The sequence below is a fragment of the Ranitomeya variabilis genome, chromosome 3 (assembly GCF_051348905.1).
Source record: "Ranitomeya variabilis isolate aRanVar5 chromosome 3, aRanVar5.hap1, whole genome shotgun sequence".
In the NCBI taxonomy this organism is placed as follows: domain Eukaryota; kingdom Metazoa; phylum Chordata; class Amphibia; order Anura; family Dendrobatidae; genus Ranitomeya; species Ranitomeya variabilis.
In genome coordinates, this window is record NC_135234.1 from 38169234 (window position 1) to 38241096 (window position 71863).

Here is a 71863-nt window from a genome sequence, read left to right on the forward strand (position 1 = left end):
TTCTCAGTACATGATAAGTTCAGTCCAGCTTGCTTATATGCTTTTTTCTTGCTTGCTGGAAGTTCTGGGGTGCAGAGTTGCGCCCTCACATCGTGAGTCGGTGTGAGGGTCTTTTTGTATTCTCTGCGTGGATATTTTTGTAGTATTTTATACTGACCGCACAGTTCCCTTTCTATCTTCTTACTATTTAGGATTAGTGGGCCTCTTTTGCTAAAACCTGTTTTCATTCCTATGTTTGTATTTTCCTCTTAACTCACCGTCATTATTTGTGGAGGGGCTGACTTTACTTTGGGGAAATTTCTCTGAGGCAAGTGAGGCTTTTGTTTCTCTCTAGGGGTAGCTAGCTCTCCGGCTGTGAAGAGGCGTCAAGGGAGAGTTAGGAACGCTCCACGGCTGCTTATAGTGTGCGTGATAGGATCAGGGTTGCGGTCAGTAAAGTTCCCACATCCCCAGAACTTGTCCTATATTTCTGGTTTAACTATCAGGTCATTTCAAGTGTTCCTAACCACCAGGTCCATAACAGGCTCCATCCCGAACCAGTTCAGTGACAAAGCAGTAGCAGATCATAACTATCAAATACAGGTACAACATGTCAAACCAAAGAACAAACAGCTGTCAGGCCAACAGGGTGGGTGCTGTGTCCCCCAATGAGTGGCTCGGAGAAAAAGAATTTACAGTGAGTACACAAAAATCCCTTTTTCTCTTTCGCCTCATTGGGGACACAGGACCATGGAACGTCCTAAAGTAGTCCCTGGGTGGGAAAACCGACAACAGGTTAAACCTCATGTATCAACTGTCTAAAGATGCGCTACCGCTGCCTGCAGAATCCATCTTCCCAGGCCCGCATCTGCTGAGGTCTGACTGGACATTATAGTGCTTCAAAAATGTGTGCAAACTGGACCAGGTCATAGGTTTGCAAACCTGTTCCACTGACACCTGTGCTGAATGGCCCAAGAAGAGCCCACCAACCGAGTGGAGTGTGCCTTGATCCCCAATGGAATAGTCTTGTCTTGACGTGGTAGGATTCCTGAATAGCCGAGCAAATCCACCTGGCTCTTGTTGACTTTGAAGCGGCAAATCCCTTCCTGTGACCTTCGGGAGCACAAACAGTACGTCCGTCTGCCGAAAAGACGCTGTCTGTCAGACATACCTTCTGGGAGCTCTGACTGAATCCAAAGTGTGAAGAGCCTTCTCCACACGGTGTACAGATGCTGGGCAAAACGAGTAGAGGGACGATATCCTCGTTAAGGTGAAAGGAGGAAACAACTTTTGGCAAGAAGGGTGGAGACTGCCTGAGAACCACCTTGTCTTGGTGAAAAATGAAAAAAAGGGAGCCCGGCAGGACAGAGCAGCCAACTCCGAAACCCGCCTGATTGACGTTACTGCGACAACAAAGGCAACTTTCCATGAAAGTTGCGTTGGCGAGACGTCCTTTGGTGGTTCGAAAGGAGACTCCTGTAGAACACCTAGGACCAGGTTAAGATCCCAGGCTTCCAAAGGTGCTTTATAGGGAGGTACCACGTGGGAGTTCCCCTGGATGAAAGTTCTCACCTGCGGCTTGGAAGCGATCCTGTGCTGAAACAAGACGGACAAGGCAGAGATCTGCCCTTTGAGGGATCTTAGCACTAGGCCCGAGTCCAGGCCAGTCTGAAGGAATTCCAAAATGGTGGGAATGGAAAAGACGAGAGGACGACTGCGGTCTCTGAACCACACAAAAGATTTTCTAGGTGCGGTGATAGATAAGCACTGATACAGGATTCCGAGCATTAATCATTGTGGTTATGACCTCTTGGGAGAAACCAGCTTGGGTTAGGACCCAGGATTCAACGGCCAGGCCATTAAACACAGGGCCCGAGTTCTGCTGGCAAATCAGACCCTGAGAGAGCAAGTCCGGTGACCAGTGAAGCCATGGTTTGTGACAGGGACGCAGCTCAATCAGGGGGGCTAGGTACACTGGGGTCAGTAGCGGCGGAGGGCTCCTGAGACCGAAGGAGAGGAGCCTGTGGCAGGTGGTACTTGAGGTGAAAAAAAAAAGTTCTATGCGTCTTGCTAGACTTTTTGGAAGCCTAAGCTTGCGACATGATGTACCCTATGATTTTTAATAGCCTGGGTGAACTGGGGAAAAGACTGCAGGGAAGCACCTAATGCAGTCTCCTTACTCAGGTCCTGCGTCCCGTAGTGCGCTGCTGCAGCGGCGCGCTCTGTAAAGGTTCTGCGGTATGTGAGGGCCAGCATCCGGAGTCCCCCTCCCCACGCGTTTCGAGAAGCGCTGAGTAAAGATGGCTGCCGAGATCTGAGAGGCGATCTTGTGGTCAGTGAGAAGCTCCAGGTCTGTGGGTGCGGCCGCCAGTGACGCGTGTGGTGGGCGGAGCCATCTGGGATGTGGCCTACACTAGGCCGAAGCCGGGGACTAAATTTTTGACTTCGGCTGTCGCGCACCGCCAGAAAATGTACCGTGGAGCCCTGTATTGTCCCTGCCACCATGGAGCCCTCCTGAAACACCAGACATAGACTCCCTGGACCGCTAGGATCCCAGCACTTACCCCATTCCTGAAGGGGTTCGCAGAGTAGGCTGCTCTGCAACAGGTCAGATGGGACTCCTGCCAGGAATTCGCCAGCCCCATACCTTGCTGTGCCGATTGAATTTTGGACTGTGCAGGGTTAGAAGGCCTCAATCCACCACCCCTTTAATGGGGTGGAGGAACCGTCCGCCTCCTTCCACCATCCGCTTTAATCAGTGGTGATACAGTAGGGGCTGCACGGACGCCAAAACGGAGGGTGCCTCTGTGCATTCAAGGGGTTAAATCCTGGTGGACAGGGCTGGTTGTCAGTCATTAGGCCTGGCTGCAGAAGAGGGTACATGGAGGCGACACTCCATGTGCTCGTCTGTTGATAGTGCTGGGATATTGGTGCCCTTTAAGAGACCCGTCGCCCCTAAATATCAGCCCAGCCATGGCATCCCACGTCACAGGAGAGGATACGTGTAGGCAGATTGTGACTGACGGGAAAAAACTGATGTGTTTAAGGGGCCTTAGTGTCAGCCTCCTAGTGGCATCAGCAAAACACCCATGGTCCTGTGTCCCCCAATGAGGCGAAAGAGAAATATTGCAGTCTGCCTTCTACAGCCTTTGTGTTGCAATTACAATGAGTTAACTGAGAAGCTGACAGTCAGTCCATAACAGTCTGATGGGGAGTTTTTAACATTTTTTTCCTGAGCTCCTATTGGCTGATTTATAACCACATAAAAGTTAAAGGTGAAGGAAAACAGAGCCTGTGAAAAAATTATTTTAATGAAACCCAATTGCAAAAATGATTTTTAGCTCCAAATGTATGCATTTAACCCCTTCATGACCTTGGGATATTCCATTTTTCCGTGTTCGTTTTTCGCTCCCCTCCTTCCCAGAGCCATAACTTTTTTATTTTTCCATCAATTTGGCCATGTGAGGGCTTATTTTTTGCGGGACGAGTTGTACTTTTGAACAACATCATTGGTTTTACCATGTCATGTACTAGAAAACGGGAAAAAAATTCCAAGTGCGGTGAAATTGCAAAAAAAGTGCAATCCCACACTTGTTTTTTTGCTTGGCTTTTTTGCTAGGTTCACTAAATGCTAAAACTGACCTGCCATTATGATTCTCCAGGTCATTACGAGTTCATAGACACCTAACATGACTAGGTTATTTTTTACCTAAGTGGTGAAAAAAAATTCCAAACTTTGCTAAAAAATAAAAAAAAAAAAAAAAAATAAAAAAAAAAATTGCGCCATTTTCCGATACCCGTAGCGTCTCCATTTTTCGTGATCTGGGGTCGGGTGAGGGCTTATTTTTTGCGTGCCGAGCTGGCGTTTTTAATGATACCATTTCGGTGCAGATACGTTCTTTTGATCGCCTGTTATTGCATTTTAATGCAATGTCGCGGCGACCAAAAAAACGTAATTCTGGTGTTTCGATTTTTTTTCTCGTTACGCCGTTTAGCGATCAGGTTAATGCTTTTTTTTTATTGATAGATCGGGCGATTCTGAACGCGGCGATACCAAATGTGTAGGTTTGATTTTTTTTTTATTGATTTATTTTGATTGGGGCGAAAGGGGGGTGATTTAAACTTTTATGTTTTATTTATTTTTTTCACATTTTTTTGAACTTTTTTTTTCACTTTTGCCATGCTTCAATAGCCTCCATGGGAGGCTAGAAGCAGGCACAACCCGATCGGCTCTGCTATGTAGCAGCGATCATAAGATCGCTGCTACACAGCAGAATTGCAGGTGTGCTGTGAGCGCCGACCACAGGGTGGCGCTCACAGCTGCCGAGGATCAGTAACCATAGAGGTCTCAAGGACCTCTATGGTTACCATTCAGAAGCATCGCCGACCTCCGATCATGTGACGGGGGTCGGCGATGCCTTCATATCCGGCCGCCCGGCCGGATGCGGTAGTTAAATGCCGCTGTCTGCGTTTGACAGCGGCATTTAACTAGTTAATAGGCGCGGGCAGATCGCGATTCAGCCCACGCCTATTGCGGGCACATGTCAGCTGTTCAAAACAGCTGACATGTCCCGGCTTTGATGCGGGCTCACCGCGGAGCCCTGCATCAAAGCAGGGGAGCTGACCTCGGACGGTATAGTACGTCCGAGGTCAGTAAGGGGTTAAGGTAAAAGTAGGGATTTTTGTGTACTCACCATAAAATCCTTTTCTCCGAGCCAATCATTGGGGGACACAGACCGTATGTGTATGCTGCTGCCCCTAGGAGGCTGACGCTAAGTGATACAAAGAAAGTTAGCTCCTCCCCTTCAGTATACACCCTCCTGCTGGCTCTCAGTTAACCAGTTCAGTGCAAAAGGAGATCAATAGCATATGAGCGCACAGAATGTCACATTATATATATGAGAGTATAGCATGTCAAATTGTAAAACAAGCACAAGCTAATAACAGGGTGGGAGCTGTGTCCCCCAATGATTGGCTTGGAGAAAAGGATTTTACGGTGAGTACACAATAATCCCTATTTCTCCTACGCCTCATTGGGGGACACAGACCGTGGGATGTCCCAAAGCAGTCCCTGGGTGGAAGCAACATCAGATCAGGCCCTGTGTAACCGCTACTTACAAGTGCGACACCGCAGCCTGCAGAGTCCGCCTACCCAGACTCACATCTGTGAAAGTCTGGGAATTATACTGCTTCAAGAATGCATGTGGACTGGACGAACCCGCAAGCTTGCAGTCGTGCTGTGCCAACGCCTGGTGCCTAGAATCCAAGAAACCTCGATAGAACGGGAGATAGGCTGACATCTAACATGGAAGGATTCCTGGATGGTGTAACAAATCCACCAAGCTAACATGGCCGATGAAACGACTAAACCCTTCCTGTAACAGTCAGGAAGCAGTCCTCTTACAGTGAGGTAGCCCAAATAAAGTGTCCAACCTTCGGAAGGACGCCGTCCTTGAGACGTACATACTGAGAGCACTCACCACATTCAGAATATGGGGAACCCATTCCGTTATGTGGACTGGTGCGGAAAGAGATGAGGGAAGAACGATGCCCTCACAACTGAGAATACAATACCACCTTGGTAACAAGGGATGGGGATTGCCTGTAGACAACCTTCAGACAAAAGGTCTGAAAGAATAGAGCGGCTAGCTCCGAAGACTCGTCAGGATGAGGAGATCGCAGAGAAAAAAGGGCGATGGTTCCCTGATAGTAAAGTCTGTCCGGATCAAAAGGAGTCTACTGTAAGACTCCAAGGATCATTAAAGTTCCAAAGATGTAACGGTATGCGATAGGGAAGAAGCACAAGTGAAGACTCCCTGCGAGGAAGCCCATATTTGCAGTTTTGTTGCAATAAGACGGGAAAAATACTAGTTCAGCAAACGAGAAAAAACCTGACATAGTCCGTGCGGATCTCCCAGGATCACTGGGGCCCTTCCTGCTTCCAAAAAGATCTCGGAAGTAGTGGAAGAGGGGTGAAGGAAACTGGTACCATGGAAGAACCAGAGCATGCACTGCGATGGTTTTTGAAACCTGGAGGCCGAACCATGAACTTAGAGTACATTGTCGTTCAGTCTGGATGCTATCCGACCTACATATGGAGTGCTCCAGAGAAGACAGATCTGATGGAAGACTTCCGGGTGAAGTTCCCACTCACATGAAACGGGACCCTGACGGCGTCCGTCGCCCAGAGTTCTACACCTGAGATGTGTAGTGCCAAGATCACCAAATGATCGTGGCCCGACATAGAATGTGAGGTACCTTGGCCATGACGCCTGACCGTGGGTATCTGCTAGATGATTGACGTATGGCACAGACGTGGGGTTGTTCGATTGAATCGGATGGGGTAACTCACCAGAAGGCAGTGGACCTGCTGTAGAACTAGCTGCACCGTTCGGATCCCCAGAACAATGATCAGGAGGAGAGGACTAGCATCGGTAATCACTAATAACCGGAAGAAAGAATCTTCACTGGATGAGGAAGGTGCTCAGAGACTACTCTCTGAAAGCCTGATTGACCTGCAGAAAACGAGAGGAGCGAAAAAACCCACTTTCATCGTCATCACTAATTTTCCTCAGAACACTCATAGCAAATCGAATGGAATGAGGGGATGAGTGAACAAGTGCGCAAGCTCCCTGTTGAAGGGCCATGGCCTTGTCTCAAGGGAGAATCACCAAACCTCTGGAAGATTCCAGGATCATCCTCAATAAGGATATCTGCTGGGTTGGAAATGAGGAAAAAACTTGTCTAAGTTTAGCTGCCAGCCCAGGAGAGAGAGGGTATCGCAAAAGATATAGAAGACTCAGCGCCGGGCTGAAGGAATGGCAAGAAAGTCGACCAGATAGGGCAGGACGACCACGCCTCTAGGGTGCAAGAGGAACATGACAGACCCATAACCCTTGCGAACACTCTAGCCAAAGGACAAGGTCGTGATTTGAAAATGCTGTTCGCGAAAGGGAAAGCGAAGGAATTTTGAAGAATGGAAAAATATAGGAATGTGAAGGTAAGCATCCCGAATGTCAGTGGATGCCAGAAACTCCCCATTTTTCCGTTGAAGTAATGGCTGAGCAGGGGAACTCCATCCGAAGAAGGGGGACCTTGTCAAGCTTGGTAGAAGTTTGAGGTTCTGGGTCGGTCTTACTTTTCGTTCCCTATTTTGGAACCAAGATCCCTTAGATCTAGACTGTCCTGGACAACTGATCCACTGCTATAGAAAATCAAAATAGTTAAGGTCTCTGACCAGGAGACCATTGCTCTAGCAACACATGCGTGGCTAAGGAAGGGTACAGTGCTGAACTGGAGGCCGCAAGACGGAACGAACTAGATTTGCTATCTGACAGTCCGTTGTATTTTTAATTGATGACCCATCAGGTAGGGATACTGGTAGGTATACCACAGGAGATTCTACCCGGTTAATATGCCAAGTGGCAGAATGCGCAGCTGCATGCAGGAGGGAAAACTGTCTCTTACTATCGCCGCTTTTTTTTGACTGCGGAGTTAAAATGATGAACCCTCGATCCACCACCCTCTTAGCAGTGAAGTGGAAAGGGATCGTCCGTCTTCTTGCATCATCTGCTAAATAGTGGAGATGCAGAGGGGGTGTTTGGACGCAAAAAAAAAAAAAAAAAAAGGAGCCTCTGTACATTCACAGAGTTAAGGTCCCCGGGTGGACAGGGCTGGTTGTCCGGCGTTAGGCCTGGCTGTAGAAGAGGATACATGGAGGCAACACTCCTTTAAAAGGACCCGTCGCCCTTAAGAATCAGACCAGGCATGGTCTCTCACGTCTTAGGTGGGAATACGTGGAGGGAACACCCCGCGTGTTTGCTTATTGGCTGAAAAAGGATTCCGAACGCTCCCTGTGAGGGTGAATGGCAGATGCTCTGCGAGGGAGTTTAGTTTCCTCATGAGGGACAATGCGTGATCTAGAGTAGAACCGAAGTCCTCGTCAATCTACAGAGATTGGTTAATGATATAAATAGGCGAATCCATCCTTTTCTGAAGTTCTGGTGAGTCCAGAACCAAGGCAATATCCGATCCATATTGAGAATTGTTCTCAGCAAATCATTGGTGAGGGATCAGGAAATGAAACTTCCATTTTCTAGGAGCGTGTACGTTTCTAGAATACTTGCGGTCCCTGCTAGCCTGAAGGAAAGAGATCATCTATATTGGTCCTGCGAGCACTCCGAGCCACAGAGGGTTCACGGAGGGATTCAATCATCAGAGAATCCATGGGTTGTAGCATTGATGAAACCCACTCAGGGAACTAGGTACTCTGGGATAAGCTGGGATCGGCGGCGGAGGGCTCCTGAGCTCATTTAGGGTGACCGGCTTCAGACTGGTCATATACCCTTAAGACCAGGAAATACTGGTCATGTGCCTTTAAGACCATGGAATACTGGTCATGCACCTTTAAGACCAGGAATACTGGTCATGCACCTTTAAGACCAGGTAATACTGGCCATGCGCCTTTAAGACTAGGGAATACTGGTCATGCGCCTTTAAGACCGGGTAATACTGGTCATGCGCCTTTAAGACCGGGTAATACTGGTCATGCGCCCTTAAGACCAGGTAATACTGGTCATGTGCCTTTAAGACCGGGGAAGACTGGTCATGTGCCTTTAACCCCTTTCTGCCATTTGACGTACTATTCCATCCATGTGGGGTGGGCCCTACTTCTCCAGGACGGTATAGTACGATCAGCCGCGCTCACGGGGGGAGCGCGGCCGGGTGTCAGCTGACTATCGCAGCTGACATCCGGCACTATGTGCCAGGAGCTGTCACGGACCGCCCCCGGCACGCTGCGATCAAACATGATCGCAGTGTTCCGGCGGTATAAGGAAGCATCACTCAGGGAGGGGGCACCCTGCGTGCTTCCCGGAGACCCCCGGAGCAATGCGATGTGATCGCGTTGCTCCGAGGGTCTCCTACCTTCCTCCGCGCAGCAGGCCCGGATCCAAAATGGCCACGGGGCTGCATCTGGGTCCTGCAGGGAGGTGGCTTACAAGCACCTGCTCAGAGCAGGCGCCTATAAGCCTGGAGCTGTGCACGTCAGATCGCTGATCTGACACAGTGCACAGCAAAGTGTCAGATCAGCGATCTGTCACTTTACTGTGATGTCCCCCCTGGGGCAAAGTAAAAAAATAAATAAATATATGTGTTAAAAAAAAAAAGAAATTCCTAAATAAATAATTAAAATATATATATATTGTTCCAATATATACCGTATTTTTCGGACTATAAGACGCACCGGACCATAAGGCGCACCCCAAATTTGGGGTGAAAATTGCAGAAAAAAAGATTTTTTATAAGATGGGGGTCCGTCTTATTGTCCGAATTTACAGTATCTTACCTGAGGGCTGGTGGTGGCAGAGCAGGGTCACAGGAGGCATGGTCGCGGCAGAGGTGGGGTGATGCGGTACGGCGTGCACCTGAGCAGGGTCCCTTCCTGCTTAGGTGGGCGACGCCACGGCCTGGTGTCCATCGGAGGGTGGCAGCAGTGGTTACCGACAGAGGTGCTGGGATGAGGAGGCACAGTGAGAGGTATGGCGTGAGAGGGGTCCCTTTCCCCGGTGAGGTGATGGAAGGATCTCGTGGGCACATGGACTGGAGATGATGGAGGTAGTGGTGTACATTGTGAAGCGAGTATTCCACAGGAGCTCATATGTCTGAGTCCTTGCCGCTTCCCGGCGCTCCTCAGCGCAATAATTATTTCAGAAGCCGGTAATAAGTGAGGAGCTCTGCTACCGAGACACAGCCGCCATGACCGGACACTGCGGGAAAGCGCCTCTGTACTGCTGGGAGCCCTGCTGGAGGCGGAGAGCCGGCCGTGCCATGCGGTGCTGAGGAGCGCCGGGAAGCGGCAAGGACTCAGACATCTGAGCACCTGTGGAATACTCGCTTCACAATGTACACCACTACCTCCATCATCTCCAGTCCATGTGCCCACGAGATCCTTCCTGAACCTTGCTGCACCCATCCTGGGAAGCAAAAGGATGGAGTATACAGAGTCCAAAGTCCCGGTGAGGTGATGCAGCAGCCGGTAATGCAGCAGAGCCGGGTGAATCCTGTTGATATCGGTGGGCACGGCAGATGGAGCTCTGCTGCCCGGGGCTTCAGGAAAATGGCCGCCGCGATCCCCATCTGCGCACGCGCGGCATCCCGCGGCCATTTTCCTGAAGCCCCGGGCAGCAGAGCTCCATCTGCGAACGCGCGGCCTCAGGAAGATGGCCGCGCCCACCGATAACATCAGGATTCACCCGGCTCTGCTGCCTTACCGGGCTGCTGCATCACCCCACCGGGAAAAGGGACCCCGCTCACTGCGCCTCCTCATCTCCACACCTCTGCCGCCGCACCTCTGCCACCGCACCTCTGCCGCCACGGTAAGCTGCATTGCGACTATTAGACGCACCCCCCATTTTCCCCCCTTTTTTTGGGGGGAAAAAGTGCATCTTGTAGTCCGAAAAATACGGTACATTCCTTTATCTAAATAAAAAAAAAATAAAACAATAAAAGTACACATATTTAGTATCGCCGCGTCCGTAACGACCCGACCTATAAAACTGTCCCACTAATTAACCCCTTCAGTGAACACCGTAAAAAAAGAGGCAAAAAACGCTTATCATTCCGCCGAACAAAAAGTGGAACACCACGCGATCAAAAAGACAGATATAAATAAACATGGTACCGCTGAAAACGTCATCTTGTCCTGCAAAAAACGAGCTGCCATATAGCATCATCAGCGAAAAAATAAAAAAGTTATAGTCCTTAGAATAAAGAGATGCAAAAATAATTATTTTTTCTATAAAATAGTTTTTATCGTATAAAAGCACCAAAACATAAAAAAATGATATAAATGAGGTATCGCTGTAATCGTACTGACCCGAAGAATAAAACTGCTTTATCCATTTTACCAAACGCGGAACGGTATAAACGCCCCCTCCAAAAGAAATTCATGAATAGCTGTTTTTTGGTCATTCTGCCTCACAAAAATCGGAATAAAAAGCGATCAGAAAATGTCACGTGCCCGAAAATGTTACCAATAAAAACGTCAACTCGTCCCGCAAAAAACAAGACTTCACATGGCTCTGTGGACCAAAATATGGAAAAATTATAGCTCTCAAAATGTGGTAACGCAAAAATAGAATTATTCTTACCGTTAATTCGGTTTCTAGTAACCCACCACGACAGCACACCTGGAGGATGTTACCCCTTTCCTAATAGGGACAGGAAATGACAAAGAGGTTAAATAACCCCTCCCTCATCCTCCCCCTCAGTGTTATTATAAAGGACCACAGGAGAAGGAATGCTTCAAATTATATTTATTCTTTCCAGAACATATATTAAGCAAAGGGAGGGATTACTCCTGCTGTCGTGGTGGGTTACTAGAAACCGAATTAACGGTAAGAATAATTCTATTTTCTCTAGTAACCCCCCACGACAGCACACCTGGAGCAGTACCCAAGAGTAATTTTAGGGAGGGACTATAGCTCTAAGGACTTTTTCTCCGAAGGCCAAGTCTTCTTTTGACATCAGGTCTAGCCTGTAATGTTTGGAAAATGTGTGGACCGAGGACCATGTGGCAGCTCTGCAAATTTGCTCAATGGAAGCACTGGCTTTCTCGGCCCAGGAGACAGCTGTTGCTCTGGTAGAATGAGCTGTGAATTTTTCTGGCGGTGGAAGCCCCTGGATCTGGTAAGCTTCCAGGATTGCCCTCTTGATCCAGTTGGCAATTGTAGCTTTGGAAGTCTTCTTCCCTTTATTCTGTCCATGAAGATGAATAAACAAATTTTGATCCTTTCTAATTTTGTCTGATACTTCAAGATAATAAAGTACCGCTCTCCGAACATCCAAAGTATGGAACTGTTGTTCCTCCTCATTCTTTGGTTCCTGATAGAAGGAAGGGAGAATTATCTCCTGTGACTTGTGGAATTCAGACACGACCTTTGGGAGAAAGGAAGGATCCAAACGCAAAATAAGTCTATCTTGTAGAATCTTCATGTAGGGCTTATTGATTGACAGGGCCTGTAGCTCACCTACTCTCCTGGCTGTAGTTATTGCTACCAGGAAGGTGGTTTTCCAGGCCAGTCTATCCATTCCTATTGATGACAAGGGTTCAAAAGGAGGAAGTGTAAGTCCTTTTAGGACTATATTGAGGTCCCATGATGGAACTAAATTTATGGATCTTGGAGATATGCGGGATGCTGCTCTCATAAACCTTCTTATCCATCTGTGTTCGGCTAAAGGCTGGTCGAAGTAGGAGCTCAGGGCCGCCACCTGCACCTTGAGGGTGCTGGGTTTGAGACCTTTTTCTAGCCCATCTTGTAAAAAATCCAGGATCCTGGCTAGGTTCGGCCGGTGTGGGTTAGGCTGATCAGGGGCACACCATGTGATAAAAGTTTTCCATACTTTCTGATAGATGGAATTAGTTACCGTCTTTCGGCTCTTCTGTAGTGTTCTAATGACGTTCTTTGATAGCCCTCTGGTCCTCAGAATTGAGAATTCAGAAGCCAGGCATTCAGGTGTAATTTTTCGGGATCTGGGTGGAGTATTGGCCCCTGATAGAGAAGGTTCCTGACCGGGGGTAGTGCTATCGGTCCATCCACTCTTAGGCTGATGAGTGTCTCGAACCAGCTTCTTTTGGGCCAAAGTGGAGCCACTAGGATTACCCTGATCCTTTCTGTCCTTATCTTTTGTAGGACTTTTGGTAGAATTGGTAACGGCGGAAAAGCATATGCCAGTGAGAATGTCCATGGTTGGGCCAATGCGTCCACACCTAGCCCTGGACTGGTTGGATCCAGTGAGAAAAATTGATCCACTTTTGTGTTCTGACTGCTTGCGAATAAGTCCACTTCTGGCCGTCCCCACTTCCTGGTCAAAATTTGAAAAATTTCTGGGTCTAGACCCCATTCTCCTGGATGGATTCTTTCTCTGCTCAGGAAGTCGGCCTGTATATTTATTTCTCCTTTTATGTGTAGGGCCGAAAGCGAGAGAACATGTTCCTCGGCCCAGGAAAATATTCTGGTTGATATGGCCTTTAGATCCTCGTGTCTTGTACTTCCCTGATGGCGAAGGTGGGCAACTGTCATCATGTTGTCCAAGTAGATCTTGATATGGGAGTTTTGGACAAGCGCTACTGCTGATTTGAGAACTTCCTCCACCGCTTTTAGTTCTCTGAAGTTTGAGGATCGATGGCCTATCTCGTCTGACCAGTTTCCTTGAAATATGTGCTGGGCCACCGTAGCTCCCCAACCTCTCTCGCTGGCATCTACTGTTATGGAGATTGCTGGATCCTGCGACCAGGGAACTCCTTTGATTAAGTTCTGCTTTTGTAGCCACCACGTCAAAGAGGATTTTACATGTGGTGGTATTCTGATCTTTTTGTCCAGAGAATCTGGGGATCCGTCCCAATTTGACAGAATATGAGTCTGGAGAACTCTGGTGTGGGCTTGTGCCCATAACACCATCTGGATGCATGATGTCATGGACCCGAGAACTGACATGGCCCATCTTAGAGAGACTGATTTCTTGTCCCGCAACGTTCTTACTTTTGCTGTAAGCAAGGTCCGTTTTTGTTCTGGTAAGAAGGATGTCTGTCTGTGAGAGTCCAGTAGGACTCCTAAAAAGACCTTTGACGTTGACGGGGCCATATCCGATTTTTTGTGGTTCACTATCCAGCCTAGGGACGATAAGATCTGGACTGTCCTCTGAAGGTGTTCCTGTAGAATAGGAACTGAGGGAGCCACTATCAGCAGGTCGTCGAGGTATGGGATTATGCATATCTGTTGACCTCTGATGTAGGCCGCTACTTCGGACATGATCTTTGTGAAGATCCTCGGGGCTGAAGATAGCCCGAACGGGAGGACATTGAATTGAAAATGGTTTATTTCCTTTCCCCTGGCGACTGCAAACCTCAGGAATTTCCGATACGTTGGATGGATTGGGACGTGGTAATATGCGTCCTGAAGATCTATAGTCGCCATGACGAAATCTTGTCCTATGAGGGGAATCGTGGATCTTACTGATTCCATCTTGAACCTTCTGTAGGCAACATATTGATTCAGAGGTTTTAGGTTGATTATCACTCGATGGGACCCATTTGGTTTTTTTATTAGAAAAAGGTTTGAATAATGTCCTCTGTTCCTCTCGTTCTCTGGGACTGAGGAGATTACATTGTTGGCTAGTAGATCTTGTACACCCGCCATCTATGTGGATTGTAGTTTTGGTGAGGGTAAAGATGTTGTTTTTGACATCCTTTGAGGATATGATATCAACTCTATTTTTATTCCGTCTCTGACTGATGTCAAGGTCCATTCGTCTGAGCAGATTGTTTGCCAGTATGGGAGGAAGTTTGAGATACGACCCCCTACCCTGGTGGCGTCATTGTTTTCTTTGAGTCTGGGGTTGGGAAAGAAAGAGATTTCTATCTTTCCCTCCTTTTGGATAACTCCAACGCCCCGTTTTGCCTTTCCCTCTGTATTGAGGAATATGATCTTGTTGGGGGCGAAAGGGCCTCTTCCTAGGGTTTCTAGGTTCTGGCAAGGTCTTCTTTTTGTCTGAAGCCTTCTCCAGTAGATCATCGAGTGCGGGCCCAAACATATATTTTCCTTTAAAAGGAATAGAACACAGCCTCATTTTTGAAGTCATGTCCCCAGACCAAGATCTCAGCCAGAGTGCTCGTCTTACGGAATTTGACAACCCTGATGATCTCGCTGCCACCCTCACTGATTCGGCCGAGGCATCTGCTAGAAATCCAGTCGCTTTCTGGAAGATAGGTAGGGAGGCTAGAATATCCTCTCTGGGAGTGCCTGAAGACAGATGCTCTTCTAGTTGTCCCAGCCAGCGATGCATTGATCTAGCCACACAGGTAGATACCGAATTAATGTTCAGTAAGGACGCTGATGTCTCCCATGATTTTCTTAGTAAAGGCCCCGTCTCACATAGCGAGATCGCTAGCGAGATCGCTGCTGAGTCACAAGTTTTGTGACGCAACAGCGACCTCCATAGCGATCTCGCTATGTGTGACACGTACCAGCGATCAGGCCCCTGCTGCGAGATCGCTGGTCGTGTCGGAATGGCCTGGACCTTTTTTTGGTCGTTGAGGCCCCGCTGACATCGCTGAATCGGTGTGTGTGACACCGATCCAGCGATGTCTTCACTGGTAACCAGGGTAAACATCGGGTTACTAAGCGCAGGGCCGCGCTTAGTAACCCGATGTTTACCCTGGTTACCAGCGTAAATGTAAAAAAAAACAAACAGTACATACTCGCCTTCTGATGTCCGTCAGGTCCCTCGCCGTCTGCTTCCTGCTCTCACTGACTGCCGGCCGTACAGTGAGAAGTGAGAGCACAGCAGTGACGTCACTGCTGCGCTCTGCTCTCACTGTACAGCGGCTCAGTCAGAGCAGGAAGCAGACGGCAAGGGACCTGACGGACACCGAAAGGCGAGTATGTACTGTTTGTTTTTTTTGGTAACCAGGGTAAACATCGGGTTACTAAGCGCGGCCCTGCGCTTAGTAACCCGATGTTTACCCTGGTTACCCGGGTGCTGCAGGGGGACTTCGGCATCGTTGAAGACAGTTTCAACGATGCCGAAGTCGTTCCCCTGATCGTTGGTCGCTGGAGAGAGCTGTCTGTGTGACAGCTCCCCAGCGACCACACAACGACTTACCAACGATCACGGCCAGGTCATATCGCTGGTCGTGATCGTTGGTAAATCGCTTAGTGAGACGGGGCCTTAAGCCATCCATCTCACGTTCCAGAGGATCTTTCAACTGGGAAGCATCTTCAAATGGTAGCGTGGTCTTTTTAGCTACCCTAGCGATCTGGATGTCCACCTTTGGAATCTCCGACCAGCATGAAGCAGTGTCGTCATCTACGGGAAAACGATCTTTAATCTCTGCTGGGGTGGTCAGCCTTTTTTCTGGAGTTTCCCATTCCTCTAGAACTAAATCACGAATATTTTTGTGAATGGGAAATACTTGTTTCTTCTTAGAACGGAGACCCCCGAAAATTTCTTCTTGTACTGAGTGAGCTGTTTTTTCCTCTTCAATCTCCATAGTCTTCCTCACTGCTGTGAGGAGTTCCTCTATGTCACTGGAGAAGTAATATCTCTCCTGCTGAGACGCCTCTGAGTCCAAGGATATTTCACCTTCCTCTGGAGGTTCATCCGACATCTCTCCTTGAGATTCCTCCTGCCCTTCATCCTCTGGATTAAGCTTTCTTTTCTTAGCTTCCAGAGGCGCACTGGGGGAGGGTGTTGGTTGGGAAAGTGTGGCCAGAGAGCTTCTGATCTCGTGCTGGATCAAGCCTTTAATCTCTTCCATGAGAGATGGCTGCTCTTCCCTAACAATCTTGTCTGTGCATTCCTTGCACAGTGTCTTTTTGTATGAAGAGGATAGCTTCTTTACACAAACTGCACATTTGCGCGTAGGTTTGGTTCTGCTTCCTGATGCAGGTTCCCTGTCCCCCTGAAATAAAGGGGAGAAGGAATCATAAGATTTCAACCTGCATCAGGGAGTGGACACCCTGGGCCAGATTACTTACTGGGGCCGGGATGGTGCTGGGATCTGCAGGAGCAGAGCGCGAGGTAGACGACATCTCCATGCTTTTTCACCACACAGTGGTCCTACCTGAGATGTCTTCTTGTCCGGGGCTCTTAAATAGGCGACCGGACACAGCACCAGTCCTCTGGAGAGAGGACCTCCTCCTCCACTGTCCGGATGTGGGGGGAGGCCGCCGACATCAACGCTATTCATCATGCGTTCCAGCGAGGAACGCAAAAGCACTTCCTGAATGCTGAAGCCGGCCGGCGTCTGACGTCACATCCTGCCGCCGGCTTCACACCGGAAGTGCCCGCTGCGCGCATACTGCTGGAGGAGGAGAGAGGCTGGAGAGCGTCCGAGCGGTCTGCAGCCGAAAAATGCCGCCCAGACCTTGCCCTGAGGTGCGGACTGGTGGCAGATGTCCCGAGTCCAGAGGAGACGGGAGCAGCGATCGGGGAAGAGAGGTAATCTGCTCCCCAGCTGCCCGGCATTTAGTATTTTCCCCCCGGTGACCGCTGCTGGCACAGTACACCTGGGATGACCTCTTCATCCCTAGTAGGGACAGGAAAAAACACAGAGGGGGAGGATGAGGGAGGGGTTATTTAACCTCTTTGTCATTTCCTGTCCCAATTAGGAAAGGGGTAACATCCTCCAGGTGTGCTGTCGTGGGGGGTTACTAGAGAAAAATATTTTTTTGCAATAAAAAGCGTCTTTCAGTGTGGGATGGCTGCCAATCATAAAAATCCGCTCGAAAACCCGCTATAAAAGTAAATCAAACCCCCCTTCATCACCCCCTTAGTTAGCGAAAAAATAAAAAATGTATTTATTTCCATTTTCCCGTTAGGGCTAGGCTTAGGGTTGGGGCTAGGGTTATGGTTGGGCTGGGGCTAAAGTTAGGGTTAGGGTTGGGGCTAAAGTTAGGGTTAGGATTACATTTACGGTTGGGAATAGGGGTGTGTCAGGGTTAGGGGTGTGGTTAGGGATACCGTTGAGATTAGGGTTAGGGGTGTGTTTGGATTAGGGTTTCAGTTATAATTGGGGGGATTCCACTGTTTAGGCACATCAGGGGCTCTCCAAACGCGACATGGCGTCCGATCTCAGTTCCAGCCAATTCTGCATTGAGAAAGTGCTCCTTCCCTTCTGAGCTCTCCCGTGTGCCCAAACAGGGGTTTACCCCAACATATGGGGTATCAGCATACTCAGGACACATTGGACAACAACTTTTGGGGTCCAATTTCTCCTGTTACCCTTGGGAAAATACAAAACTGGGGGCTAAAAAATAATTTTTGTGGGAATGAAATTTTTTTTATTTTCACGGCTCTGAGTTATAAACTGTAGTGAAACACTTGGGGGTTCAAAGCTCTCACCAGACATCTAGATGAGTTCCTTAGGGGGTCTACTTTCCAAAATGGTGTCACTTGTGGGGTTTTCAATGTTTAGGCACATCAGTGGCTCTCCAAACGCAACATGGCGTCCCATCTCAATTCCAGTCAACTTTGCATTGAAAAGTCAAACGGCACTCCTTCCCTTCCGAGCTCTGCCAAGCGCCCAAACAGTGGTTTACCCCCACATATGGGGTATCATCGTACTCAGGACAAATTTCGCAACTTTTGGGGTCCAATTTCTTCTCTTACCCTTGGGAAAATAAAAAATTGGGGGCAAAAAGATCATTTTTGTGAAAAAATATGATTTTTTATTTTTACTGTTCTGCATTATAAACTTCTGTGAAGCACTCGGTGGGTCAAAGTGCTCACCACACCTCTAGATAAGTTCCTTAGGGGGTCTACTTTCCAAAATGGTGTCACTTGTGGGGGGTTTCAATGTTTAGGCACATCAGGGGCTCTCCAAACGCAACATGGCGTCCCATCTCAATTCCAGTCAATTTTGCATTGAAAAGTCAAATGGCGCTCCTTCCCTTCCGAGCTCTGCCCTGCGCCCAAACAGTGGTTTACCCCCACATATGGGGTATCGTCGTACTCAGGACAAATTGTATAACATCTTTTGGTGTCCATTTTCTCCTGTTACCCTTGGTAAAATAAAACATATTGGAGCTGAAGTAAATTTTTTGTGAAAAAAAGTTAAATGTTCATTTTTATTTAAACATTCCAAAAATTCCTGTGAAACACCTGAAGGGTTAATAAACTTCTTGAATGTGGTTTTGAGCACCTTGAGGGGTGCAGTTTTTAGATTGGTGTCACATGTGGTTATTTTCTATCATATAGACCCCTCAAAATGACTTCAAATGAGATGTGGTCCCTAAAAAAAAATGGTGTTGTAAAAATGAGAAATTGCTGGTCAACTTTTAACCCTTATAACTCCCTAACCAAAAAAAATGTTGGTTCCAAAATTGTGCTGATGTAAAGTAGACATGTGGGAAATGTTACTTATTAAGTATTTTGTGTGACATATCTCTGATTTAATTGAATAAAAATTCAAATTTAGAAAATTGTGAAATTTTCTAAATTTTCGCCAAATTTCCAAAAAGTTTTTTTCACAAATAAACGCAAGTTATATCGAATACATTTTACCACTATCATGAAGTACAATATGTCACGAGAAAACAATGTCAGAATCACCGGGATCCGTTGAAGCGTTCCAGAGTTATAACCTCATAAAGGGACAGTGGTCAGAATTGTAAAAATTGGCCCGGTCCATAACGTGCAAACCACCCTTGGGGGTAAAGGGGTTAAGACCGGGGAAGACTGGTCATGTGCCTTTAAGACCAGGGAATACTGGTCATGTGGCAGGAAATATTGGTCATGTTAAGTACAGGGGGAAGATGCAGGGGAAGACAGCAGTACTTCCTTACCCGGATGCAGAGTCGTTGTGCCCCTTTAATACAAAACCATAGCCCCTGTGTGTGTGTGCTGGCAGGGTGGACCGAGATGGCCACCGGGAGTTGCAGAGGTGGTAAAGTCTCGCAGAGAGCGAGAGGTGCCAATTTGGGGGATGGAGCCACAAATTTGATGTGGGCGGGGCCTCATGACTTCCATGAATAGGCCCAAGCCGGGGCCTAAATTTCTGCAGCCGGCGTGAGCAATACCAGCGTTTCTGAGGGAAGCGATCGCTCCCATGCCACGGAAGCAGCACCAGAAAAGGTGGGCGGAGCCGCCTTAGCGCGCCATAGTGTGGGCGTGGCTTCCGGGATGCGGCCTACACATCGGCCGAAGCCAGGGGCTAAAATTTTTGCAGCCGGCCGGAGCGTTACCTCAGGGAGGAGGGCCACAGGGAAGCTGAGGCTGCCAGTCATGTGAATATCCCGCTGCAGAGGCCATCGCTGACTGGATCCACTCACCATCGGTGCGCGTCCCGGCATGGAGCCGCAGCGATGACTGCAGGTCAGGTATTGCAGCGTGGACGGTGCAGGGATAAACCTCAATCCATCATCCCTTTGTTAGGGAGGTGGAGAGGAACCGTTCGCCTCCTTGTGCCATCCGCTTTCACAGTGGTGGGATTGTGGGGGCTGCTCGGACCCATAGAGAGGGGCCTCTGTACATCCACGGAGTTCAGCCCCCGGGTGGACAGGGCCAGTTGTCCGGCATTAGGCCTGGCTCCAGGAGAGGATACATGGAGGCGACACTCCATGTGGTCGCCTGCTGCTGGTGTGGGGAGATCGGAACCGTGAAGGAATCGTCGCCCCTGAAGTGAGCTCAGGCATGGCTTCCCACGTCGCAGGAGAGGGTACGGGAGGTATACTCGCCTGTTGATGGTTCGGGGGAGATCGGAACCTTGAAAGGATCAATCACCCCCTTCACTCCGTTAATTAAAAAATAAAAATTTACAGAAAAGTAAAATATAAAAAAAACGTTGGGGTCTGAAACAGATCCTGTGTGCCTCGTATAGACACTAAGCAAGAACTGGTTAGCTGAGAGCCTGCAGGAGGGTGTATACTGCAGGAGAGGAGCTGAGAGCCAGCAGGAGGGTGTATACTGCAGGGGAGAAGTGGGAGCCAGCAGGAGGGTGTATACTGCAGGGGAGAAGTGGGAGCCAGCGGGAGGGTGTATACTGCAGGGGAGGAGCTGAGAGCCAGCAGGAGGGTGTATACTGCAGGGGAGGAGCTGAGAGCCAGCAGGAGGGTGTATACCGCAGGGGAGGAGCTGAGAGCCAGCAGGAGGGTGTATACCGCAGGGGAGAAGTGGGAGCCAGCGGGAGGGTGTATACTGCAGGGGAGGAGCTGAGAGCCAGCAGGAGGGTGTATACTGCAGGGGAGGAGCTGAGAGCCAGCAGGAGGGTGTATACTGCAGGGGAGGAGCTGAGAGCCAGCGGGAGGGTGTATACTGCAGGGGAGGAGCTGAGAGCCAGCAGGAGGGTGTATACTGCAGGGGAGGAGCTGAGAGCCAGCAGGAGGGTGTATACTGCAGGGGAGGAGCTGAGAGCCAGCGGGAGGGTGTATACTGCAGGGGAGGAGCTGAGAGCCAGCAGGAGGGTGTATACTGCAGGGGAGAAGTGGGAGCCAGCGGGAGGGTGTATACTGCAGGGGAGGAGCTGAGAGCCAGCGGGAGGGTGTATACTGCAGGGGAGGAGCTGAGAGCCAGCAGGAGGGTGTATACTGCAGGGGAGGAGCTGAGAGCCAGCGGGAGGGTGTATACTGCAGGGGAGAAGTGGGAGCCAGCGGGAGGGTGTATACTGCAGGGGAGGAGCTGAGAGCCAGCGGGAGGGTGTATACTGCAGGGGAAGAGCTGAGAGCCAGCAGGAGGGTGTATACTGCAGGGGAGAAGTGGGAGGGTGTATACTGCAGGGGAGGAGCTGAGAGCCAGCGGGAGGGTGTATACTGCAGGGGAGGAGCTGAGAGCCAGCAGGAGGGCGTATACTGCAGGGGAGGAGCTGAGAGCCAGCGGGAGGGTGTATACTGCAGGGGAGGAGCTGAGAGCCAGCAGGAGGGTGTATACTGCAGGGGAGGAGCTGAGAGCCAGCAGGAGGGTGTATACTGCAGGGGAGGAGCTGAGAGCCAGCAGGAGGGTGTATACTGCAGGGGAGGAGCTGAGAGCCAGCGGGAGGGTGTATACTGCAGGGGAGGAGCTGAGAGCCAGCAGGAGGGTGTATACTGCAGGGGAGAAGTGGGAGCCAGCAGGAGTGTGTATACTGCAGGGGAGGAGCTGAGAGCCAGCAGGAGGGTGTATACTGCAGGGGAGGAGCTGAGAGCCAGCAGGAGGGTGTATACTGCAGGGGAGAAGTGGGAGCCAGCAGGAGTGTGTATACTGCAGGGGAGGAGCTGAGAGCCAGCGGGAGGGTGTATACTGCAGGGGAGGAGCTGAGAGCCAGCAGGAGGGTGTATACTGCAGGGGAGAAGTGGGAGCCAGCAGGAGTGTGTATACTGCAGGGGAGGAGCTGAGAGCCAGCGGGAGGGTGTATACTGCAGGGGAGGAGCTGAGAGCCAGCAGGAGGGTGTATACTGCAGGGGAGAAGTGGGAGCCAGCAGGAGTGTGTATACTGCAGGGGAGGAGCTGAGAGCCAGCAGGAGGGTGTATACTGCAGGGGAGGAGCTGAGAGCCAGCAGGAGGGTGTATACTGCAGGGGAGGAGCTGAGAGCCAGCAGGAGGGTGTATACTGCAGGGGAGGAGCTGAGAGCCAGCAGGAGTGTGTATACTGCAGGGGAGGAGCTGAGAGCCAGCGGGAGGGTGTATACTGCAGGGGAGGAGCTGAGAGCCAGCAGGAGGGTGTATACTGCAGGGGAGAAGTGGGAGCCAGCGGGAGGGTGTATACTGCAGGGGGAGGAGCTGAGAGCCAGCGGGAGGGTGTATACTGCAGGGGAGGAGCTGAGAGCCAGCAGGAGGGTGTATACTGCAGGGGAGAAGTGGGAGCCAGCGGGAGGGTGTATACTGCAGGGGAGGAGCTGAGAGCCAGCAGGAGGGCGTATACTGCAGGGGAGGAGCTGAGAGCCAGCGGGAGGGTGTATACTGCAGGGGAGGAGCTGAGAGCCAGCAGGAGGGCGTATACTGCAGGGGAGGAGCTGAGAGCCAGCGGGAGGGTGTATACTGCAGGGGAGGAGCTGAGAGCCAGCAGGAGGGCGTATACTGCAGGGGAGGAGCTGAGAGCCAGCAGGAGGGTGTACACTGAAGGGGAGGAGAGAACTTTCTGTGTATCACTTAGTGTCAGCCTCCTAGTGGCAGCAGCATACACCACGGTCTGTGTCCCCCAATGAGGCATAGGAGAAAAGGACAACCCCTTTAAATGCAAATATCCATGGTTTTCTTTGCTGGATTCATTTTAAGAACTGAAAAAAGTAGTTTATGAGAAGTCGATTGCACCAACTATTTTCCAATTAATGTTGATATATTTAATAAATTACAGTCCTTACATAGCAATACAGCACCGAGAGCGGTAAGCTTTTCACCAAGAGTGTGAAATCACAGGGCGTCGAGGGCAGGTTACGCTCTTGTAAACAAAAAGTTGTCATCGGGGACAGCAGACTAAAATTATCAGGTGCCCACAATGTCAAGGGTGTCAGACAAGTTGTCAACAGATTCCCCCCCCTACAGTTAGACATTGATTTTTAGCTTTCTGCCTGTGTCATCAGAGTGTGGCCAATCAGTAGTGGGGGCGTGGTTATACAAAGCTCCTGACTATAGAGGACTCCATGGCAGCAGGTTTATTAGTCCTGTAGTGATAAAATTGCAGTTTTATCAGCAGCAGATTATCAAAATTACAACAGTAAGTGACACATTGTTGGAATTAGGGTCTCTTTCTCTACATTATGCTGCTCAGAGTAGGCAACAAAAACCCTTTAAACATATTGAACCCCATCAGGTCAGAAAAACATGTCCCTAAGGCCAGGGCTACATGGTGATTAGAGGCTCAGCCAAATTACAAGCCGGACTCTTCTAAGTGTCTTAGGCCGGGGTCACACATGCGAGAAACACGTCCGTGTCTCGCATGTGAAACCCAAGCTCTGGCGCCGGCACTTGGGAGCGGAGCGTGCAGATCCATGTGTTCCTATGCGGCCGCACGCTCCGCTCCACAGTGCCGGCGCCACAGCTTGGGTTTCACATGCGAGACACGGACGAGTTTCTCGCATGTGTGACCCCGGCCTTACAATTAAGTCCACTGAGCCAAAAATTTCTGCAATTCACCATCAGTGACCAAAAACCTAAAGACTTGTATTTTTGGCACCAATACCCACACTAATTAGATGTAACGTGTCACCGCAATCTCGAAGTGGCAATGTAATTCTAGCCTGGGATTTCTCCATAGAAGTGATGCGTAGGTACATACACAGGACTGTGCCCATCGAGAACATGTCATTTATTTTATGTGTTGACCATTTCATTAAAAACAAACAATTTATACAGCTTTTTAGTTTTTACAGACTATGTACAGAGCGAATAGGATGGTGGCTGGGGATGGGATAGGACCGCACGTCCGCTGCTTTATTTCCCATCTGTTGGAGGAGCTTTGATGTCCTTTACGTTGTAATCATTTGCAACAGACATAGCGTTTTCTATGGAGCGAATACTTGCTAATAACTTCACGATCTGTCGGATTTGGTCTCTAGAAAGAAGGAAAAAATTTTTAAAAAATTAAATAAAAATCAGGCCACAAATTATATAAAACGCAGCACCATCAGCTCCGTCTGTGAAGGTATCAGCACAGGCACCAAACGCACTCAGATGCGGGGCCTACATCTACTATACATTTATGGTATACTCCATGGATCTGCCATAAATGTGAGAAAAAGGTAAGAAACTCACCTGGCGTTTCTCTTCTCCATGTCTGAGCAGCCTATGTTCTGCCTGTAGATGACGCCGGCCAGATGGGTCAAGTACCGGGCAAAGTTTTCTAGCTGAGGAATGGTTTTACCTCCTTTAAGGCTTGAGAACCATTGCTTCGGAAAACAAGCAATCACCTGGAAAAGCAAATAGTAAAACAAAATGACATCTCCCACGCCGGTTCAGTGGTTTCCTGTCCTGGACGGTGACATGTAGGTGCCCAGGTGCGGTCCTGGGTGAAGAGCCTTGAATACTAAGGACAGATGGGAAAAAAAAAAGTAACCCCTCTTATTGGGGCCGTTCGCCATGTCACCCTCGTGTAGCTGCCAAAAACATCTGATGAAGGATTAAGACACAGAAGAGTGCGTCCTGGAATAAGTGTGCGAGAAACAGGAGAGATGTCGCCTTTAGAATAAACCTACGTGGGAGAGCGCAGCCCGAGGTTACTAGGAACTCCGGACATGAATGATGGATTAGAAGGATACGTGTTATGTCCACACAAACCTTTCATTGTTCCAGCACATCTAAACAAAAACAAATCAAGCAAACTGAAAATGATCTACAAACAGTGTGCAAACTGCTCATAAGACGACCGATGCGTCTCTGCAACCTCTATACTGACCCGTGCGTCCCCTATACACTATCCTGCAGCCACACACTCCACTTCTGACATACACCTCAGGTCGGCATCCCAAAAAGAACCACCCCAGCGGTTTTTGTTTTTTTTTTAAATTGCAATGCTGGAGTGGCACTTTAAATGCAAGTCCCATCATATACTCAACTTCCACCTCCATCGGTTTCCCCGCCGCTCTGGTCCTTCTGCTGTGACAAGTAACCTGCCGGCACTTTCCCATACAAGTCTATGAGAGTCTTGTATTGAGAACTTGTGAGTGGAGCTTCTGACTTCCACTGTCAGAAGTCGTGCTCACACGATGGCTCTGCGGGATGGGAGCAGTGCTGAAAACCAGGGAATCCAAACGGTGAATATATCACAGGGGACTGTGGGCTTACACTTAAAGCACCACTCTGGCGCTGAAAACAAAACAACAAACTGGAGTGGTCCTTTAAAGGGAGTTGATGCAATAAGAAGTTTTCAGTGACTCCCTTAAGGACGCACGCACACAACTGATTTTTCTTGCACGAGTGCTAGACGTAGTTTTCACGGATGACAATTGTACCTGAGTTTTAAGAAGCGGTTCCGTGTGGTCTGCAAAAAAAAAAAATTGCTAAGACTTGTCTGATTTTGATCCGAGTGTTGCATCAAAATCAGCAATGTGAGTCTACGGGTGCGTGGAAAAAAAAAAAGCACTCAGATGACATGGGTTGCGTTATTGCTTTCACTTATGAATAGTGATGAGCGAGTGTACTTGTTGCTCTGGTTTTCCTGAGCATGCTCGGGTGATCTCCGAGTATTTATGACTGCTCAGAGATTTAGTTTTCCTTGCCACAGCTGAATGATTTACAGTACAGCTACTAGACAGCTTGATTACATGTGGGGATTCCCTAGCAACCAGGCAACCCCCACATGTACTCAGCCTGGCTAGTAGCTGAAAACCCGAGCAACGAGTATACTCACTCCTCACTAGTTATGAAGCTTACACTTACAGGGGCGATGTAGCTGGCTCCTATGCCTGGCAACGTGGCTGACAGGTTACAGGAGTAATGCGGTTGGCACGGGTGTGCTGCACTTTGTGCTCCTCCGTGGTATGCGGTACCGTTGGGGAAGTATTTTGTACTGTGATGTGGTATTTGGGCACTTATTTTGCGCCTCTCAGAAGGTGTTTTCTGTTGTTTTGCTGTATCTACTGCTGCTAGATGGCGTTTCACCATGGATTGGCTTAGAAGTAGAAAAAAGGAAGTTTGAGAATCCCGGCTTTAAGGCCCCAAACATTAGACTAGACTAATGCCTGCTGATATGGACACGTTCGGCCAATGGTCTTATATGTATAGAGGTGCTGGCCGACTGATTGTCGAGGGCGATGTCGACTGGGCATGTCTGATTTCGGAATGCCGATTGCATCGTTCTCCCGGAGATGAGCCACCAGCCGACGTTGTCAGCTTTCTCTTATAGAACACAAAGCGCCCGGCCAAGGAGTGTCACCTCAGAGCTGAAGCATTGTGCAGCCGACAGCTATCTAATGCATATGGCCGGCCTTACACAGTTCTCAGTTTGGCAATCCAGTAGTCATCCACCCCAAACACATGGGGTCAGGTAGGATGAGACCACAGGGCTTTTACAAAATGCAGTTTAGGCAGCAGCTTATCTCCCAGAGAATGTCTGGTAGGCCTCCATTCACATCAAATTAGTGGTGTTTTCTGCTGACAATCATTTCCTGCGTACAGACAGATCCAGGGAACCTGCATGGATAAAAACATGGGAGCTTGGACGTTTAATACTAAGGTATAATCCTACTCACACTCTGCGCTTTCTTAATACTCTCTTCTCCGTTCTCGTTATTCTGAAAAGCCATGAGGATGTATCTGTTCAGCAGTCCGTCTATGGCCAGCTCCTGTAAGCTCTTGTTGGAAAGGACACCGTACCACTTCAAGAAGTTTCCTAGTAACTGAGACAGAAAAACAAGGCCTGTAAAGCCACAGATGCCGCCATCACATTTCATTCCTAACCTAACAAAGATGACATTGTGCATATGATGAGCTGCTGGCCAACCAGGCGAGCGAGGGACAATCACTCCTCATATCCTGAGCCTGTACCTTTACTGAAGACCAGAACTGGCGCTGGAAGAACACGCACGGCCCCGAGTTCTTATTGTCGATCACACTGGAAATATATGTAAAAAGGACATTATATTGTAGCATGAGGAACAGACTAAACTCATCAAGGTCATAGGTGATTACAGCAAAGGTGAAAAACCTACAACACACGGTGTGGCCCCAAACCATTAGGACACAGAAGCTTCTCTATGTCTGGATAGTTCGGAAAGACTTCGCTGTCACACGTCTTGCCCAACGTGGCCATAAGTGACCCCCATGACTGGTGCTCTAGGCAATAAGCGATGAACTATAAAATTAAAAATCTATGTTCTTAAGAACAGAGGATTTTTTTTAATAGTGGTCTTCACAATTTTACAGACTTAAGGAGATGAAAAAACGCTTTAATGCAGCAGAATCAGCTATAAAAGTCCGAGAAGTGGTACTTGCATCCTCATACTATAGATGGATACATAGATTAGATTAGAAGAATGGCGGTCCCTTGACCCCGAAATTAGCATTTGGCTACGAATAGTTCAGAAAAAGAAAACACTTACTTTTTAGGATAAAGAGGCATAAAAACATCGTCGTCCAACGTTCTCCTCATCCTCATTAGCAGCGCTTTCAGTAGTGCCTGCGAAGGGCAGAACGACACCTTACCACATGTTTATATATCCGTACTCCAGCCTACAGGTATTGCTGTGCGATCCATACGATAAAGCAGAATCTAAACTAATGACTACGGTCCCTCCGTGCTGTGGGCGAGCAGAGAGCGCGATGTTCTAGGACTCGGGAGTTATTTTTACCTCTGTGTTCTTGTTGTCTGAATTGACGATGGTCGGGTATCCGGTGATTAGTTTCTGGAACACGGCTGCCAACCTGTTCGTCTCTGCTGTAGAAAATGGGTCCCACACGTTCTCTGCAAGAACTGAGGGAAGCAGCAAGAAAGTCTGTTCACACCTTATTAGGTGCACACAATTGTCATATGCACCAGGAAATGCACACATTAGATGTATGCATGGAGTTTGATATCCCTGGTGCATTCATCAACATGGTAGAAGTAACAGTAGTTTTGCTGCACTTTCGGATACAGTAAAATAAGAAAGTGAACACCATTACAGACACTCCACGCCCGTGAGCAGACCATTCTGGTAAATTAATTTTCATTAATTGCCAAGTAAGGAATCGTCTGTACAGACCTGCGAGCCTGGGAAGAATAACCTTTTCCACTAATGATGGCAGAAGCACAATGTCCACGTCTTCACTGTCAAAGTCTTTCTCTTCGTGACCATAAAAGAGCAGAGATTCAAACCAGGCCATACTCTCAAAGTCACAGCACTTGGGCTGAAAGAAAAAAAAATGCAATTAGTTTATTAAAATTGCCGATTCATAATGATTCTGGCAACTTTTTCCATAAGATGTTGTCCGTTTTCCTGACCTGTGAGGTTTAGACAATGATATAACATTTCTGGAGAGTCTTTTCCAAAAACTCTGCGGATCAAGTTATTCCTCCTGATATAAAAATTACAGAATTGACAACTTGGGTCTTACCATCTCCCCTTGTCAATGTTTGGCCCTATACCATCTGGCTGTGCTGGCATTATATAGTTTATATGGACACCCCTCCTACTGACCCCTAAAATCCAACCTCCGCTCCAGTGGTCTTTGGTGGTCAGTAAACTGGACCCTATAACCAGTCAGGTCACAATCGCTTTAACGCCAATGTAGACTGTCTGTGATGGTGCGGAGGGTGAATTCTGGGGGTAAGTATGGCCTTTTTTTTAAAGCATGGTTTCCCAAAATTAGCTTAATTTTTATTTATTTTAAAACTGCTCTGAATGTGAATGAGCTCCATAAGATAGTTATTATCATTCCAGAAAATATTCTTCCCATGTGTTTACCCAATATTCATAACTAGTGATGAGCGAACGTGCTGGGATAAGGTGTTATATGAGCATGCTCTGGGGCTAACGGCGTGCTCAAAAATGTCTTCAGAATCCCCACGTCTGTTCGACAGCAGCAACACATGCAGGGATTATCTGCTAGGCAATCCCTGAAAGTGTTGCAACTGGCGAACAGCGTGAGACATACAGACGTGGGGACTCGAAGACATTTTTGAGCACGCCGTTAGCGCCAGAGCATGCTCATATAACACCTTATCCCAGCACGTTTGCTTATCACTATTCGTAACCTACCTCGAGCGGGTTCCAAGTTACTAGTTGGAGACGTATAAGAGGATTTAACAGTTTTGGTAAACAGAGCCCGATGTAAGCATCTTTATACGTATTATAGTAAGTCTTGCGCCAGGTCTCAAACTGAAACTTGATGCAGTCGATGGAGTGGAAATTATCCAGGGTATCTTCAAAGACTTTGCTGGACTCTTTCAAGATCCGATCTGGGAAAAAAAAAAAATCCTCTGTACGTCCATACTCAGCATATAGGACTTCACGCAGTACAAAAACCAGTGCCACTGTTCAAGGGAACCGAGCCGCGCTATTGACTCGTGCGACAGGCGGGACCCTGGTGGCTTCTCTCTGCTCGCTGACGGCGACTGACAATACCAATAGTGCGGCTCGGTCCCAGGCAGCAATTAAAAGAAAGTTTTTCTCCATTTGAAGACATACATGGGCTATGATCATATCACCAGTGGCTGATACCTGTTGCTCGCGGTTTGGGCAGAGGGTATCATCTGACAGGTTCACGTGGGCGACGTGACTTCCATGCAGTAGATCACGGTGGAATGTACTTGCCTTTCTCCATGTTAAAGTTGGTGATGTCTGTAGAGGTCTCTTCGTCGTCGCTAGAAAGACCTTCGAGGTGTTCCGCCATCTTCCCAGAAACTTCACGAGCTTGTCGCCGCCGTGCCCTGAAACAAGGAGGAATCACTCAAGAGACTTCATGAACTGTTGTGTAATGTGCAAAAGATGAACATATATCTAAAGGATGGTTTACTGTTCACCAACAAAGGGAAAACGTACATGGATAAGATCAGGACACCCCTCGTACGAGGTCCAGATTTATAATCGATTTATCACCTTTACAATATGAAACCGACCAACACTGCTCTCCAGCTTCTGGCTGGGAGTTGTAGTTATACAACAGCCAGTTAGGAGACCATACATCATTTGGACCCTCTCCCCTACCTTCTGGCTTCTCTCTCGGCTATCCTCCGTTGTTTCGCATGCTCCTGATATGCTGCTCGATCGCGCCCAAAAGAATCAAGATTCGGTGCCATTACAGCTTTACCTGAGAAGTTACAGAACAAAGCCGCTGTTCAGACACAATCTATAGAATGTCTTCACATTTCTTAGATATGACTTCTAAAATACAGATTGTAAAAGCAAAACCGCTTCTCTAGATAGATGACACATTTACTCGAAAAAATTAGGAAGTGACAAACACCAGGTTATCTACTACAATACAGCGACATCTAATTCCTTAAAGCAGTACCACTATGACATAGCTGCAGAATTATAAAGCTCCCTTGACTCGCACGGTTGGTTGTTACCATCTGTGACTGATGCGTGCAAAATCTCCATTGTATTCTATGGAATGAAGCTTCAAAGTCTCCAATGCCTCCTGCTTGTAAAAGATTATGTGCAGAAACCTATCATAAGGAGGAGGCAGGGGAGAAAGTTTGAAGCCTAGAATTGCTGTCCCCTGATGTACATGGCAGAGTCTCCATATATTCTATGTCACAGATCTATGAGGGAGGATAGCAAGAGTCGTGAGGAGACCGCAAAGAAATCATGGGAAGAAACAGGAGATCAACACCACAAAGGAAGACCAAGTCAACAAGGCTAGACTAGGTATACCCAGGAGAGTTTACATACTTAAAGGGGTATTTTTATCTTCTGCCTTTAGCAGCACATAGCTCCCCTGTTGCCCAGCTTCCTGCACACCTAGGGGCAGAGTGCTCCAAAAAATTGACAGTTTGGACCGGTGGCAAGTGTGGACTCTTGAGTGTAGAAGCAGCTTTGCCTCTACAGCATCGGAAAAGTGCAAGGACACAAACTGGTAGGATCCAGCGAACTTCAGGGCAGCGCTTGCAGCACTAAGCTACATTTACAAGCACTTTACAATTTTACCTATATATAATAATCAGAAAACCCCTCTTGCAAAAACAAAATTGCACTCCCCTTTAATTATTAGAAGCCAGCACACAATATTCAGCAGAAAACAATATAGCTGAGAAGGAGTAAAGTCACGCCTGTGGTGTCATTGTTCTTAATTCTGTGCAATTATTGCTGCAGCCAATCGCTGGGTGCCTCGACAATGTGCGGTCATACTGATGTCATCTGGCAGCGATGTGAAGGCTCCGACGGTATAAGCAGGGCGTGAGGGGTGCAATGTGTACAGCCCTATACAGCAGCCTACAATAAGAAGTCCCGCTGGCTCCAGAAAGTGATAAACAGTTTAAGGTGGGAACTGAATCTCTGTGTGAGGTCCTGCACAAAAAACTCTGGCGTATTCTAAACTGTGTAGCCGAACAAGACATAACATTTCTATACGGGGAATTAAAGGGTAAAACATACAGAGTCATTGGCAAGTAAGAGGCAAACAGTCAGAACATTAGAGTTTGCAGGTAAAGCTGTAGTTGTGGTCCAGGCAAGGACCATAATGACCAGGACGACCGGGGCCCTCTGGACCCACACTCAGCATTATAGCTTTATATAAGACTGCATAGTTTGGGCTCAGGAGACCCACGGCTGCCCCGTGCATTGCAGCTTGTACCCACGGACATGTGAATGCAGCCTTAGGGAAATGCAATGATAATTAAAAAATGCAGGGCTCTGCTTTATCAGTCTAAGTTCATACTTTGATAATTTGATGACATTTAGCTATGCATGTTTTTTTAGGAGCCTTTTTTTTCTAGTTCTCATTTCTAATTCAGGTATATAAAAAAGTAAGTAAGGAGTAGTGTTGAGCGATACCGTCCGATACTTGAAAGTATCGGTATCGGAAAGTATCGGCCGATACCGGCAAAGTATCGGATCTAATCCGATACCGATACCCGATACCAATACAAGTCAATGGGACTCAAGTATCGGACGGTATCCCTCATGGTTCCCAGGGTCTGAAGGAGAGGAAACTCTCCTTCAGGCCCTGGGAACCATATTAATGTGTAAACGAAAGAATTAAAATAAAAAATATTGCTATACTCACCTCTCCGACGCAGCCTGGACCTCACCGAGGGAACCGGCAGCGTTGTTTGCTTAAAATGCGCGCGTTTCCTTCCTCCCATGACGTCACGGCTTGTGATTGGTCGCGTGCCGCCCATGTGACCGCGACGCGACCAATCACAGCAAGCCGTGACGTAATTTCAGGTCCTGAAGGCAGAATTCTGCATTCAGGACCTGAAATTACGTCACGGCTTGCTGTGATTGGTCGCGTCGCGGTCACATGGGCGGCACGCAACCAATCACAAGCCGGGACGTAATTTTAAAATGCGCGCGTTTCCTGCCTTCCGTGACGTCACGGCTTGTGATTGGTCGCGTCGCCCATGTGACCGCGACGCATCACAAGCCGGAACGTAATTTTAAAATCCTGAATTCCTAGAATTCGGCATTCAGGACCTGAAAATTACGTCACGGCTTGCTGTGATTGGTCGCGTCGCGGCCACATGGGCGGCACGCGACCAATCACAAGCCGTGACGTCACGGGAGGAAGGAAAAGCGCGCATTTTAAGCACAGAACGCTGCCGGTTCCCTTGGTGAGGTCCAGGCTGCGTCGGAGAGGTGAGTATAGCAATATTTTTTATTTTAATTCTTTCTTTTACACATTAATGTTGTTTCGATACCGATACCTGATACCACAAAAGTATCGGATCTCGGTATCGGAATTCCGATACCCGCAAGTATCGGCCGATACCCGATACTTGCGGTATCGGAATGCTCAACACTAGTAAGGAGGGAAAAAAAAAAAAAAGTGTGAGCCAAGTCAACGGGATAAATGTACATGCAGCAGTTCCATTATTTTGTCAGGAAGCACAGTGATTACTTTGAGCCTTATTCAGATATATGGTGGGTGGGGATCATCAATTAATTTTCTGCAGGTAGTTTGCGGCATGTGAATAAACCCCAGATTACATCCTCTGCTTACAAAAAAGGGCCCCTAAAAATACTACTGAACAGAGTAGCAGAGGTGCCAATGCAAAACCTGCAAAATCTGGTGCAGATCCATGCTTGCAGCAAGCAAAAAAAAATTGCTGCTGTTACCTGCCACCAAAGTGGGGTGTGTTAGGCCCTTTTATACCCCCTGCAGTGTAGTGGGGTGTATTAAGCATATGTACACCCCTGCAGTGTGAAAGCTGTAGGATGGGGGCTCGTAGAAGGGATAATATGTCCGATGACGTCTGTAAGCAGGATGTTCCTTATACAGCAGTCAGTCCTATCACTATGGCTTATTCAACCATCAAAAAGGTAAAGATACCGCCAAACTGGAAAAGAAATAGCACCGCACACTCCAATCCTACTCAACTTAAAAGCTAAATTCACATCTAGTTCAGGATGAGCCTAGGAAACGCAATGACTTAACAGTATGAAATACATTTGCACTCATGGTCGGGCATAGAATCATATACATGTCAGGAGGTTGCTTAATGAATAATAAAAACCTTCAAGATGGACTGACTTGAATGGCTCGAAAACTCCGAAGATTCATCTTTTATGTCCTCTTGTCGTCTTTGGACAAGGCGGGCAGCTCGCTGTTTGTACAGCTGGTGCATTGCGGATTCGAGCTCATTTATCAGAGGAACCTGAAAAAACACAACAGCATTCGTAATACCGTATTCTGCGACAGAAGGAAAAACGGGGGTGGCTTATTCCACGAACAATGACCTGGAAGAGTAATGGATTAATAAAAGCTGGTGTCCAACATGATGGGGAATACAACCAATCCCATCCAGCCTTTCCTGCATTAGTGATGGCGGTGTGTGATCGGAGGGGGCCTACCACTGAATTGCGGTACATTTTCTCTGGTACCACAGCTCAGCCCCAGTCCCTAGTGCAGTGGCAGTATCAGGCACGCACATGGACAGAGTGGTATCACGTAGCGAAGGGTTTGGATGCCCACCGATCACATACACATCCTGGAAGACCCCACGACACTGACTGCCGTGCTCTATGTGCATCAGCTGGGACTTACCTGTTCTCAGAATGGGAACCATCACATAAGGGTCTGAGGACCTACTGCTCCCAGACACCACAAATCTCAGGAGGAGCAAGTCTCAGAAAGTCATTACCGAACGCAGATAGCTGGTGCATTACGCTATTTACACTATCTGAGGTGGGTAATACTTTCACTATCAGTCTCCCATTGTAAGGAAAATAATATTACAGAATCAATTAAATATTCCTAATAATAAAATATATATATATGGCTGCCCCCATACACATTACACTAATATCAGCAGAAGCCACCAGTCTAAGGTGTATGGGAGGACCTGCCAAAAGATGACAAAAACCATCGGGGCCATCCGATCTCCTTTAGTTCTCCTCCAGGAGTCTGGCAGCGGCTCTCTCCCCATAGAAAACAGGTACACATGGTGGAGCAAGCGCTCCCGTGTATGGACAAGTCGGGAGAGGGAGCAGCCGGCCATTAAACCTATGCAATGTCATGTTGGGACATAAATGCAGGTGTCCTTTAGGCTACTTTCACACATCAGGTTTTCGCTGTCAGGATAAATTTAAAAAAAAAAAGGATCCAGCGAAAGTTGCCGCCGGATACAGTTTTTTTCCCATAGACTTGCATTAGTGCCGGATTGCGCTGGATGACATTGCGTTTCGTCCAGTTTTCGCCGGATCCGGCAAATCTGCCGTTTCCGGAAAAAACGTCCATCTTAACGCTTTTTGTCTCTAGCGAACAAGCTGGAAGCGCTTCGGATCCGGCGCTTCCGGATGTTTGCTAGAATGGAAGCCTATGGGAGTCGGAGGGTGCCGGATCTGAAAAGTGACGGATTCCGGAGCTGGATTCCATTTTTTTAAATTGAGCATGCTCCAAATTTTGTGCCCCAGTAATCGCAGTGGCTAGTGACTGCCACACCACGTGTTCTCTCATCTGAGAGAATCAGTCTGATTATGCAAATCACACTCTGATCAGAATGATAGCAAACGGTGATCCGATTTTTACAGACTGACAGAAAAGAGAATTTTTTTTCCATCTTCTCCTCGTCTGAGACTCCCCCAGCGACCACACTCCCCCCAGCGACCACACTCTGATCAGAGTTTGATCCTATTTTCTCAGATGATTAGAAGACAGAAAAAAAACCCCTCCATTCTGTCAAAATCTGTCTGCACTCATATGTCATCCAAGTGCAGTCCAGATATCGGATGAAAGTCGTGCATGCTGCGATTTTTTTCCTCAAACACATTTGGTCAAGGAAAAAAAAATAAAAAATTGGACACAGAATAACTTTGGTCCAAGTGCGATCTGATGTTTTGTCGTATTGCACTCGGACCGAAGAGCTAATTTTGCCTTTTTTTTGCCTAGAATCAGCCTCCTAGCGACAGCAGCATACACCCCCATGGTTACCTGTGTCCCCCAATGAAGCGATAAAGATGGCGTCTCAACCAGACAACCTTTCAGAGGGAAGAAGTTATTATGCAAGAAGGAAACAGTAAAATCAGCATACACTCATGATTTCCCTAATAAAGTGCCCGAGAAATATATATATTTCTATGAGCTACATTATCTATTTCACATATTGAAAAGATGGATTACGGGCGGAAAAATATTTTATAAATGCAATTTTTTAGGCATACAGAACAAATGATTGCATTCTTACCTTTTCACGGAAACACTCAAGCAAGTCTTGGACATACCCACGCATTTCTTGCAGAAACTGATACCGTTCGCCATTACCCCCTGAGCACCCGTCCAATCGAGTAATTGCACTATTGGAGTCTACCCGGCTTTTCTCGTGCTTCTCGTGCAGGTTAAGATTTGCTTTGTGCGCTTCCTCCATTGCGCTGAGCCTGCATGTGGCACAAAGCATAGTAACAAGTGGGTACGCTGCGTATTGGGTTAGGGGGGCACACAGTCACACAAGGCAGGCTACAATCGGCGCCAGCACATGGGGCAATATCGCCTGCAACTCGGAGATATGGACACAACACCAGTATTCAAGACCCGTAAAGAGCAGGGTTTATGGACCCCCAGTAGTAACTTGTGCTTGCACTGTTTACCAGCAGCATCTAGTGGGACCATACAAAGCGAAAGACATTGCCCAAACCAGACAACACCTTATAAAAACTTGATACAGAGAACATTTACAGAATATGTCTAAGTATTTAGGTAAATTAAGGCCAAACACGTATATGGGATAACCTGAGGAAAGGCCCTAGATATCTGGGACCCCCATCTATTGAGAAAAGGAGGCCCCCTGATCTGTCTGGTGAAAGGTGTTGCCAGATCCAGGGATAGATCAGAAAGGAGAAAGTCATGGAGAGGTTTCCAATATCAGTTCCAAATTCATAGTCATTTTTTTTCAGTTTGTGTCAGATCAAAGGAAAAAATAAACTTTTGAGAAGTTCAGGTCATATCCTTATACCCAAAGACCATTTTGACCACCTGAAGATTATGGACCTGTATACCTTCTGTGAGCTCGGCCAGTTCTCTCCTTCTTACATACAGGGTTTTCAATGTGCACCTGTCCCCGGGGGTCGCACTGACACAGCCCGGAATTTTTGGAGCATAAGGCAATATGGCTTTAATGGTTTATCCAGGACATTTGCTCAATTCTTGCTTCCATCCGCGATCTTCGAGCAGTTCATTGCCGTTATACAAGAGCTCGGCATCCCTGACCCCATGCAACACGAGTCTGGGGGAGGACACTGAGGTAGTTCGCAAAAAGGAAGGATAGTCTGCCCTACCTGTCTTTAAGCTGTTTCTTTACCAAATCAATAGTAACAGGAGTCGTCTCATTACTGGGAATTTTGCAAGAGACTGAATTATCTGCTTTCTGAGATTTTGTCTCAGCGGCTCCATAGGCGGCGTAAGTATAAGGGATGTTGTAGGTTGAACCGTAGGGTATTCCCTGGTAAGTGTTGGGGTAGAACAAGTTATTTGCTTCTACGGGCTGCGGTGCTTGAACCTAAAAGACAAAGAAGCAATACGGATCCATTATACTTCAAGCACAGATGTACTGAGATGCTAAAAGTATGCACAGTATTCATTGCATGTTTATAGCAGGTCACAAGGCCCCAGCAAAGGCAACAGCTCGGGCTTCCCTGAGCTCGCTTTGAAAGTTAGAGGGATTTTCTCAAGAACAAAAGTTAATTTGAATCAATAGCTCTAAGCGGCTTCTCATCCGCTCTGCTTACAGGGCGTTACTGCCAACATCTTCCAGACTGACAGCCGGCTTTGTGCTGTCTAATTGCGGGGGAGCCGGCTGGCAATTAGCAGGATGGCAGCAGTCACACCACATCGACAGAGCAGAGCGGAGAAAGAAGTAGAGGAGCAGCTCTGTTGACGTGAAGCTGCTGAAACACCAGCAGGAACGGCCGGTGAGCTGGATACAACTGGCAGTCCTAGACAACCCCTTTAAGTGATATGTCCTCCTGTCTTTTGGCAGATAAGTGGCCATGATGAGCTCAAAGTTTTGCAGGTCTTCGAAGAGGCCCGTGAATCTGTAGCATTATATCAATATTACCCACCATGTAAAAAATCTCCCACTATACCAACTTCCAGCATTACAGGGATTTACACCCCAAAAATCGAACGATGTCCAGATCACACAATATATGACACTAGTGGATCACTACTATACAATCATTCATAGACTCAGCCGAAGTGCAGTGTTCTGAACATGAATATATATACACACACACACAAAGAAATAATATTCCATGCCTGCGGTATGCTGATTCCCTTCCTTATCTGCTCCTGTTCCCAGCGCATGATCTCTTCATCCTGTTCCCCTGTTGCTAGAGCTTCGTCATCACTGCCCTCAATACCTGGAAGAGACAAGAAACCGCAGAAGCTGATGAAACTGATAAGAAAGTAGCAGGTATAAGTCCGCACACCAACAAGGCAGGCGCCATATAAAGACAGCACAAAATGTGGCTTTTCCTCCGCAGGCTACACCCCTACAGGCTAAAGGCCCCGATACTATTAGACCATCGGTGGCCGAGCCCGCTGATATTACGGGTTCAGTGTAATGTGTATAGGGGCTCCGGACAGATGCACAATCCTAGTGTCAGTCTCCATCCGAAGGGCCCAATGCTTCCCTGAGGATGTCCAGTACATTAATAAATTCTGGAATTTTATTTGTCATTTGCACTCAATACTGTTCAATTAATGGGAATAATTATTTTGGGAACGGTTACCAATTTCCTCAGCAATCTTTTGCCTTTGTGATTTTTCTCGGACGGAAAAGATTATACGACGCTTCTCGTCGTCGTCGTCATCATCGCTGGCATCATTCTCATCCTCGCGGACTAGTCTGCTTTTCCCCCCTCCATCTACATCAATGGATGGGACGTCTCCAAGCTCACGAGCCAGTTGCCTCTTCTTCCGAGCGGCATGAATAAAGGCAGCATCGGGAATCTCACCTTAGAAAAAGGTTCAGTGAATACACGTCACTAGAAATATGGTCTAATGTAAAATCTACCAGCCCTGATCCCAGGAGAATGTGAGCGGCGGCTCTTGTGCACTCAGTACCTGGACGCAGCACATTTAAGGAGGACAAGGAGTTGGTGAAGGAGCCGGCTTTGGGCTTCTCGTCTTCTTTTTCACTTTCTACCTCCATCTCCTCCTCGCCCAGGTCACTGCCGGCTGTCGCCTCTTCTGGGTTATCTTTGGAGGCAGCATTCCTGCCCGACTGCTGATCACCTGCTGAAAAGGCAGAAACTGCGGTGAAGACAGGACAGAAACATTCACAGTAACAGACATGATTGTCAGAGCAGCATTTTCCTCTTTTCAGCTCATAATAATCCATCAAAAGTGCAAAACAGACAATAGGGGAAAAGTATCAACCTAGAACTGCAAAAACTTAAGAAGGGTATGAAGCTTCATTCACGTAAAACAAGCAACTCACCGACATGCTTTATCTTACAGATCCGTCCCCTTTACAAGATACAACTTCTGTTCCCCCTTACAGTCACGTGTATGAGCTCCCCCTCCCTCCAGTCACGTGTATGGGCCCCCCTCCTTCCAGTCACGTGTATGGGCCCCCCCTCCCTCCAGTCACGGGTATGGGCCCCCCCTCCCTCCAGTCACGGGTATGGGCCCCCCCTCCCTCCAGTCACGTGTATGGGCCCCCCCTCCCTCCAGTCACGTGTATGGGCCCCCCCTCCCTCCAGTCACGTGTATGGGCCCCCCCTCCCTCCAGTCACGTGTATGAGCTCCCCCTCCCTCCAGTCACGTGTATGGGCCCCCCCTCCCTCCAGTCACGTGTATGGGCCCCCCCTCCCTCCAGTCACGTGTATGGGCCCCCCCTCCCTCCAGTCACGTGTACGAGCTCCCCCTCCCTCCAGTCACGTGTATGGGCCCCCCCTCCCTCCAGTCACGTGTATGGGCCCCCCTTCCCTAAAGTCACGTGTATGGGCCCCCCTTCCCTAAAGTCACGTGTATGGGCCGCCCTTCCCTAAAGTCACGTGTATGGGCCCCCCCTCCCTCCAGTCACGTGTATGGGCCCCCCTTCCCTAAAGTCACGTGTATGGGCCGCCCTTCCCTAAAGTCACGTGTATGGGCCCACTTTCCCTCCAGTCATGTGTATGTGCCCCCCCTTCCCTCCAGTCACGTGTATGGCCACCCCCCCTCCCTTCAGTCATGCGTACGGCCCCCCTCCCCCTTCTCTCCATATCACATTTATGATCTACTAGATGGTGGTCCGATTCTAACGCATCGGGTATTCTAGAATATGTATGTAGTTTATTTATGAAGATTTAAAGGGAACCTGTCACCACGTTTTTGGAAGATGGGATAAAAATAGCGTTAAACAGGGGCAGAGGTGGGCATTACATTAGTGTGTTTGTTATGCGTTTATTACCCACCTAAGTTGCCGAAATACCTTTGCAAAGTCTCCGTTTTCGCCTGTCAATCAGGCTGGTCTGGTCAAAAGGGCGTCTTGTCTTCCCCCAGATTTTGCGTAGTTTTCCGTTGGTGGCGTAGTGGTGTGCGCATGCCCAAAGTCCTGAATCCTCTGCCAGGGGATTTAAAAGAGCGCGCTGTTCGTTTTCATTGGTGATCGGTGGGCGCGGCCATCTTCCTTTGGCCGCGCGTGCGCAGAAGCGGCGCTCTGCTGGCCGCGGCTTCAGGAAAATGGCCGCGGGATGCCGCGCGTGCGCAGATGGATATCGCGGCGGCCATTTTCCTGAAGCCGCGGCCAGCAGAGCGCCGCTTCTGCGCACGCGCGGCCAAAGGAAGATGGCCGCGCCCACCGATCACCAATGAAAACGAACAGCGCGCTCTTTTAAATCCCCTGGCAGAGGATTCGGGACCTTGGGCATGCGCACACCACTACGCCACCAACGGAAAACTACGCAAAATCTGGGGGAAGACAACGCCCTTTTGACCAGACCAGCCTGATTGACAGGCGAAAACGGAGACTTTGCAAAGGTATTTCGGCAACTTAGGTGGGTAATAAACGCATAACAAACACACTAATGTAATGCCCACCTCTGCCCCTATTTAACGCTATTTTTATCCCATCTTCCAAAAACGTGGTGACAGGTTCCCTTTAAGAAGAATGCACAGGATTCGGCCGGCCGCGACCAATCAATCAGTGAAGCCAGGGCCAGCTCCAGGTTTTTTGAGGGCCCCGGGCAAAAGAGTCTCAGTGGGCTCCCCTTTAACACATACCATGATTCATGATACACAGATACAGCAGAGACATATAGCACAGCTCACGCAGCATATAACACAGCTCACGCAGCATATAACACAGCCCACGCAGCATATAACACAGCCCACGCAGCACATAACACAGCCCACGCAGCACATAACACAGCCCACGCAGCACATAACACAGCCCACGCAGCACATAACACAGCCCACGCAGCACATAACACAGCCCACGCAGCACATAACACAGCCCACGCAGCACATAACACAGCCCACGCAGCACATAACACAGCCCACGCAGCACATAACACAGCCCACGCAGCACATAACACAGCCCACGCAGCACATAACACAGCCCACGCAGCACATAACACAGCCCACGCAGCACATAACACAGCCCACGCAGCACATAACACAGCCCACGCAGCACATAACACAGCCCACGCAGCACATAACACAGCCCACGCAGCACATAACACAGCCCACGCAGCACATAACACAGCCCACGCAGCACATAACACAGCCCACGCAGCACATAACACAGCCCACGCAGCACATAACACAGCCCACGCAGCACATAACACAGCCCACGCAGCACATAACACAGCCCACGCAGCACATAACACAGCCCACGCAGCACATAACACAGCCCACGCAGCACATAACACAGCCCACGCAGCACATAACACAGCCCACGCAGCACATAACACAGCCCACGCAGCACATAACACAGCCCACGCAGCACATAACACAGCCCACGCAGCACATAACACAGCCCACGCAGCACATAACACAGCCCACGCAGCACATAACACAGCCCACGCAGCACATAACACAGCCCACGCAGCACATAACACAGCCCACGCAGTATACTCTGTGTGCAGAATTATTAGGCAAGTTGCATTTTAGAGGATTATTTTTATTATTGATCAACAACTATGTTCTCAATCAACCCAAAAGACTTAAATATCAAAGCTTAATATTTTTGGAAGTTGGAGAGGGTTGTTTTTTAGATTTGGCTATCTTAGGAGGATACCTGTTTGTGTAGGTAACTATTACTGTGCAGAATTATTAAGCAACTTAATAAAAACCAAATATATTCCCATCTCACGTGTTTATTTTCACCAGGTAAACCAATATACCGTAACTGCACAAAATTTAGAAATAAATATTTCTGACATGCAAAAACAAAACCCCCCAAAAATTAGTGCCCAATATAGCCCCCTTTCTTTATGATGACACTCAGCAGCCTCCATCCATAGATTCTGTCTGTTGCTTGATCTGTTTCCGACCAACATTGCGTGCAGCAGCCACCACAGCCTCCCAGACACTGTTTTCCCTCCCTGTAGATCTCACATTTTATGAGGGACCACAGGTTCTCTATGGGGTTCAGATCAGGTGAACAAGTCAGCCATGTCATTATTTTTTCTTCTTTGAGACCTTTACTGGCCAGCCACGCTGTGAAGTAGTTGGAGGCATGTGATGGAGCATTGTCCTACATGAAAATCATGTTTTTCCTGAACGATACCGACTTCTTCCTGTACCACTGCTTGAAGAAGTTGTCTTCCAGAAAGTGGCAGTAGGTCTGGGAGTTGTACCTTCACTCCATCCTCAACCCAAAAAGGTCCCACAAGTTCATCTTTGATGATACCAGCCCATACCAGTACCCCACCTCCACCTTGCTGGCGCCTGAGTCGGAGTGGAGCTCTCTGCCCTTTACTGATCCAGCCTCTGGCCCATCCATCTGGCCCATCAAGAGTCACTCTCATTTCATCAGTCCAGTTATCTTATGTTTCTTGTACAAAGGTGGTCATTTTTCAGCCTTCCTTACCTTGGCCGTGTCCCTGAGTATCGCACACCTTGTGCTTTTTGTTACTCCAGTAACGTTCCAGCTCTGAAATATGGCAAAACTGGTGGCAAATGGCATCTTGGCAGCTTCACGCTTGATTTTCCTCAATTCATGGGCAGTTATTTTGCGCCTTTTTTGCCCAACACGCTTCTTGTGACTCTGTTGGCTATTTGCCATGAAACGCTTGATTGTTCGGTGATCACGCTTCAAAAGTTTGGCAATTTCAAGACTGCTGCATCCCTCTACAAGACATCTCAAAATTTTGGACTTTTCAGAGCCCATCAAATCTCTCTTCTGACCCATTTTGCCAAAGGAAAGGAAGTTGCCTAATAATTAAGCACACCTTATATAGGATTTTGATGTCCTTAGACAACACCCCTCCTCATTACAGAGATGCACATCACCAGATTTGCTTAATTGGTAGTTGGCTCTCAGCCTGAACAGCTTGGAGTAGGACAACATGTATAAAAAGTATCATGTGATCAAAATACAGCTTGCCTAATAATTCTGCACGTAGCATATAACAGGGCCCACGGCGCAGCCTGCAACAGGGCCCACGGCGCAGCCTGCAACAGGGCCCACGGCGCAGCCTGCAACAGGGCCCACGGCGCAGCCTGCAACAGGGCCCACGGCGCAGCCTGCAACAGGGCCCACGGCGCAGCCTGCAACAGGGCCCACGGCGCAGCCTGCAACAGGGCCCACGGCGCAGCCTGCAACAGGGCCCACGGCGCAGCCTGCAACAGGGCCCACGGCGCAGCCTGCAACAGGGCCCACGGCGCAGCCTGCAACAGGGCCCACGGCGCAGCCTGCAACAGGGCCCACGGCGCAGCCTGCAACAGGGCCCACGGCGCAGCCTGCAACAGGGCCCACGGCGCAGCCTGCAACAGGGCCCACGGCGCAGCCTGCAACAGGGCCCACGGCGCAGCCTGCAACAGGGCCCACGGCGCAGCCTGCAACAGGGCCCACGGCGCAGCCTGCAACAGGGCCCACGGCGCAGCCTGCAACAGGGCCCACGGCGCAGCCTGCAACAGGGCCCACGGCGCAGCCTGCAACAGGGCCCACGGCGCAGCCTGCAACAGGGCCCACGGCGCAGCCTGCAACAGGGCCCACGGCGCAGCCTGCAACAGGGCCCACGGCGCAGCCTGCAACAGGGCCCACGGCGCAGCCTGCAACAGGGCCCACGGCGCAGCCTGCAACAGGGCCCACGGCGCAGCCTGCAACAGGGCCCACGGCGCAGCCTGCAACAGGGCCCACGGCGCAGCCTGCAACAGGGCCCACGGCGCAGCCTGCAACAGGGCCCACGGCGCAGCCTGCAACAGGGCCCACGGCGCAGCCTGCAACAGGGCCCACGGCGCAGCCTGCAACACGGCCCACGTAGCAGCCTACAACACGGCCCACGTAGCAGCCTACAACACGGCCCACGTAGCAGCCTATAACACGGCCCACGTAGCATATAACATAGCCCACATAGTATATAGCAATGTGGGCACCATTTCCCTATTAAAAAAATAATTAAAATAAAAAATAGTTATATACTCACCTTCTGGCGGCCCCCGGATCCAGCCCAGGCCTTTAGCGATGCTCCCGCCAGGTCCGTTCCCAGTGATGCTTGGTGGCAAAAAACCCGTGATGACATAGCGGTCTCGTGAGACCGCTATGTCATCTGGGGTCATTACCGCAAAGCATTACTGGAACCGTAGCATCGCGAGGAGCGAGAAAAGCTGCCGGGGACGCCGGAAGGTGAGAATATCACGATTTTTTTTTTTAATTATTATTTTTAACACTATCTTTTTACGATTGATGCTGCATAGGCAGCATCAATACTCAAAGGTGAAGCGGTGTTCAAATCCCGCCCAAATATCGCTGATTGGTCGTGACCAATCAGCGACGCGGGATTTCTGTAACAGACGGAAATGGACCTTAGACAAAATATGTGCGTATATATATATATATATATATATATATATATATATATATATATATATATATATATATATATATATATATATATATCCTCTCCATGACCAATCTGTGTGAAGGCAGAGACAGTGAAGTCAGAGCTGATTGGGCGCTGGGGGTCACCTGCACGAGAGTCCCGGGATCGCGAGTGCGGAGACCGCCGGAAAGGGAGGGGGGTATGAGCTTTATTAGTTTAATCGGAACCAAATAAAAAGGGGTTGTCCTAGTATGAGCACTGGCTTCATTGTCTCCCCTCCTACACATGTAACTGACATCTGGAGGTCAGAGCTGCGGCTGCTCGCTTACTTCCTCCACATGTCATGATTTGACTGAAGGAGGGGAGAGTGAAGCCCCTCCAGGTCCCCTGATCAGGCCCAAAACACCAACAGGAGGGAGAGGGGCGGCTTCCAGCAAGTCTGGGATATTGATGACACTACTTATGCCAGCTCCTGGCCTCCCAGTGAGGGGAAATGATGGCTGCCGGGAACGGTCTCCCCTTCTCAACACAAGAAACGGAAGCAATGACACGACAATAACTAATGATGGGATCGTCAGCAAAATCTGGTGTCTCTTTGGCTTCACTTTTTTTTTTTTTTTAAATGAATTTCAGTAAAAATATAACACTGGCAAATAAACCCTTCTATTCCCCCTTACCAGCAAGTCCAAAATTCAGTTCAGATCTGGGTCTGAACTTTTCCAGGTCGTCTTTGTATTCTTTCTTGAGTAGTTTTACAATTTTCTTGCTGTGATTCGATTTCTTCACTTTAAAGACCTCCACTTCTGTTAAGAAAAAAACAAACACATTCATTAAATCACTTATCACACAAGTCAGTAAAGCTCACCTGCAGATCGATGTATCAGGTCTGCAAAGCTTCGCTCGCCAAGCACAGATTCCTATTAAATCAGCACCAAATTACACACAGAAAAAACGGGCTCTCCAAACGCGACACTGTGTCCACTAATTCCAGCAAATTTTGCATTCAAAAAGTCAAATGACGCTCCTTCCGTCACAAGCTCTGCCGTGCACCCAAACAGTTTTCCCCCACATATCGGGTATCAGCGTACTCAGGAGAAATTGCAAAACAAGATGTATGGAGTAATTTCTCCAGTTACCCTTATGAAAATGCAAAATTTGGAGCTAGAAAACACTTCTGTGGGGAAAAAATTGATTTTTTCATTTTCACGGCTCAACGTTATAAGCTTCTGTGAAGCCCCGGGGGTTTCAAGGTGCCCAATACACAACAAGATAAATTCCCTTAGGGGTCTAGCTTTCAAAATGGTGGAGGGGTCTCCACTGTTTAGGCACATCAGAGGCTCTCCAAACGCAACATGGCGTCCACTGATGGTTCCAGCAAATTTTACATTCAAAAAAGTCTAACGGCGCTCCTTCCCTTTCGAGCCCTGCCATGCACCCAAACAGTTGTTTTCCCCCACATATGGAGTATTGGCGTACTCAGGAGAAATAGCACAAAAAAATTGTGTGGTGCAATTTCTCATGTTACCTTTGTGAAAGTAAAAAAAAAAATTGGGTCTAAAGAAAATTTGTGAAAACAAAAGTTGTTTATTTTTTCCTTCCACATTCCATTGATTTCTGTGAAGCTCCTAAAGGGTTAATAAACTTCTTGAATGTGGTTTTGAGGATGAAACATGTATTTTGGACTTTAAGAATTTTGCAATTGGATTTCATTACAAATTTGAACTTCACCAGTCGTGTCCGTCAGCATCCTCGAATCATATAACACATTACAGGGTAACGGTGCTGTTGTATCGGAGGAGGCGGATGGACGGGACCGGTGACTGCTCCAGTGTATGGACAGACGTGTCGACCAGCGTTTGAGGAAGAGGGGTGTACTAAAAAGAAGTGAAAACATCCTGGCGTTTCTTGCTCTAGTTCATCCCACATATCATCGTTTAGAGGAACAACATCTTTTTGCCATTTCCCTTTTAAGGGGCAACACCCTTCTCTGAGCCTGGCTTCTAGGTGTTTATAGTGCAGCGATAGCATCTCCTTTCCACCTCTAGTCGCCACCACATCTAGGAACGAGACATTGGGGTCAACGGGCAGGATTTGGATTGCACCAAACATGCATGCCTTAATGGAAAGTATTGGAAGAAAAAGGATTTTTAACTCAAAATTAAAAAAAATACATATTTAAATTTATGTAAGTGTCCCCAAAGGTGGACAGAGCAGATAGCCTCTGGATGACGCGTGCACTTTTCTGGCTTTTTTTTAAAGTACTGTTTAATGGGTAGGAAATGTATTTATTTTATTTCTTGGGGATTCAAGAAAAATGCACTCCAGACATGTGGTAAAAAAGGCACATGGACCAACAATCAATTAAAAATGGTTTGGAACACAGCAGCGGGCCCACTCCTCAACCCCGCCCCACTCCACTGGCTCGCTTCTCAACCCCGCCCCACTCCACGGGCTCGCTTCTCAACCCCGCCCCACTCCACGGGCTCGCTTCTCAACCCCGCCCCACTCCACGGGCTCGCTTCTCAACCCCGCCCCACTCCACGGGCTCGCTTCTCAACCCCGCCCCACTCCACGGGCTCGCTTCTCAACCCCGCCCCACTCCACGGGCTCGCTTCTCAACCCCGCCCCACTCCACGGGCTCGCTTCTCAACCCCGCCCCACCCCACGGGCCCGCTTCTCAACCCCGCCCCACCCCACGGGCTCGCTTCTCAACCCCGCCCCACCCCACGGGCCCGCTTCTCAACCCCGCCCCACCCCACGGGCCCGCTTCTCAACCCCGCCCCACCCCACGGGCTCGCTTCTCAACTCCTCGGGCTCGCTTCTCAACTCCTCGGGCTCGCTTCTCAACTCCTCGGGCTCGCTTCTCAACTCCTCGGGCTCGCTTCTCAACTCCTCGGGCTCGCTTCTCAACTCCTCGGGCTCGCTTCTCAACTCCTCGGGCTCGCTTCTCAACTCCTCGGGCTCGCTTCTCAACTCCTCGGGCTCGCTTCTCAACTCCTCGGGCTCGCTTCTCAACTCCTCGGGCTCGCTTCTCAACTCCTCGGGCTCGCTTCTCAACTCCTCGGGCTCGCTTCTCAACTCCTCGGGCTCGCTTCTCAACTCCTCGGGCTCGCTTCTCAACTCCTCGGGCTCGCTTCTCAACTCCTCGGGCTCGCTTCTCAACTCCTCGGGCTCGCTTCTCAACTCCTCGGGCTCGCTTCTCAACTCCTCGGGCTCGCTTCTCAACTCCTCGGGCTCGCTTCTCAACTCCTCGGGCTCGCTTCTCAACTCCTCGGGCTCGCTTCTCAACTCCTCGGGCTCGCTTCTCAACCCCGCCCCACTCCACGGGCCCGCTTCTCAACCCCACCCACTCCACGGGCCCGCTTCTCAACTCCTCCCCCTCTCAACCACCTCTAACAGGCCCATTTTCCACCTCGACCCTCTCCTCCATGAGTCCGCCTCTTAGGCGCCCCCCACATATACACCTCTCGGCGGGCCCTCCCCCACATATACACAAAAACAGAAGAAAAAGAGTAGCATGCATAATAAAGGGATCACCATAAAGTTAGATCAAAATATAACAAATTTTTATTAAACCACACATAAGGACACTACAAAAAGCCATTAAAAACAATTAAAATTGCAACACATAGTAAGATACAAATGGAACCAGACCTATAATAGGGTCAAGCCACAGTGTCACCCCACACAAGCTACCAAGACAGTCCAGATACGGGAAGTTTAGGGCTACAATACTACCCCACATAAAGAACCCCCGTAACCAGAGGTTACCAGACAGGTGGAGCGTCCTATACTACCTGGCATACATGAACCAGGCTTCCCAGGTAGCGTTCCTGCAAGATGTGTCAGGACCAATAAAAGATGGCGATGATAGGGGGTAGCACCGGGCACAAATGCCCAACGCATGTCGCCAGTAAACTGGCTTCTTCAGGGGCCACATATACACCTCTCGGCGGGCCCCCTCCCCCACATATACATCTCTCGGTCGCCCCCCCTCCCCCCGTATACATCTCTCGGTCGCCCCCCGTATACATCTCTCGGTCGCCCCCCGTATACATCTCTCGGTCGCCCCCCTCCCCCCGTATACATCTCTCAGTCGCCCCTCCCCCCCGTATACATCTCTCCGTCGCCCCTCCCCCCTGTATACATCTCTCCGTCTCCCCCCCTGTATACATCTCTCGGTCGCCCCTCCCCCCCATATACATCTCTCGGTCCCCCCCTCCCTCTGTACACGGCTCTCGGTCTCCTCCCCCCCCTCCCTCTGTACACGGCTCTCGGTCTCCTCCCCCCTCCCTCTGTACACGGCTCTCGGTCTCCTCCCCCCCTCCCTCTGTACACGGCTCTCGGTCGCCCCCCCCTCCCCCTGTACACGGCTCTCGGTCTCCCCCCCCTCCCCCTGTACACGGCTCTCGGTCTCCTCCCCCCCTCCCTCTGTACACGGCTCTCGGGTGCCCTCCCTCTGTACACGGCTCTCGGTCGCCCCCCCTCCCTCTGTACACGGCTCTCGGTCTCCCCCCCTCCCCCTGTACACGGCTCTCGGTCTCCTCCCCCCCTCCCTCTGTACACGGCTCTCGGGTGCCCTCCCTCTGTACACGGCTCTCGGTCGCCCCCCCTCCCTCTGTACACGGCTCTCGGTCGCCCCCCCCCTCCCTCTGTACACGGCTCTCGGTCTCCCCCCCCCTCCCCCTGTACACGGCTCTCGGTCTCCCCCCCCCTCCCCCTGTACACGGCTCTCGGTCTCCCCCCCCCTCCCTCTGTACACGGCTCTCGGTCTCCTCCCCCCCTCCCTCTGTACACGGCTCTCGGTCGCCCCCCCTCCCTCTGTACACGGCTCTCGGTCTCCCCCCCTCCCCCTGTACACGGCTCTCGGTCGCCCCCCCCTCCCTCTGTACACGGCTCTCGGTCTCCCCCCCCTCCCCCTGTACACGGCTCTCGGTCTCCCCCCCCTCCCTCTGTACACGGCTCTCGGTCTCCTCCCCCCTCCCTCTGTACACGGCTCTCGGTCTCCTCCCCCCCTCCCTCTGTACACGGCTCTCGGTCGCCCCCCCCTCCCTCTGTACACGGCTCTCGGTCGCCCCCCCCCCTCCCTCTGTACACGGCTCTCGGTCTCCCCCCCCCCTCCCCCTGTACACGGCTCTCGGTCTCCTCCCCCCCTCCCTCTGTACACGGCTCTCGGTCTCCTCCCCCCCTCCCTCTGTACACGGCTCTCGGTCGCCCCCCCCCTCCCTCTGTACACGGCTCTCGGTCTCCTCCCCCCCTCCCTCTGTACACGGCTCTCGGTCGCCTCCCCCCCTCCCTCTGTACACGGCTCTCGGTCTCCTCCCCCCCTCCCTCTGTACACGGCTCTCGGGTGCCCTCCCTCTGTACACGGCTCTCGGTCGCCCCCCCCCCCCTCCCTCTGTACACGGCTCTCGGTCGCCCCCCCCCTCCCTCTGTACACGGCTCTCGGTCGCCCCCCCCCTCCCCCTGTACACGGCTCTCGGTCTCCTCCCCCCCTCCCTCTGTACACGGCTCTCGGGTGCCCTCCCTCTGTACACGGCTCTCGGTCGCCCCCCCCCTCCCTCTGTACACGGCTCTCGGTCGCCCCCCCCTCCCTCTGTACACGGCTCTCGGTCGCCCCCCCCCTCCCCCTGTACACGGCTCTCGGTCTCCTCCCCCCCTCCCTCTGTACACGGCTCTCGGGTGCCCTCCCTCTGTACACGGCTCTCGGTCGCCCCCCCCCTCCCTCTGTACACGGCTCTCGGTCGCCCCCCCCTCCCTCTGTACACGGCTCTCGGTCGCCCCCCCCTCCCTCTGTACACGGCTCTCGGTCGCCCCCCCCTCCCTCTGTACACGGCTCTCGGTCTCCCCCCCCCTCCCCCTGTACACGGCTCTCGGTCGCCCCCCCTCCCTCTGTACACGGCTCTCGGTCTCCCCCCCCCTCCCCCTGTACACGGCTCTCGGTCTCCCCCCCCTCCCCCTGTACACGGCTCTCGGTCTCCCCCCTCCCTCTGTACACGGCTCTCGGTCGCCCCCCCCTCCCTCTGTACACGGCTCTCGGTCTCCCCCCCTCCCCCTGTACACGGCTCTCGGTCGCCCCCCCCTCCCTCTGTACACGGCTCTCGGTCTCCCCCCCCTCCCCCTGTACACGGCTCTCGGTCGCCCCCCCCCCTCCCTCTGTACACGGCTCTCGGTCTCCTCCCCCCTCCCTCTGTACACGGCTCTCGGTCGCCTCCCCCCTCCCTCTGTACACGGCTCTCGGTCGCCCCCCCCTCCCTCTGTACACGGCTCTCGGTCTCCCCCCCTCCCCCTGTACACGGCTCTCGGTCGCCCCCCCCTCCCTCTGTACACGGCTCTCGGTCGCCCCCCCCCTCCCTCTGTACACGGCTCTCGGTCGCCCCCCCCCTCCCTCTGTACACGGCTCTCGGTCGCCCCCCCCCTCCCTCTGTACACGGCTCTCGGTCGCCCCCCCCCCTCCCTCTGTACACGGCTCTCGGTCTCCCCCCCCTCCCTCTGTACACGGCTCTCGGTCTCCTCCTCCCCCCCCCCCTCTGTACACGGCTCTCGGTCTCCTCCCCCCCTCCCTCTGTACACGGCTCTCGGTCTCCCCCCCTCCCTCTGTACACGGCTCTCGGTCTCCTCCCCCCCTCCCTCTGTACACGGCTCTCGGTCTCCTCCCTCCCTCTGTACACGGCTCTCGGTCTCCCCCCCTCCCTCTGTACACGGCTCTCGGTCTCCCCCCCTCCCTCTGTACACGGCTCTCGGTCTCCTCCCCCTCCCTCTGTACACGGCTCTCGGTCTCCTCCCTCCCTCTGTACACGGCTCTCGGTCTCCCCCCCTCCCTCTGTACACGGCTCTCGGTCTCCCCCCCTCCCTCTGTACACGGCTCTCGGTCTCCCCCCTCCCTCTGTACACGGCTCTCGGTCTCCCCCCCTCCCTCTGTACACGGCTCTCGGTCTCCCCCCCTCCCTCTGTACACGGCTCTCGGTCTCCTCCCCCCCTCCCCCTGTACACGGCTCTCGGTCTCCTCCCCCCCTCCCTCTGTACACGGCTCTCGGTCTCCCCCCCTCCCTCTGTACACGGCTCTCGGTCTCCCCCCCCTCCCTCTGTACACGGCTCTCAGTCTCCCCCCCTCCCTCTGTACACGGCTCTCGGTCTCCCCCCCTCCCTCTGTACACGGCTCTCGGTCTCCTCCCTCCCTCTGTACACGGCTCTCGGTCTCCCCCCCCCCCTCCCTCTGTACACGACTCTCGGTCTCCCCCCCCCCTCCCTCTGTACACGGCTCTCGGTCTCCTCCCTCCCTCTGTACACGGCTCTCGGTCTCCCCCCCTCCCTCTGTACACGGCTCTCGGTCTCCCCCCCTCCCTCTGTACACGGCTCTCGGTCTCCTCCCCCCCTCCCTCTGTACACGGCTCTCGCTGCACTCACCGTCCTCGTCGTCCTGGAAGCTGAGCAGGTTTACCGGCTTGCTCGTTCCCGGGCCCGGCTCCTTGGCCGCTTTCCGAGGCTTGCTCCCCTGCGGCCCGCCATCATGAAGGAACAGGCCGGGAATGGAGGGCGGCTCGGCCGTCACGTTCTCCAGCTGCTCCACCTCCATAGGCGCCTCGTGCTCCCGCTCCTCTTCCTCGGAATCATTCCGCTTTCTCACATTCACCCGCCGCGCCTTCCTGAACATAGCGGACACCGAGCGGCGCGCACCGCAGCCCCAGACCTGCCCGCCGACTACACAGCCTGCACTGCGCTCCTGGAGACAGCCACAGCGACCCCTGCTGCATGGAGGTGTTACTAGCGAGGGACGGAAAAGGTACGGGTGTCACCTAGTGGTCAAGAGAGGGAATGGACCGAGAAGCCTAATTAAGATGGAATAGCGACATCTAGTGAGGGCTGATGGTATTACTTACAGCATTGCATTAGGGCACAGAGAGTGAAACAGCGCAGACTAGCGATGGAACTGAAGTATTGCTCATTTTATGACTAAAAAGTGAAAACTGCCAAGAAACTCATTGGCCAATATCCGGTAGCTCGCAAGATGCGACATCCAGCTCTGGGGATTTTTTTTCTTACTTAAATGCATTTGTTTTTGATTTAACATAGATTTTGTAATTGGAATGTATTAAAAATGTTGCACCATTTGCAGGATTAAGATTAGCCCGGGCCCGGACAGTTTAGAAGGCGTGAGACCCCCTCCAGTATCCGACATATCACGTGACATGTCACATGGTTCCCTCTGCTAGATCATGTGATTAACACTCAGGTGCTCGGCGGCACATCTGTAGACAGAACACGACAGACAGCGGCGGGCGCACTGCTCCCCTCATGTACAGCGCTATACATAATGGACCAGAGGCGGGAAATTAGAGACCGTGACTGTTGTGGAGGCCGAACCAACAGGCTGAAATGAATTCTGCTCAAAATTACTATTCACATATAATTATTAGTTTATACTAGCTGAAGAGCATGGCGTTGCCCGGGCACAGTAACTGTGGTTAGTTATAACAAATTATAATGATTATATATATACAGTACAGACCAAAAGTCTGGACACACCTTCTCATTCAAAGATTTTTCTGTATTTTCATTACTATGAAAATTATAAATTCACTCTGAAGGCATCAAAACTGTGAATTAACACAAGTGGAATTATATACTTAACAAAGGAGTGTGAAACAACTGAAAATATGTCTTATATTCTACGTTCTTCAAAGTACCCACCTTTTGCTTTGATGACTGCTTTGCACATTCTTGGCATTCTCTTGATGAGCTTCAAGAGGTAGTCACTGGGAATGGTTTTCTTGAAGGAGTTCCCAGAGATGCTTAGCACTTGTTGGCCCTTTTGCCTTCACTCTGCGGTCCAGCTCACCCCAAACCATCTCGATTGGGTTCAGGTCTGGTGACTGTGGAGGCCAGGTCATCTGGTGTAGCACCCCATCACTCTCCTTCTTGGTCAAATAGCCCTTACACAGCCTGGAGGTGTGTTTGGGGTCATTGTCCTGTTGAAAAATAAATGATGGTCCAACTAAACACAAACCGGATGGAATAGCATGCCGCTGGAAGATGCTGTGGTAGCCATGCTGGTTCAGTATGCCTTCAATTTTGAATAAATCCCCAACAGTGTCACCAGCAAAGCCCCCCACACCATCACACCTCCTCCATGCTTCACGGTAGGAACCAGGCATGTAGAGTCCATCCATTCACCTTATCTGCGTCGCACAAAGACACGGTGGTTGGAACCAAAGATCTCAAATTTGGACTCATCAGACCAAAGCACAGATTTCCACTGGTCTAATGTCCATTCCTTGGGTTCTTTAGCCCAAACAAGTCTCTTCTGCTTGTTGCCTGTCCTAAGCAGTGGTTTCCTAGCAGCTATTTTACCATGAAGGCCTGCTGCACAAAGTCTCCTCTTAACAGTTGTTGTAGAGATGTGTCTGCTGCTAGAACTCTGTGTGGTATTGACCTGGTCTCTAATCTGAGCTGCTGTTAACCTGCGATTTCTGAGGCTGGTGACTCGGAGAAACTTATCCTCAGAAGCAGAGGTGACTCTTGGTCTTCCTTTCCTGGGGCGGTCCTCATGTGAGCCAGTTTCTTTGTAGCGCTTGATGGTTTTTGCCGCTGCACTTGGGGACACTTTCAAAGTTTCCCAATTTTTTGGACTGACTGACCTTCATTTCTTAAAGTAATGATGGCCACTCGTTTTTCTTTACTTAGCTGCTTTTTTCTTGCCATAATACAAATTCTAACAGTCTATTCAGTAGGACTATCAGCTATGTATCCACCAGACTTCTGCTCAACACAACTGATTGTCCCAACCCCATTTATAAGGCAAGAAATCCCACTTATTAAACCTGACAGGGCACACCTGTGAAGTGAAAACCATTCCCGGTGACTACCTCTTGAAGCTCATCAAGAGAATGCCAAGAGTGTGCAAAGCAGTCATCAAAGCAAAAGGTGGCTACTTTGAAGAACCGAGAATATAAGACATAATTTCAGTTGTTTCACACTTTCTTGTTAAGTATATAATTCTACATGTGTTAATTCATAGTTTTGATGCCTTCAGTGTGAATGAACAATTTTCATAGTCATGAAAATACAGAAAAATCTTTAAATGAGAAGGTGTGTCCAAACTTTTGGTCTGTACTATATATAAAGCTTAGTGTATAGCCTCGCCCACGCTGCATAGCCGCACTCACTCTAATATCCACACATCACACATCAGCCAGAGCCACCAGACTACTACCACTAATATCCCACATCATCCCGTCAGAGCCAACATTGTCAGGTTGGCACTGTTACACCAGTTAAAATGATACCTGGGTAGGAGAAATCGGTCTTGTGTTTCTTTTTTTAATCTGTTTTTTAATTTTTAAGTTAATGAGATGCTTTGCCAGACAAAGAGAAGTTCCTGATTCTGGGCCCCCTGCAGTCTGAGGCAGAGGGTGGTCTGTGTCGGCACGGTAATAAATTATGCTATTTGCAGCTTTACAGAAGGACGATAACACCATAGAAAAGGAAAACTGTTGCTCATAGCAACCAATCACAGCTCAGCTTTCATCTTTTAAACAGCTTTGGTGAAATGAAAGATTCTTAGTGATTGGTTGAGGAGTGAGCGGGGCTGATGCACACACACACACACACACACAAACACACACACATATGCATACACACACACACACACACAAACACACACACATATGCATACACTCAGCTTTATATATTAAACTAGATGGTAGCCCGATTCTAATGCATCGGGTATTCTAGAATATGTATGTAGTTTATTTATGAAGATTTTCGAATAATACATTGAATACACAGGATTCGGCCAGCCGCGTCCAATTAGTGAAGCGGGGTTCAAATCCCGCACCAATTCGCGGCCGGACTGCACCTGTCGCTGATTGTTCGCGGCCGGACTGCGCCTGTCGCTGATTGTTCGCGGCCGGACTGCACCTGTCGCTGATTGTTCGCGGCCGGACTGCACCTGTCGCTGATTGTTCGCGGCCGGACTGCGCCTGCCACTGATTGTTCGCGGCCGGTCACGTAGTATATAACAACCCACGTAGTAAATAGCACAGCCACGTAGTACATAGCACAGCCCACGGAGTATATGGAGCGCCCCCGTAGGGCAAAGGGGTACTCTGTACCGGGCCCTTCGGTTCTTGGTGGGCTGACCCGGTCCGTGGCCCTAGGGACATCCGTTATAAATGGGGGAAAGGTCTTTAAAGGGATAATGTTCGTGACGCCACCTGTGGTATTCGGTCAGGGTGACCGACGCTGCTTAGGGGTCCGCTGGGGTGATGGAATGGCAGCTAGATGGTATACCTTCCCACAGGTGAAGTGTATCCCCAGGGCTTCCCAGAGTGTAGGTGGTGAATGGTGAGAGGCGCAGAGAAGAACGAGGACACAAGGTTGCAGTCTCTTTACCTTTACTGAAGACTTCAGCATCCACAGTCCAGGGTACAGACCACAGGGCAGGCAGAGTCCAGCCGGTCTGAAGGCGAATCCAGAGTCCCCTTATCCAGGTGGAAATCAGTAGCCTTCCTATAGCACCTGGGTGTTGTAGTCCCTTACTGCTGAGCTTCTCGGTAAGGTCCTCAAAACTGATGTCAGTGTTCTAGATGTTATTTCTCTTTCTCTCTGTCCCCCTGATGGAATGGATAGGACAAACCCGTATGACTGGTGGAAGGCTTTTTACAGGGACTCTATCACGCCCCGGCCCCCACAAGTTGCCACCGTGCCTCCTGGGTATAAGGTCGGGCAGGTAACGTGGAATTAGCTGTCCTGCCAGTCTCTGAAGTAAAGCGTAGAGATCCTTACTCCCTCGGTATTCTGGCTACCGGATTCTTGCCCCTCAGAAGGGGGCAGCCTTTTACAGGGCAGAACTCCTTCTGGTTTCCTCTCCTTTGTTCTCACCCTCCGCAATACAATTCTCTGATCTTGTCTCTTTCTTAGGATGCTGCCGCTCGTGGGGCAGGTGCAGCTCCATGGCCGTCTGTCTAGGCCTCTGACAGGATCCCACCCCTGTCAGAGCCTCTCTGTCTGCAGCTCTTTGATGTTCCTCCTTCCCTTCTGGCTGCCTGACTGGGTGCTGCCTGGGTGAAGCCCAATCAGCTTCTGCCTTACTTCCTATCAGACCACCAGTTTTACCTAATTGTGAGGAGTGCCATAGTAATAGGAGCGTAGCTCCCCTTGGTGGGCTGGAGTGTGAAGTGTGTTGTGTGGTTTGCAATACCTGGTAAAGAGATCTCCTTTATTGCCTTCAGACGTAACATCACTCCCCCTAGAGGAGAATGGTATTACTGCAACGACCAGGACTCTGGGGCGCTGCATATATAGCACAGCCCACAGAGTATATAGCACAGCCCACGGAGTATATAGCACAGCCACGAAGTATATAACACAGCCCACGGAGTATATAGCACAGCCACGCAGTATATAGCACAGCCCACGGAGTGTATAACAGCCCACATAGCATATAACACAGCCACGTAGTTTATAACAGCCCATGTAGCACATAACACAGCTCACGTAGTATATAACAGCCCACGCACGCAGTATATAATACAGCCCACGTAGTGTATAACACAGCCCACGTAGTGTATAACACAGGCCACGTAGTATATAACAGCCCACGTAGTGTATAACACAGCCCACGTAGTATATAGCACAGCCACGTAGTATATAGCACAGCCCATGTAGTATATAGCACAGCCACGTAGTATATAGCACAGCCACATAGTTTATTGCACAGCCACGTAGTATATTGCACCGCCATGTAGTATATTGCACAGCCACGTAGTATATTGCACAGCCCACATAGTATATAGCACAGCCACGTAGTATATAGCACAGCCACGTAGTTTATTGCACAGCCACGTAGTATATTGCACCGCCATGTAGTATATTGCACAGCCACGTAGTATATTGCACAGCCACGTAGTATATTGCACAGCTACATAGTATATTGCACAGCCACGTAGTATATTGCACAGCCACGTAGTATATTGTACAGCCCACGTAGTGTATTGCACAGCCCACGTAGTATATTGCACAGTCACGTAGTTTATAACAGCCCATGTAGCATATAACACAGCTCATGTAGTATATTGCACAGCCACGTAGTATATTGTACAGCCCATGTAGTGTATTGCACAGCCCACGTAGTATATTGCACAGCCCACGTAGTATATTGCACAGTCACGAAGTTTATAACAGCCCATGTAGCATATAACACAGCTCACGTAGTATATTGCACAGCCCATGTAGTATATAGCACAGCCCACGTAGTATATAGCATAGCCCACGCAGTATATCGCATGGCCCACGTAGTATATTGCACAGCCCATGTAGTATATAGCAATGTGGGCATCATATCCCTGTTAAAAAAAAATTAAAATAAAAAATAGTTATATACTCACCTTCCGTTGGTCCCCGGATCCAGGTGAAGCGTTTACCGATGCTCCTCGCGTGCTCCGATCCCAAGAGTGCACTTTGGTCTCACAAGATCGCTATGCATTGAGCGGTCATCGGAGCGTCGCGAGGAGCGGGAAAGGCCTGTTCCTGATCCGGGGGGCCCACGGACGGTGAGTTTATAACTGTTTTTTATTTTTTTTATTATTGTTAACATTAGATCTTTTTACTATTGATGCTGCATAGGCCACACAGGGTTAATGGCAGCGTTAACGGAGTGCGTTACACCGCGGCATAACGTGGTCCGCTAACGCTGCCATTAACCCTGTGTGAGTGGGGAGTATGGAGCGGGCACTGGCTGCGGGGAGTAATGAGTGCCCATTTTGCCGCCGGACTGTGCCCGTCACTGATTGGTCATGGCTGTTTTACCGCGACCAATCAGCGACTTGGGATTTCCGTAACAGACAGAAAGACAGACAGACAGACGGAAGTGACCCTTAGACAATTATATAGTAGATGAGCCCACACATAGCTCCGTATATACAGTATGAGCCCCCACATAGCTCTGTATATACAGTATGCACCCTTATATAGCTCCATATATACACTATGAGCCCTCATATAGCCTCCTATATACAGTATGAGCCCCCACATAGCTCCGTATATACAGTATGAGCCCTCATGTACCTCCATATATACAGTATGCGTCCGCAAATAGCCTCCTATATACAGTAACAGCCCCACATAGCTCTGTATATACAGTATGCACCCTTATATAGCTCCATATATACAGTATGAGCCCTCATTTAGCTCCATATATACAGTATGAGCCCTCATTTAGCTCCATATATACACTATGAGCCCTCATATAGCCTCCTATATACAGTATGAGCCCCCACATAGCTCCGTATATACAGTATGAGCTCTCATGTAACTCCATATATACAGTATGCATCCGCAAATAGCCTCCTATATACAGTAACAGCCCCACATAGCTCTGTATATACAGTATGCACCCTCATATAGCTCCATATATACAGTATGAGCCCTCATTTAGCTCCATATATACACTATGAGCCCTCATGTAACTCCATATATATAGTATGCGTCCGCATATAGCCTCCTTTATACAGTAAGAGCCCCCACATAGCTCTGTATATACAGTATGAGCCCTCATATAGCTCCATATATACCGTATGAGCCCGCACATAGCCTACCATATACATTATGAGCCCCCACATAGCTTTGTATATACATTATGAGCCCCCACACAGCTCAGTATTTACAGTATGAGCCCTACTATAGCTCCGTATATCTATATATATAATTGTCTAAGGGTTTTTCTGTCTGTCTGTCTGTCTGTCTGTCTTTCTGTCTGTCTGTCTTTCTGTCTGTCTGTCTGTCTGTCCTGGAAATCCTGGCGGCCTCGACCAATCAGAGACGGGCACAGCATGGCGACGATGATGTCATAAAGGTTGCCTCGACCAATCAGCGACGGGCACAGTCTGCCGCGAATTCTGGAATCATCATTGTTCATATACTACGGGGACATGCATATTCTAGAATACCCGATGCATTAGAATCGGGCCACAGTCTAGTCTATATATATAATTGTCTAAGGGTTTTTCCGTCTGTCTGTCTGTCTGTCTTTCTGTCTGTCTGTCTTTCTGTCTGTCTGTCTGTCCTGGAAATCCCGCCTCTCTGATTGGTCAAGGCCGCCAGGCCTCGACCAATCAGCGACGGGCACAGCATGGCGACGATGATGTCATAATGGAAATCCCGCGTCTCTGATTGGTCGACGGGCACAGTATCGACGTAGATGTCATAATGGTTGCCATGGCGACGATGTATACAGTATGAACCCACACATAGCCTTCTATATACAATATGAGCCCCCACATAGCCTCCCTGTATACAGGATAAGCCCCCACATAGCCCCATATGAGCCCCTACATAGCTCTTTATATACAGTATGAGGTCTTACATAGCCTTTGTACACAGATCGACCCCTCACATAGCTTTCTATATGCAGACTGAGCCTTCAAATAGCCCCTATATACAGCATGAGTCACAACCTAGCTCACTGTATGCAAGATGAGCCCTCACACAGCCCCCTAAATACAGTATAAGATCTCACATAGCCCCTATATGCAGGATGAGCCCCCACACAGGTTTTTTATTTACAGTATGAGACTCTTCATAGCTCTTTATATACAGTATGAGACTCTTCATAGCTCTTTATATACAGTATGAGTCTCTACATAGCTCTCTCTATATACAGTATGGGCCCCCATCTAGCTGCCTATATACAGGATGAGCCTCTACATACCTTTCTATATATAGCCTCCTATATACAGGATGAGCCCTCACATAACTCCTTATACACAGTATGAACCTCTACATAGCTCTGTTTATACAGTATGAGCCCCCACATAGCTTCCTATATGTAGAATGATCCCTCATATAGCTCCTATATACAGTATGAGCCCTTAAGTAGCACCTTATATGCACAGTGAGCTCCCACATATCCCCTATATGTAGGATGAGCCCTCACATGGCTCCTACTGTATATAAGGCACACATCCCATATATATATATATATATATATATATATATATATATATATATATATATATATATATATATATATATATGTATATATATATATATTAAAAAAAACACCAGATACCTCGCTCCCATTTCCCTGGTGCTCTACTCCACATCTTCTTATACCAGCGCATGGATGCTGGCGCCATGATATTGTCAAGGTGAAAATATATTTCTTTATATATTTTTTGTACTTTTATACTCTTAGGGTACGTGCACACGTTGCGGATTTCTTGCAGAAATTTCCTGAAGAAAACCGGAAATTTTCTGCAAGAAATCCGCATTTTTTTTTGTGTGTTTTTTTTCCGGTTTTTTCGCGTTTTTTTAGCATTCTGCAAGCGTAATTAGCTTGCAGAATGCTAAAGTTTTCCAAGCGATCTGTAGCATCGCTTGGAAAACTGACTGACAGGTTGGTCACACTTGTCAAACATACTGTTTGACAAGTGTGACCAACTTTTTACTATAGATGCAGCTTATGCAGCATCTATAGTAAAAGATAGAATGTTTAAAAATAATAAAAAAAATAAAAAAAAAGGTTATACTCACCCAGACATCAACTCACCGGCGTCCGTTCCTCTTCCTATAGCTGGTCTGTGCGCGCAGGACCTTCCGTGACGTCACGGTCACGTGAGCGGTCACATGACCGCTCACGACCAATCACAGGACAGTGACGTCATCGGCAAGGTCCTTCACCGCACACCAGCTACAGGAACCGAAGCGACAGCGTGCAGTGGAGGCGGGAAGACATCGAGGGTGAGTATAGGACTATTTTTTATTTTAATTCTTATTTTTTGACCACTTATATGGTGCCCAGTGCATGGAGGAGAGTCTCCTCTCCTCCACCCTGGGTACCAACCGCACATAATCTGCTTACTTCCCGCATCGTGGGCACAGCCCCGTGCGGGAAGTAAGCAGATCAATGGACCCCTAGGTGTGCGGAATCCCCTGCAATTCCGCATTTTAATGAACATGTTGCTTTTTTTTCCGCGATGCGATTTTTTCGCGGAATAAAAGGCTACATTTGCACAAAAAATGCGGAATACACTTAAAATAATGGGAGGCATATGTAAGCGTTTTTTTCGCGTTTTTATCACGTTTTTATAGCGAAAAAACGCGAAAAAAACGCAAAAAATACTTAACGTGTGCACATGGCCTTATACTGTGAAACAATAAGTTTTTCCTAACTGCTTGCTAATGCAAATGTTCAGTGTTCATTCTTCACTTCAGTTAGAGTCCAAAAGGGTTAAGTTTCATTTCTTCAGAAATCGAAACCTAAGGAATGAAAAGAAGAGCAGGGATCCACCAGAAGAGGTCAGGACAAATCAGGAAGACTGGATGCTAGCTTAAACCCCGCCTAATGCACGCCTTCCCTTAACAAGTTAACACTCAATATAGTATTGTGTATTTGAAATAAAAGTTCAGTTGGTGTGACCGTTGCAGACATGTGTGGACGCACGGGGCATTAACTGAGTTTGAACCAGCTACCTGTCTGACTCATTCTTATCCGGTACCAGATGCCCTGCACACATATTAATTTGGAATGACTGGTGAATGAGGGTATATTGTCGTTACGACCCCGACAATATCATCACGCCAGCACAGTATAGAAGAGGTGGCAGGAGCTACACTGCTCTGCTATTCTGTATTGCCGGAGATACAGGAAAGCTCTCTGCCCGGATATGTGCGCCTATGGCAGTGCACAAAACATTATAGTGAGAGCAATCTGGCCATGGGTTCCCTGGAGTTTCGGACCTGGGCATTAGCCAAGATTGCCCACACTATCATCTGCCTATGACCATTTGCCTCTATAGCCTCTGTGCTGCACTGTATATTGCGGGATGCAAAATAGGGTTAACTGAGGATTTTTAAGTCATGTTGTTCTGTCAAATGCCTCTAATAGGTTTGCGGCCATTTTAACACGATGGTGCCAGATCAGAAGGGAGAGGACGCTGTGCAGCAATGGGAGTGCAGACAGGTATGAAGAATCTTTTTTTTTTTTCTCTTTTTCTGAGGATGCGGGCCCAGGACCAAAGACATGAGACCCGGTCATGGGACCAGGTCATGGGGCCAGGGCATGGGGTCAGGACATGGGGCCAGAATATGGGACCAGGACATGGCTCTAGGACATGGGGCCAGGACATGAGACCAGGACATGGGGCCAGGGCATGGGCTCAGGACATGGTACCAGGACATGGGGCCAATGCATGAGGCCTTGGCATGGGGCCAGGACATGGGGCAAGGATATGGGGCCAGAACATGGGGCCAGGGCATGGGGCCAGGACTTGAGGCCTAGACATGGGGCAAGGACATGGTACCAGGACATGAGGCCAGGACACGGGGCAAAGACATAAGGCCAGGTTATGGAGCCAGGACAAGGGACCAGGACATGGGGCCAGGGCATGGGGTCAGGAGATGAGGCCAGGGCATGGAGCAAGGACAAGTGACCAAGACAAGGGTCCAGAAGATAGAGTCAGGACATGGGGCCAAGAGACAAGGCCAGGACATGGGGCCAAGACATGGGCTAGCATAAGGGACATGAGGCCTGGACATGGGATCAGGACATGAGGTCTGGACTTGAGGCCAGGACATGGGGCCAGGACATGAGGCCAGAAGATGGTGCAAGAACATGGGAACATGGGGCCAGAACTTAATTATTGTATGGAGGCTAAAATGAGGAACGTACATTATTAGATTATTGTTGTAAGTGGATGGACTTAATTAGTGATGAGCGAGTGTATTCGTTGCTCGGGTTTTCCCGAGCGCGCTCTGGTGACCTCCGAGTATTTGTTAGTGTTCGGAGATTTAGTTTTCATCTCGGCAGCTGAATCATTTACAGCTACTAGATAGCTTGATTACATGTGAGGATTCCGTAGCAACTCGGCAACCCCCACATGTACTCAGCCTGGCTAATAGCGGTAAATCTTGAGCTGAGGTGAACACTAACAAATACTCGGAGGTCACCCGAGCGTGCTCGGAAAAACCCGAGCAACGAGTATACTCGCTCATCACTAGACATAATTACTGTAGGGGCCAGTTACTGCTGTAATATAATTTACATTTTAGAATACTATGAGGGGACGTAGGACGCTGTATCGCCCATGGATTTCACTGCCCGGGGAACATGGGACTCTGTGTTTCCTGGTTGCCAGGCAGCGCAGGACACTGCTGTGTCTCTTACTAGGCCGTGGTGGGATTGTGTTCATTCCGCTGTGCAGGTTAGCAGGGAATGGTTGTCTGGAGGTGATTGTGAGGTGTTCAACACCTCATGATTTCCTTCAGCATCAGGTGGCTATGTAACCCTGTTCTCAGCCCTTGTCTTTGCTGTTTATTGCCATTCTTATGTGTTGTGGTGGTGAGTGGTGCTTGCAGCATCGGTTGCTCTCTTTCAGGGTTGGTCTTAGGGTTTGTTTCCCTTTCTCTTCGTGCTTCACTCCCAGGGTTTCTTGCAGAGGTCTCTATATGTTCTCAATTAGGTTCTGGCCGTGTTACCAATACCCTGCTCATCAGAACTACTGTATTTTTTTGTAACATAACATTTCATTTTCACCTTTTGTTGGTCTAAGTACCACTGTCTCCTCATTGCTTGCGCTGTTACATCCACTTACCTGTTAACATAAACATCAAACTAGTTGCTTCCTTGTGAGTAAAGATCTTCAACCGACCCCTACATATGCCTACATCTGTACATCATCCCTCAGTGGGGAATCACTCTATGAGAAAATGCCCCTGCATCCTAAAATATCGAAGGGGCACACCATCCTTGAACTTTTTTATAATGTGGTTCAGCTCATGCAAAATATGAACCAAACAATCCCCTTTCCAACCTCATCTACTATGTGCCACTGGATGGAACTTGTAGACCGGGTGGACCTGAGTAAAAAGGATTTAAAATACACATTAGGCCGCAGTTGGCAATTTCTATCTCTATAATTATTTTATATCCCCCCAAAGATTTGTGGTTCCTGAGTAGAGATGATGCCATTTCTGCTCTACAAAAAAGAATATGTATGATCGATAAGGTCAATCGAATTGCCAGTTGTAACATGACTTCATGTCAATTGTGCCTTCAGACCATACTTGTAGCCATGGTAGAAAACACAGTGGATGCAACGACATTAAAATAACGTTGCCCGTCAGATTTACACTGAGCACAGTTTGACGGTATAATATTTTACAGTCATGCTCCATTTAAGGCAACGTTAAAAGAATAAATTAAAAAGTTCTTAAAGATTTAATGCACTTTCAGAAAACTTTGGCCAAGTCAGGTGGGGATCCAGGTACAGAAACCCCCACTGATCACTAAAATGAAGAAATAGAAGCACTGCGATAAGCACTTCTCTGCTCCAAGACTCATGAAGGCATAGACTTTCATCTAAACACGTCTTCTTTCAGCTCCCGTGCTCCCATTACTTCTGCAAATCAGTCCGTCCTTTGTGTCCAGACTAGAGGCTGTCAAAACCCTTTGTGATCTCGGGATACATATAATTCTTATTGTGTGCATACTGTATATACTGCATGTATCCTACTTGCTCAGTGTCTGTACAGATGTACTGTACCTCATGTGATTTACAGCTGTCCCCCGTAGCGGTAAATTCAGAGGAACAATGAAATAAGTAATCTAACGTGTTTCATAGATTATGATGATGCAAAATGGTGCCAAAGTCAAACACATCCTTTGACAAATCTACTTTAAACCATACTTATATTTACTATTAAAAAACACCAAACAATTCTATAAGATCTTGTGTTAAAGCTCGGTTTGGTGCTGTTCCTCCATTATTCTTCCTTGAAGTAATAACAAAATATGTGGAGAAAACTGGGTGTTATCATTCCCTTTGATAGCATGTGTCCTTTTACAGTCTGATTTTGCCACCACTGATTAGACAGCACCAGACTCTGTAAGAACAAATCACCTAGTTATAAGTAGTCCATACATTACCAAGAGGAATCAAATCAAGCCCTTAACGACCAGGGGTATTTCAGTTTTTGAATTTCTGCTTTTTGCTCCCCTCCTTCCCAGAGCAATTACTTTTTTTGTACTTTTGAACGACACCATTGGTTTTAACATATTGTGTACTGGAAAACGGGACAAAAATTCCAAGTGCGGACACATTGCAAAAAAATTCTAAAGTTGTTTTTTTTATTACCATGTTCACTAGATGCTAAATGACCCGCCATTATGATTCTCCAGGTCATTACGAGTTCACAGACACCAAACATGTGTAGGTTCTTTTTTATTTAAGTGGTGAAAATTTTTTCCAAAATTTGTAAAAAAAAAACGAAGGCTTAGCGGCGATCCTATTACAATGCACAAATATATGTTGGGACGGTGCAGGGATCTCTCTAATGATCTTTTTACACCTAGACCTGCAATAATGACAAGGGGGGATCCTCTAGGGCTAGAGGAAAGCAGGTTTAATCATCACAGATGGTGATTCTTTACTGAATGAGTAGTGAGACTATGGATTTTCTTCTGAATGAGCAGTGAGATTATGGATTCTCTACTGAACAAGCAGTGAGACTATGGATTGTTTACTGTACAAGAAGTGAGATTATGGAAATTTCTGCCACATGATGTTGTAATGGTCGATTCGCTAAAAATGTTCAAGTAGAACTTGGATGCCATTCTTTGAAAATATATTATTATGGGTTGTGGGCACTAGATTCTGTGATGGATCATTGATCTAGAGAAGAGTCAGACAGCCGTATAACTTGGACGAGGATTGCAACACAATGCTGGGACTGGCCGGCGGCTCTTCCGATCCAAGCATGACAACTGCATTGAAATATATGCTGTTGTAAGGGGATGGGCACGTTGCCCACGTACCATTGCGTTCCGATACTCGGGCAAATTATACGTCCGTCTGACTCTTCCATAATATGAGACAATTAGAATCTGCCTCATGTTTTTTTTTGCCTTCCTCTAGATCAACACATTAGGTTAACGACTAAAGGTGTTCATAGCTCCAGAAACCCAACCATTTTTTCGACCATATGGGATTACATTTTTTAATGTAACTGCAATAATAATTCAATATTTTACCAGTGGATATGTGGCAATATCCCTTTATTTCTTCACTATTGCTTGTCCTTCACCAGCAAGATCAAGCACTAGGAATGAGCGGACTTGTGGTTGTTGGGGTCCGCCATCTGAACTTGACCCCGAGCCCAATAGAAGTCAATAGAAACCCGAACTTCAGTGCCTTAAAATCGTTGTAAAATGGTAAGGGCTAGGGGGCTGCAAAAGGAAGCAAAATAGGGTTAAGAGAAGGACAATTGCTCCGCAAACAAATGTGGATAAGAAACTGACTTAACATAACATAGAATAAAAGAAAGAAAAACTAATAATCTTGAACCAGGAGGTGGAAGTCGAAGTGGATTATAAGGTTGAGGAGGAGGTGGACGTGGCGGTGTAGGCGGAAGGGGCGAAGGAGGAAGTAGCCAATACTGCTTTTATAATTTATTTTTTGGGTAGCACTCTTAAAACCGGCTCTGTGGGTGCACTCTGCTTACAGGCAGTGTCATAATATGCTGGCCACTCTCTCTCTGTATACAGTGCTCTTTTTTGTGGTGCAAAGAATGAGGAGAACATCAAATAGGGGACGTGACCGAGTTACTGCTTGTGGTGGTGTAGCTGCTGCAGCGAGAAAGAAGACGTGGTCAATCTGATCTGTCCTGCTACACACCCAAGCAAGCAGGTGACAGGACGTTTTGTGTTATTTCGTATGCCCGAGTACCGCTGGGTGAATGGTGAGGCCAGAACAAGTAGGTGGTTTTATTTTGGATGACTGAGAGTTCCTTCAGTCCCTTTGCTTTTGTCTTCCACCCGGTTCCCTGCTGAAAGTGCAGATTTGGCATCTGAGGACCATGGGCTTCCACTTGGGAATAATAGGTTAGACACTAAAAAAATGCAACTGACTCTGCTGGTTCCTGTACAGACTAAATCTTGACACCGCAGTCCCTAGTAGTGATTGTGGGTACAGAGATGACCCTAACCACAGAACTAGATGTCTACTCAAACCTAATCTGCCTAAACAGACATCGAGTTGCTTCACGTTCCTTCTAAAGAACTGGAGGGCAGAGCAGAGTGTGAATTAACTACAAGAGAAATGTGCTGAACAAAGGAAAGAACTTTGAGTGAGTAAAGTTAGTAATTAAATGCCAAATGAAGAAAAAGCAATTACTGTTGACGAATATACAGCCTACATACTAAAGATAAACTGAAGATAGGTAGAAGGTATGCTAAAGAAACATCAAGGCAAAAAGCCTTAGCTCAAAGCTCACAGCTTGACTCCAAACATCAATACAATGTCAGAACATCTAAATGAATCTATCACCAGCCAGAAACGCGAGCTGGGGGACAGAAAATAAAGCTGCACCCAAAAGGTGATAGGTGGAAAATGAAAACACCTATGTTAAGCTAGACAAACTGAAGCCAGAAAACAGAACTCAAACATCCAGTGAAATGGTGTGTATCCTGTGGCTCGGCAGAAAGAGAAGCCGACCACAAAACACAAGCTCGAGGGATCAAATCCAGGAGAATGACAATTTCAACAACATGGTGGAAGAGTATGTGTCCACAGGTCTACACATACTGAGTCATGGGTCTGCCCCATTTAACTTCTGGGTCTCTAAGGCTAGGTTCCCATTGCGTTAATGGGCTAGCGCTAACGGACAGCGTTGCACGGCGAAATTAACGCCGTGCACCGCGTCCGTTAGCGCTCCCATTGCCGGCAATGTTAGAGCGCATTGCTAGCGCGTGTCATTTTCGGCACGCGCTAGCGATGTGCCGGTCTTTCGTAGCGCACCTCGGACGCTGCTTGCAGCGTCCGCGGCGCGCCAGAGGTCCGTTCCCCGCTCTCGCAGATCGGGGATCTGCGAGAGCGGGGACGTTAACGCGACCCCTGAACGCGGCCCCGAAAAAGACATTGCGTTAGCGCAATCCGCTAGCGCTCGCGCTAAACGGATTGCACTAACGCAATCTGAACCTAGCCTTAATTAGACACATGGCCTAAGCTTTTCCCTTACTCTTTGGAGGTGCTGGCCTGCCCTGTGGCAAATGTACTGTCAGAACATGTGTTTACCGTGCAGGAGTCGTGATCACAGAAGGGCGCATGCGCCTGTTTACAGCCAATGTTAGCAGGCGCGCATTCATTAAAATGAACTAGGCATGGGTTCCACAGGACTTGTCTGTACCTTGGCTGAATAGAGAAGTATACCAGCCATACCCAGCCATTGTTAGACTCCACCGCAGTTTATTTGTTCTATTTTCCATTCACAATGTTTAGGGGCATCCCCAAATTAAAATAAAAACAACAGCAAAAAAAATAACGAGGGTGTTTTGCTGAGTACACCCTCACAGGCTGCTTTCAGAGTAGACACAACAAGGCAGTTTTGCAGACTATACCTACAAAGCCTGTTTTGCCGAGTAACCCCACAGAATCTTCCTTGCATAGTACCCCTACAAAGGTTTTTTTTCAGAGTACTCCCAAACAGCTGCATGCAGAATACACTCACAGGCTTTTTGGCACAGAATTCCCACAGACACAGTGGAAAATTTAGTTTTTTAGCACAGTACTCCCACAGATACGCTTGCGGAGTACAAAAAAATTGGTTAGGCTTTTTGGCACAGTACTACCACAGTCAGGGGTGCAGAGTACACACAGAGGTTTAAAGGCAGAGTACTCCCTCAGAGACAGGTGCAGTAAAAAGCCCGTGTTTGGCTATGTGTCCACGTTGTGGATTTGTAGCGTTTTTTAAGCATTTTTGCGGCGTTTTTCAGCTGCGAAAACACTTAAAAACGCTTACATAAAGCATCCCATTATTTTTAATGGCATTCCACAATTGTTGTGCCCATGCTCTGTTTTTTTCCGCAGCGGAAAAGCATTGCGGAAAAAAACTCAGCATGTTCATTAATTTTGCGGAAAATCAGCGGTTTTGCCACTATAGAATTGCATTTGGACCGTTGAAAACAAAAAACGCTAAAAAAAGTGAAAAAAAGAAAACGCCACAAATACGTGATAAAAACGCAAAAAAAAAAAACCGCTAGAAAAACGCAAGCGGATTTCCTGTTAAGGGAGTCTGGATTTGATCAGGAGAATTCTGCTTACATTCTGCAACGTGGGCACATAGCTTTTGGGTTTCGGTACCGGTTTGAGTTTGTTCATCCCTGTCCAACACTCATGGTATAAGGCTAATCTAATATTACGCGGACCTGTTGTCTGACAAGTAAGATTTGTATATGTACTTTTGATTATTTACAGTGTCATTGCTGATGTTATATCCTAACAAAAACCAAAAGGAAAAAAACCCTAAATAATACCTTTTAATTATTTATATAAAAAAGTGGACCCTAAGTATCTGGCAGCTTACCTAGCAGCGGTGTTTGGCACCCTAAATTGCGATATGGCGCCTCTGCTGCTAGGTAGGCTGCCAGATACTTAGGGTCCACTTAGGGCCAGCCTGTTATCAGGCTTGATATATTTTCCTTATTTTAATGTTATTTTTGGGAGGTGTTTTTCTTTGTATTTTTCTAAAATTATTAAAATTTTAATAATTTTAAAGGTATTTTTAAGGTTTTTTTTCTTTTTGCTTTCTGTTAAATTTACTAAAAAAAAAATCATATGTTTTGGTGGTATATGATGTTATATCCTATGTTATCCTCTCCAATGTTATGTTAAAAAAAATCAATACAAATTATGTTTAAAAAAAGAAACTAATATTACTGAAACCTGGTGAGCTTACTTTTCTTTACTTTTCTTTTCTTTACATTAGGTTATAGGGTGAAATTGATGGACTTAGGTCTTCTTTCAACCTTAAAAGTATGAAAATGGGAACAGCACAAAACAGAGTTCTTAGAAAAGATGCTCCGAAACAGAGGTGTCAAACTGCATTCCTCGAGGGCCGCCAACAGGTCATGTTTTCAGGATCTCCTTGTATTGCACAGGTGATAATTTAATCACCTGCACAGAATGATTCCAGCACCTTGTGGAATGCTAAGGAAAATCCTGAAAACATGACCTGTTGGCGGCCCTCGAGGAATGCAGTTTGACACCTCTGCTCCGAAATGTTTTTTTTTAACAGGTAATACAAGTATTTGCCAAAACCGAAATGGCACAATGGTCCTTTTTACTTAACAATAATTGAAAGGCTGAGAAACATTGGTGGGTGAGAGCCTTTAAAAAAAATCTAAGACACCAATCAATCCCCTCCCCCAGGTTTCTTATTATTGTTTAATGAAGTAGCACAAACTTATTCCACAGCGGTGTACTACCAAAAATAATTCAATCACATCACTCCTTTCTCTAATGAACCTTAAGGGGTTACCCTGTTCTTAAGAATTTATGACCCTCTTGGCCCCACCACCATCTTTGAAAGTTCCTTTCTTGTTGGCCAGGCACAGCTTTATACTTTCGGTATTGACTATGCAGGTACAGACACTATTAAAAGTGAAACGCTATACCTTTTAGCATCCCTGACGAGCAGCTTTCGAAGGCACAGTGGCTTCCTGGTGACCAATGACTCTGAGTAAATCTAATCAGTGGTGGTGCCTAGATTTGGACCTCCATTAACTTAATAAAGACGGTCAATCCTATGGATAAAGAACCAGATAACCCCTATAAAGAGTCGTTTTCACCTCTCCCATGCACCTGCTAAGGTCTAATTATCGGACACTAGACAGTCCTTTACTTTCTCACACTAGGCTGGAGCGCAGTTCAATCCTAGTCTGATCGTCAGTAAATTAACGTCACAATGTAGCTTTTATTTGTGGCCGATATCAAATTGGAAAATGGTAGATTTGGGAACTCTTCCTTTATGCTTGATACGTTCTCCACGCTGTATGACTTTAACAAGGGAAGTCCATTAAACAATGAAGTATCCAGGTAAGAGATGTGAAGCGGCGGAGTTGTGGGCATTTGACATGGTCTATCTTTGACACTGCAGTGGGTTATTGTCAGGCTTTGCTCTTGGATGGTCTCAGCTTGGACACGAAGGTACCTAAGGCCCAGGATGGCCAGATACTCTGTTGGGAGAGTAGTTGCTCCACATAAAGATAGTTTTAGGCTATGGACAATGGTAAAGTTAACTAACTTTCCCAGGGTGATTGTGTCAGAGAACCAGATGGTCAGATCACCATTGTAGCTTGTCCTGGAACCCGTCTTGTTTTTAGGAAGGGCGATGGTTTTACAGTTACACAACAGGTTGGCCAAACTGTAGTCACAGCTCTGGATGTCGAAGGAGCAGCTGCAGTTCCGAAGGTTGTTGTCTTTGGAGAATATCAGTGTGTGGTTCTGGCTCACTACAAGGTGCTCAATAATGCAGAAGTCCAGGAAGACAAGTAAGAAGAACAGGTATCTATAGAAGGACATTGATAT

The 71863-nt window shown here is 48.7% G+C and overlaps 2 protein-coding genes across 5 annotated transcripts in view; both read right to left on the reverse strand.

Annotated features, from left to right (window-relative positions):
• Nucleotides 1–23743: 23743 nt before the first annotated feature.
• Nucleotides 23744–52308, reverse strand: PAXBP1 (PAX3 and PAX7 binding protein 1). 2 transcript variants are annotated; one of them, XM_077293989.1, is made up of 18 exons: nt 51909–52308; nt 45179–45304; nt 38593–38766; nt 38259–38483; nt 37783–37886; nt 36804–37024; nt 35717–35906; nt 33565–33688; nt 30075–30177; nt 29682–29797; nt 29127–29326; nt 28131–28275; nt 27738–27859; nt 27489–27565; nt 26935–27001; nt 26640–26786; nt 24205–24359; nt 23744–24004 (listed from the first exon to the last, which is right to left on the reverse strand). In XM_077293989.1, the coding sequence occupies exons 1-18, from the start codon at nt 52153–52155 to the stop codon at nt 23884–23886; spliced, it is 2664 nt and encodes an 887-aa protein (XP_077150104.1). In that variant the 5' UTR covers nt 52156–52308; the 3' UTR covers nt 23744–23883. The 2 variants fall into 2 exon arrangements, with proteins under 2 accessions (XP_077150104.1, XP_077150105.1); XM_077293990.1 differs by having other exon boundaries at nt 38593–38763; nt 51909–52243.
• An 18311-nt stretch (nt 52309–70619) lies between these two features.
• The window catches only part of EPCIP (exosomal polycystin 1 interacting protein), a 25034-nt gene continuing 23790 nt past the window's right edge, over nt 70620–71863 (reverse strand). For all 3 annotated transcript variants that reach the window (XM_077293994.1, XM_077293991.1, XM_077293993.1), the window contains exon 2: nt 70620–71863. This exon is cut by the window's right edge and continues 73 nt beyond it. In XM_077293994.1, coding sequence (XP_077150109.1) covers nt 71222–71863 — 642 coding nt within the window. In that variant the 3' untranslated portion in view covers nt 70620–71221.

Coding starts and splice junctions, on each gene's coding strand:
- PAXBP1 (XM_077293989.1), bottom strand. CDS start 52,155: ATGTTCAGGAAGGCGCGGCGGGTGAATGTGAGAAAGCGGAATGATTCC. Junction 35,907..36,803: donor AAGAAACAGCTTAAAGACAG/GTAGGGCAGACT, acceptor TGCCACATGCAG/GCTCAGCGCAATGGAGGAAG. Junction 27,566..27,737: donor CAGACAACAAGAACACAGAG/GTAAAAATAACT, acceptor TGCCCTTCGCAG/GCACTACTGAAAGCGCTGCT.